This window comes from Streptopelia decaocto (assembly GCF_964273445.1).
Source record: "Streptopelia decaocto genome assembly, chromosome: 1".
Classification (NCBI taxonomy): Eukaryota; Metazoa; Chordata; class Aves; order Columbiformes; family Columbidae; genus Streptopelia; species Streptopelia decaocto.
The window spans coordinates 66986087-67058175 of NC_138663.1; the positions used below are offsets into that span (position 1 = coordinate 66986087).

At 40.8% G+C, this 72089-nt stretch overlaps 2 protein-coding genes across 2 annotated transcripts in view; both read right to left on the reverse strand.

Moving 5' to 3' along the window:
• Positions 1–307: 307 nt before the first annotated feature.
• Positions 308–34600, reverse strand: CAPRIN2 (caprin family member 2). Its single transcript, XM_082066687.1, has 19 exons — positions 34331–34600; positions 32346–32408; positions 28672–28758; positions 26246–26484; positions 24790–24872; positions 22633–22794; positions 22087–22130; positions 19802–20647; positions 14829–14960; positions 14539–14626; positions 13753–13808; positions 13018–13119; positions 11206–11316; positions 10439–10591; positions 7290–7473; positions 4864–5049; positions 3510–3610; positions 2674–2740; positions 308–1227 (listed from the first exon to the last, which is right to left on the reverse strand). Exons 1-19 carry the CDS (start codon positions 34577–34579, stop codon positions 659–661), a joined length of 3522 nt encoding a protein of 1173 aa, XP_081922813.1. The 5' UTR covers positions 34580–34600; the 3' UTR covers positions 308–658.
• Positions 34601–59972: 25372 nt separating this feature from the next.
• Positions 59973–72089, reverse strand: part of SINHCAF (SIN3-HDAC complex associated factor) — an 18649-nt gene continuing 6532 nt past the window's right edge. The window contains exons 2-6 of the mRNA XM_082051860.1: positions 67878–68025; positions 65967–66066; positions 64848–64974; positions 63307–63457; positions 59973–62434 (exon numbers count right to left, since the gene is read on the reverse strand). Coding sequence (XP_081907986.1) covers positions 62272–62434; positions 63307–63457; positions 64848–64974; positions 65967–66066; positions 67878–68005 — 669 coding nt within the window. The 5' untranslated portion in view covers positions 68006–68025 and the 3' untranslated portion in view covers positions 59973–62271. The remainder of the gene's footprint in view (positions 62435–63306; positions 63458–64847; positions 64975–65966; positions 66067–67877; positions 68026–72089) is intronic.

A 72089-nucleotide genomic window follows, 5' to 3' on the forward strand; every position in this document is an offset into this window, starting at 1 on the left:
AAGTAGTCCTAACAAAGTCTACAGCATTTCACTTTAATTTTGACTTTCAGTTAAAAAGGAAGTAGGTATATAACCCTTTAAACCTTTTGATCAATCGAACACTCTTGAGAATGTCATCAAGCAAAAACTAAGTAAACAAGTAATCCCAAGCAAAAACTAAGTAAACAAGTAATCCCATTTAATCTACAGTTTACCCTGAATCACTGAAAGCTGAAGACAAGTCTACATAATAGCATGCATGTACACCCTCCATCAGGAATAAGCTCTGATATATTTTGAAAATAAAGACCACTGGCAAGATTAATACTAAAATGCATATTAACTTGTTTTATTGAGGCACAACAAGGCATTGTGAATAGCCCATACTCGAGGCAATCAATAGTGTAGTAAGCTGGACATTAATACAGTTTAGGGTAAGTGCAAACAATATACATTCACAGCTTTACTAGCAAGGCTACATCACAACTGATAAAGTGCCAAATTAGTGCTGATTCAGTACCCCAACTCCATGATTTCACCTTGCACAACAGGACCATCATTTCCCCCAATAAAGGAACCACATATCTTCTATAAAGTCAGTAGTAAGTGCAAAGCTAGTCCCACCCCCCTCCACCAAGGTGTTTGGAGCAGCTCTTTTGTAAACATTGCACTGGATTTTTTAGTCCTGATAAAGGAGGTATCCCGAAAAGGTGGAGTATTTCCAGCTGCTTCCATAGATGGCTCCCCGATGCAGACGCAACCAGATCTGATCTCCCTGGAACAGCTGCAGGACCGCATGGTTACTGGCTGTTTCATGATCAGGAGCCCCATCATTTGCATATGCTGACACCAGGACCTCCTCATTCTTCATGAGATTCACATACAGGGGAACATTTACAGCCAGTTTCAGCATGTGGAAGATGAAGACATATGTACCATTCACTGGACAGTTGAACCTACCAAGCTGGATATCAAAAGTTTCTCCAAGATTGTTGAGCAACAGATCAAACACAATTGGCTGGTCTAGAGTTCCAGGAGCCAGGTTGGATGTTCTGGCAGCAGAGAAGGCAACTCTCATCTGCTGTGGGAGGGGGTAGACATGCACTGGTAGTATGGCAGCAGCTTGACTCGTCACTGGCATATCAACAGGGGTGATGCTGCGGGAGTCTCCCTGTCCAGAGTCCCCACTGTTGAAGGTTTCATTGTCTCGTTCTGGACTGCTCACCTGAGAGGAATCACTCCACCCTGCTGTTAAAGATCATTAGCAATGATAAATAAGTATTATAACAGAATGATACCCTTAAACCTGTGGGCATCATCTTAAGCAGCAACTGTATGGGCTTTGCAACAGATTTGACTTTTAGCTACAGGAAGTTAAAGTATCCTAGTGAGAACAGCACTTCAAAGCTGGTTTACATTCATCACACTTGCGTTCAGCAAGATGCACCATAATTTAACTACTCCTGCTTTTAAGTAGAAGAAAGCAGTAGCTTGCATTAGTTTTAGCTTTAGTATTGCCATATACATTATCATTAAAAAACATATGCTAACTTTTGAGCAGAAATAAAAATGTAATTTCTAAAAAAAGCCAAAAAAAGGGCAAAAATTATCAAGAACTAACTAGTTATTTAGTCATCTTCAAGACCTGAAATTTCATTTCAAGTTCTTTCAATACTGTTCTTCTGGAGTTCTTTCCTTAGGTCATATCAACTTACAGTGCTAAAATATTTTAAGTCTGAAGAACCAGAATTGCTTTTAAGCATTCTCCACACCCTACTTCCCCAAATGAAGCTATTTATCTTTCCAAATATACAAGGAGTCTAGAATGAGAACATTAATAGATATGAGAAATTTAAAGCAGCCACCCTCAAGCTGCAAGCCATTGTCATTTCTACTGGAAAGCAACACCTTAAGATAACCAATTAAATGAAGTAACACTGCTATGATATCTTAATGCTAACAAGCACTTTTCTCAACAGTTGACTCACCACAATTTCTTCTAATTCTCATCTTCTGAAGTGTGTCTAGTCCTCCCTCAGACTGAGGGAAGACCTGCTTTATATAAAAAATTTCCATATGCCATAATTTCCCTTTATTTTTTGTAGTGATCCATCATTTCTATTCATGTAACTTTTCACCTATAGCACTATGAGTCCAGCTTTTTCCAGCACATACAGTAGGATTAAAAAAAAAATCTTGTTCACAACTTTTCAAAACACATGCTGTTCATGCTTGGATTGAAACAGCTAGTCTTGTGTATTTTAGTTTTTGTACCACAGCATGGAATTAAAGCTGCATTTCCAAACAAACTATTTTAATAGAATAAGTTCTTACAAATTTTTTAAGATATGATAGCTTACCCAGAATCATGCAATTAAGATGCCAAACGCAACATCAGAACCACCCTGTGTGTGTTTTCCTAGTCAGTTTATTTGTGAAGGAAGCTTAATAAGGTACCATTGTGTCAGAATTGCAACATGGGAAGATAAACTGAGAATAGTGAAATTAAATCTGCTGCTATGCAAAACTAAGAACAGTACTTAAGCTTCCATCTAGCTTAGTTAATTTATAGCAAGCTTGATCTGTTTGAACAATGATAGTACATTGTTTTCCTCACTATTCACAATAACACTATTTCAGCATCTGCTGTGCACATGCACATAAGTATGACTGGGAAACTTAGGGCAGCCTTACCTCTTGAATTTGCTCGAGGACCACTGGTTATCCCACCTCGTTTATAGCACTGCTGGTAATTAACGTCCTAAAAGAGAACAGAAGTATTACTAAAATGACTATAAGGAAATCTGAAAACAAGTGTGGCTAACAAATACAGTATTTTTTCATTTGCACAATTAATTCAAGGTCTAGCATAAACAATTAGCGAGTTCAGAATTAACATGCAGATAAACAGCCTTATTTATGGAAAAATTAATTTTATAAACCTTGTAAAAGAGTGCTATTTCAATGCCAGTTCTAACAAGTTCGCTTCTGAAGTATACACTCAGTTCAGTTCACTGAGCAATATCTTAACTCTCAGGTCTGCTAGAAGTCTGAATCTGTACAGGAGAATACACTTAATTTCAAAGCTGAAGACCCTCCTCCTACCAGAAGCCTTTGCTTTTTTACATGTTGTTTTGTTTGTTGTTTGTTTTTTTTTTTTTTGCCTGACCACATTCTCAGTCAGTCCCTTTAAGAGTTCATTCTTTTATACTACAGAGGCACTGATTACCAACTTTAAACTTCACAGTAAAACAGACTCATTATACCACATCCTATTTGCCATCTGTTTGCATTTTGGAGATTCCCTTCAGACTAAAATCCACCTGTCGTACAGAGATGTTACCTGTCTGAACCAACTTCCTATTTCAGCTGCTGTCTACTATTCCAAAAAAAGGGTTTTGTCTAGGAAACAGAAGTAACCTATGATTTGTAAGGAATAGTTCACCTGTTACAATAATGAAAAGCTACAGTATTAGACTTACCTCCCATACAGTGCTCAAAAGGCTACTTTAAACAAAGTCAATACTCACCCTTTGAGTATAAGACATTCCAGTATAATCTCTACCAGGGAACTGCAGCTGGCCATAGCTGCCATTAGTTATTGAAGGTGAGCCTCTGTAAGCATCAAAACCTGTTCAAATAAGGTTGATTGAATAATCAGTGTCATTCATTGTTTTACAGCACAAGTCCAGAATACAACTAGAGCTCCTTTTGGCAACTATGTCTGTTAAGTTATGCAATTACACATCTATTCCTTATTTCAGAATTTGTAGCAGAGTCTCACTACTATAAAGAATGCACTTGATGAGCTACTCAGAACTACCCACTGTAAATGTATCAAAATTACATGTTTGAAAGTATTAGCATCAGAATTTTAAAACTGCCTGTTTGATACTAATGGGACTTCAAGGAACATCTGAATAACTTGCTAGATCCAGAGACAGAATTTAACATAGAATTAGTACTTTTTAATTTTTGCTATTACTGTTGTACACTTAGGTGCTACTATAATATTTAGCCCCTTTAGCTATTAGACTAAATACCAAAGAGGAGCTGCAAGCAATTTAGTACCAGGCACTACCAAACCCTTAACTGTTAAGTTAGCTGTTAGGTTAGAACCACACAACTCACTGTCTGGTACACATTCCTACAAGGTATTGAGCAGGCTCAACCCAATAACTGAAACAGACTAAGGACCCTTCCATTTCAAAGGGGAACAGGCCACAGCTTAAGTTAGTATCTACTTAAAGTCAGCTGAAACTTTCTGTAGTACTTGAGGTAGCAACAAAATAGTAATTGATTTATACAGACCAAACAATCCTCCTCTTAAAACTCTTCAGTTTGTTATTAATCCAGAAAGGCTCCCCACTATTGGGAGCATCTCCCCATCCCAGTTTCTCCTGGTAATATTAAAGGCAACAACACTAAGCAAAGCGTATCTTGTTTTGAGCAAATACTACAAGTGACATCTGATGAGAAAAACACCTGCCCAGAATGTTAGCAAGACAGATGCCAAGAGAAAGAATAAAGGGGTTAAAAGTTCAGAATGGTAAATGAAATAGCAAGCAGAAAAGTCAATGTAATTAAGTAATCTAATAACCCACTAGAGAAATTTTCTACTTTTATAATTAAAAAGGCTATGAAATTGCTCTGTCAGTTCACCTGACACCTAAAGTACAGGGACTACAAAAAAAAATCAGAATGAACTTGCTTAAATTCCACAACAGAAGACCCCATTCTCTTCACATTGCTCTTGAAGTCTTGTTTTAAGAAGTTTCACATATAGAACCTAAAATTAATACCATGTTAAATCATGTTCTAGTGTTACTTTATTAGCAGGTTTTTCAGTTTGTTTTTTTAAGGTGGCAGTAAATACAGACATACCTTTGTACCCACCAGGGGAACGATATGAATTAGCAAGTGACCTTCCACCTCTAGCAGATCCTCTGACAGACCCACGACTGTTAAGGTAAGGCTGAGAGGGTCTGGGAATAACATTAGTCTGTGCTGGATAAAAGGCAAGGCTACCATTGCTAACAGGAACTGCTCCATCAGGTTGATAATTCACTCCTTAAAAAGAGAAGGTATAGATTAATTCAAAACTTTTGTAACTGTAAGTTACCACACCTAGAAGGGAAGAAGTTCAGAGACTGATTAGGCTGCTCTGAATACCCTGTTCTTGTGCCACTTCACTACTTCAAATAGGATGGGGATCCTCCCCTTTGTTCTGTAGAGCTTGATGCTTGTTAAAGTATATTGTAGACAGCTCAAGCTCAGTGGAAGCCTCTAATGCATTCAACAGGATCCAGTTGTGTAGGTGACAGCAAGCTTGCTAACAGTGTGAAGAATATAACTAAGCTAGAATAAAATAAAGTAACACCTGATTAAGAGTATTCATTTAGAACCAACACTATTCTACAAGCAAGACCTCAGTGGTCTGTGTAATAAACCAGATTACCTCAGTGTTAAAATCCTTTGAAATGAAACAAACTCTGTCTTGCCTGGATAGCAATAAGACAACTGGAAAGCTATATATTTGGGTTTGGTCTCTTCAGCAGGCATTCCTACCACATGTCATTAGGCAGGTTTGCCCCAAGCAACAGGTATTCAAGAATGCTTTTCACTCACAGGGTGGCTGAGTGGTCAGCTTTACATACAGACCTTGCAACCATGAATACATTTCCACACATGGATATAAACCATACTTTTATATCAATCAAAAAAGCTTGAAACTGATCCAGAGTGACAGTCCAAACCCCTTTCTCAAGTCTGGGCAGAGCCACTGCACAAGATCAATTAAAAATCATGATGTTCCATCAAAAAAATAACATGTATAAAAGGCTGATAACCTGTAGTCTCAGTGAGAATGAGCATTCAAGCTAAACATGCTTTCCTCACTGCTATACTTATATTCTTATTTGTATTCATTCTTCATGTGTCTCACTGACTTCATACAGTAGCAATCTGCTTCTACTATAATTTCTAAGAAGAGTCCTCTGGCAGAAAGACAGTAATTTTAAGTGACCTTGAGTCACTTGATTAGTCTTATAAATCCTGTTTCCTAGCTGCCAGCTTCCTTTCACCCTGGAACCTGTTTCAAGCAAATTTAGGGGCTAGTCTCATTTCAGTTTCATAGTGTCAGCTATATAGATTCACCTGGTGCAGTAGCTGAATGTCAAGCAGGTTAGTTTTGTGTTGAACAAGGCAGCTCATGATCCCACTTATCAGAAGCTTAGTAATCTTCAGGTCAGGTGCTCACTCAAGCAGCTAATAAAATCAGCATTGGTAAGAAGTCAGAGCTATATAAACAGAAGGACGATTACATTTTGCTGCAGAGTAGGCCATTGTGAGCTTGCACCTGCTTTAGGCCAAAAGCACATGAACAGTTCGCTGCAGCTCAGCTGATTCTCAATATCTCACTGAATTACAAGAACTTGTGACAAGCCACCTAGTTAGGAAACAAGCCTTCCTAGGTAACAAACAAGTGACAAATTTGGGGCCTAATTAGGAACAACATGGATCTCTGCCACAGAAAGTTAGAACTTCAACATCACAAGATACAGCTGGAATATTAAATAGGTGAGACAGATATGACCTGTCAGTAACATCTAGAATGGTTGTCTAATATAACAAGGTGTAATTTCTATGAAGATTTTGGCAAGTACTAGTACAGTCAAGATCAGCCATGTGTCTTACAGTAATTGTATTGTAAACTGTAAGTTCAAAGGAAAAATACCAGCATTCTTAAAACGAGAATATTCTAAATCCTAAACAGCTCTCAGATAACACATTTTAGTCTTGTACAGTGGCATAAAATACTTATCACTTTGAGTAATTCACTTCAGCACTGAAAGCTTAAACAGAGTTTCTTATTTAGCATCCTGAAACTCCCAGCACTATAGACAACACTAGTATCTACTACCAGAGACAAAAATAAATGGTTCCAAATGCAGTATTTCATCACTGCTTCAATTTTGAGCAAACACTGGTTTGACTCTCACAAGTATCACTGCATACTTGAGCTTCATAGGTGAGAAATTATTTTTATCAGGCCTTTAGATGTCACTGTCCATACAACTAGTATAGAAACTAGTTTGAAGCAGCCCATCATCCTGCTAGCAGCTTTGAAATCAAGTTTACATACCATTAGCTAGAGTTGATATAACCATAATGTTAACAGGTGCTACATAAGCAGTTCAGAATTTCACTTTGAAGAACCTTAATATACTCACATTAATGAATTAAAATACTGTTATAACCTGAAGAACTTTAAAGACTGCTTGAAAAACAGAAACAAGTTCAGTTCTCACCTGAAGACAGAGATTCTTGTGAAAGAGAAGTTTGTTCTGAAACATGAGAAGACTGCAACTGGCATTGAGGAGGAGTTTGTGTACTTGCTGTAGAGAAACTCTGGTTATATCCTGCTGAATATGAAGAATCCTCTTTAATCTCCTGGTCTTTACGTGGAGGCAGTGGTGCATTCACTTTAAATACCTACAACATATTTCAAGACAAGCACTTAACGCTACTAGATAAAGTCTTTGCCTGATGCCACCACCCTGCTATGCTGTGGTTTAAATCCATCTGCCAAGACCAGTTTTTAGAACGTCAACTGCTTCTTAGAAAGGATCAAGAACATTGTATTTCAACCTAGATTTTTCCTTCTCGGTAAGCATCTAGAACTTAATATTTACATAGCTGCTACCCAAGAAATGGAGCTTGACTGATCATAGCTACCATGTTTGATCAGAAGAACAGCTACCATACAGTAAGTTATTTTGCTTCTATGGGAAGTTGACTCTTGCATTGATTCATTGAGTACTTGTCCTACAGCTTTTGACCTGAAGCTAGGACAGCCTATGCTCAGATGATATATTCATGTTTGAGAAGAACTGAGGTCTTTATACCCATCTTGAAACCTGGTGCAACTCTACTATCCACTCAGATAAGTACCATATTAGACAGCCTTCACCTCTATGAAAAAAAAAATCAAACCTCAACTTCCATATTCTTGTTTTAAGTTCCCTCAGCGTAAACATGTAGCCTAAATAACCCAGTCTTATAATACAATTATGTTACAGCCTGCGCAGGAGGGTGGTACACATATATTACTGTTAGATCTAATCAACCAGAGTTCAGTCACTCCGGTGACTATTGTTTTATAGCCAATAAACCAGACTACCAGAACTAATGCTGTCAAGTGACAACTAGTATCAAGATCAAATAGGAAAAGTCTATTTTGAGTAGAAGGTTCTAAATTTCATATGAAGAGCTGTCAGCAGTACTGAGTCTAGAGATATCTAAACATTTTCCAAGATTATAAACTGAAGTCAGACCAGGCAATACAAACTACAGCTAGATGCAAGGAACAGCTTCACAGTTCTTGTCATTTGCAGAAGCCTCTATAGTTAAATGGGAAATGAACACTTTTTATAGGGTCAAGAAGCCAAGTGCTTCCTCTAACAGGGAGCCAGCCCAGAACCCCCTCATGATACTGAGGTATTGAGTATACAACTTGAACCATTATAAAATAACAAATTCTGGTTCTGATACACCAGAAAGCAATTTGAAGATGCTGTGCAGTCAGGCTGTCAACAGCCGTATCTTGGACTATTTGTAGCAAATTGTCTACTTTTTCCTTCCAGTAAGGGTTACAAGGTGGAATTCTAGTCCAAGTACTTCAGCTACAGGTAGGATCAGACTTTAAGTTCCCATAATCACAATGGCAGCAACAGGGTGTTCAGAAATCTGAGGACATGCAATTAGAGACTTCCATTATGTCTCTGTACTCTCCTCTCTGGCAAGAAACTCTGGCTCCTGGCTATCTACTGAAATCCAATGGCTGTGATTTCCTGGCAGCAATGAGATCTAAACAATGTAGAGGAAAAAAAAAAAAAAAAACAAAACACGAAACAAAAAAACCACAAAACCACAAACCCCACACCATGAAGTTAAAGACTGCCACCACTACAGGAGGAATTAACATCCTAACAACATAGTGACAGATGTTTGCCAGTTTGACCCCAAAATTCCAAAAGATATCTTTAATGTTTAACATCTCTGAAAATGCCACAGCATTAATTCAAGTGAATTTCCAGTTATACTATTTTGGCCAAAAGCACTCCTAGCACAGTCACCAAGACCAAGGCTCCACACTTACATCATGACCAATTGCTTTTCTTACAGACTGGATCCCCAGAAAGACTATGGGTTCCTTAATCATAGCATGCTGTTATTTCCCCACTTCCATAAAAAGGCAACACCCAGCCACTTAGCATAATTTAAATAGATCTGGCTTAGAAAAAAAAAACAAAACTAACACCTCCCTGTCTTACTTATAGTGTATATCAAAATTCCATACTTCTGAGGCAGGTTCTACTTGAACCTCTTCTACTAGTACAGAAAACCAATGAGAAAGTCACAGTAGTGATTCACTACAGTCCACACCAGAATATCCTAGATGTTTTAGTCATTACTTCCTGTGCTCTGAAAGGCTATTAGCTACCTTCTTCCACCAAATCCTACCACCTCTCTCAATACTGCAAGATGTAGATTGTCCTGCAAGTTCTGGAACTGCACCAATACATTTGTTAGAATTGAGAATGCCTTTAGAGAATCTTAAATGACCTCTAAACTTGCTTTTGAGCAAGAACATTAAGGTTTCTAGCATCTTCTGAAGAAGGCAAAGGAGTAGATAAGCCCAATTACAGGGAAGGGAACATTAGCAACTAAATGGGCACCCTTCCTCCAAGTCCCTCTAAGCTTTACTGCAGATTACTAGACAGTAGTAATGTTAGAAAACATTAGTAATGATGTATAATCTGAAGAAATACTATCTACTTGCAAGAAACACTACTCAGTCTGTGTTGACTGTTCCCTAGACATCTATACTGACTACTTGTTCACATGCTAGGATAATGAGCTACACCAATCTTTATCAAGGACATTTTTCATTATTCCAGTGGATTGCATTGACTGAGTTTTATCCCACTAAAGCAAATGGTCTAAAAAGCAGCAAGACAGGTTCAGTCTTCAGAAAGCTTTTAGTCCTGACAGCTATATGCTTCAGGATTCCCCCTCTCCTCTGCAGCCTTTATTATTTGAAATTTATGCACAAGAACAGTTTAAGTATAGTCAACTTTAACTTTGGGCACAGCTATAAATCTGTTGATTAAAGGTCTGACTTCTCCCTCTTAGTTTTTTAAGACTATTAAAGTAACCCAACATTAGATTTTTTTGGACTACAGAGAAAAAAACCACACAGGTTCTCTATTCTTAGATGATCTCTAAGTTCTAAAGGCACTGGAGAAGCAGATGTCTAATACAGATTTTTAACAATAAAACAAAGTGATCTATCAAGTTCTGTACTACATCAAGGGGAGCCAGTCCCTCATTATTAGGACTAAGTTATTAGCATTATTGTCAATTATTCTTCTGTAGCCTCAGTTTGCATACTTACAGTCTGCATAGCCTGGAAGGGAGCTGCTGTTATTGTGACAGAACTGCTAGTTGCTGGAGGAGACTGAAAGCTTTGCGCTGGTGGTACTGGGGACATAGAGGTGCTTGAAGTAGGCAATGGTGACTGCGGTTCGCTTGAGAGGGGAACAGTTGCCTGAGGGAAGAACAAATGTAATGAAAGGTCACTTGATAGTTGTCAGGCAGTAACAGAAGCAGTTAATTTGTTCTAAAGCCTAGACTGATAGAAGTCAGCAGTTTCTACAGGATGACATTTGGACATAGTAGAGCTACAAAAGAGCTTTTGCTTACAATTTCAAATCTTGCTGTGCATTCTCAGCAAACAGTACTTCTATTGCAGTCTCTGCTGATTAAGTGAAATGTGCCTATGAGCTACTATACATACCACTCATTGTAATAATTTTGCAATCAAGAGACTTTAGGTATTTTTCCCCCACCACTAAGGAAACACAGAATGCCTTATGTTCCGTTTATTGGAAGATTATTCTCTGGCTGATATTAAAAGTGACTTCTCTTTTCTAAAGGAACTCAGGAAGTTTAGGGGGGTTGATTTTTTTCCCCTCCCAACTTAATTATGTTTCAGATTAGAAACAATGCTGAGTTGTGCAGACAAGTATTAACCAGTATTAAGTCTCATCTGGGCAGATGGCAAAAGGAAGTATTAATTTTAAATACCAATATTTATATGAATCAGAAGTCAAAAGGAATGTAAGGCATATATGTACCTTACCTGTATTTGTGAGAGCTCACCTGGGCAATTTCAATCTTTTTAGATATCAGTGGCTCAGAAATATGTGAAGTTGTCTGATACAGTGGCTGGGAAGCATATTTCTCAGTCTCTTGAGAAAGCGATGCTGATGCCTAGAAGAAGCCATACATGGACCTGCTATTACAAGAAGTATTGCAGAAAGCACAAAGTTCTATGAAATACCAGTGCATAATAATACAAATAGGTTTTGAAAGACCATGACAAACATTAGGTCCAAAGTAATCGTACTAAATAGGCATCTTTACCAAAAGCTTAAAGTAAGTAGCTTTAGAGGTTCAGACTTATATTATCCTTCTTACACAAGAGGATGTACAACAAGCCCTGTGAAGTCAGATAATTTTAAGAACTGTAGGTTGCTTCAAGCAGTTATTTACAATAAAGTCTGTGACACACCTGAATTAAATGGGAAGACATGTCTGATGTTAAACTTCTGATAAACTCCGTCAAACAAGGCTTCAGAGCCAAACTTTGGTTTGCTATTGCAAAACCTGCATGTTCTATAGTTGGCTCACACTTGTAACACTAAGTTTAAGAGTTACTCATACTTAGATACACAGCCTAGAGCTAAAGGCTGCCAGTCCCATTCTCACCACGTTTACCATCACAGGTGCCAACAGAACTGCACGTGCATGCCAGGAGAGTGCCCTGTCACAGAGTATATTCCCCAGTTGTGCTGGGACCAAACAAAGCTTAACTACTGCTTTCCAAGAGAAGCAGGACTGGAAAAGAAAGACACCACACTACAAGCCTAAGGGACTAGAGATATGCTGAGCACAGGCAACTAATTCCAAACAGTAAGTTTGCACCAAAACTCAAGAACGTTCTGCTAAATCATATGTTCTACATTACAGTGCAGCACAAGTCTTCTGGATGCATACTGAACACTAATTTTATTTAATCTTTGTCAGCACAAGAATTCCTATGACACTGTAGAAATGAAAAAAGGCATCAAGAATCAGGCCAAAACTACTGATTCAAGAGGCAGAAAGACTTTTAATATCCCTGTCAAGACTCTTATATTCAACTACATAGTACAAGAAGGAATAGAGTAAATGCTACATGCACAGTATACTGATAACATGTACATCAGCAAAAGAAACATTTTAAAAAGCATGTACATTTCCCTATTATAATCTACATACACTGTATAAGAGTCCAACAGGAAAGAGCCAGCTGTGTTTCTGAACACAGCAAAACTTTGCAAGAGATCTTTAAGACAGTCGTCTGCATAAATTGAAACACTTTTCAGCTCTAAACAATATTGGAATGCTAGTTGAATATTTAACTGCACATAAATACAGTTAAGAAAGCCAATTGAGGTCTTGGCTGAACATCAAAGTCAGATTCCCAGTATTTCTCCAGGTAGTGCTTCTGAGAACACATTTCATCCTTTAGCTTACACAGAAGTCTATTTCATGACAAATCCATCCCAATTTATGCATCCTCTGTGTTGTCATGAGAGTATTTTATACTGTAACCAAAGCAGATATTTTGCTGCTTCATATGTTCCCACAAGAATAGGCACCATATTTCCTAGCCTGCATTTTTCATCCCACACCCTTCCATTTCAAGGGGCAGACTGTTCACTTTGCATTTATGCAGAGCTAGGCAGACTTTCCCCACCATCTTCTGAAGTATTCCAGAATGCAGGCTGTACTATTGCTGTTACTTGCATTCTGTCCCTGTGTGTTGTTCAAGTACAGTTACTCAGGAGAGGCCCCACCACAGCTTTGTTACTGCTGGCTATCCCATAGATCTTTACATGCCAGTGAACCCGAGGGTGCTTTCTTTACCTTTGGTGTCACCAAGTCTTCAGTATCAGGGCCAGAAAGAGTCTGATCAGCAGATGCTAGGGAAGTATTTGAGCCATGTAATGTCATGGATGAAGCAGCAGCCTTGCAAGAAACAAAAACTGAGATCAGGTTTTGAAAGATTATCTTAAACATGTTGGTTTCACTGAAACTCACATTCTGGTCACTTCCAAATAAACCTTAGAAGGAGGCAGGAGCTGAAGCACTTTGACCAGTTTCTTATCTAAGTTTCTTCAGTATTATTGTTAGTGGCTAGGAAACCTATTTAAAAGCCAAAGCAGCAAGGTGTGCAAGCACATTAAGTGAACTTAAGGTTCACTTAACCATAGCTGCCAAAGCCTGAGATGCTATCTTTGGCATAAGTGAGGATCTCAAAGATGAAGACATGCACTATCTAGGAAAGAAGCAGCATGTTCTCCTGCACACAACTATTAGATACAACTTGAATCTGTGGGTTAAATATTCAAACTATTTCATCATGTCTTCAATATACTGTTTTACTTTGAGAAATTTCAAACATTTTTCCTGTTTTTCAAGCAGGATAGCAGCCAGTTTTAAGCAGCATTTGAATGTTCTTAGACTTGCAAGCTATTAAATTACATGAAGTTTGTTACAAACAAGAAAAAACAAAGTACTAAGTCTGTTCTAGTGAATAATCTCCATACTGCTCCTTAGTTACAGCTCTGCCTCTTCAGGGCAGTCCTCATTTCAACTTACTTGAAGGGGCTGTTGAAGAAAATCACTCTGACTTGGCAGTTTCTGTTCTTTTGAAGCTGTAAAAAAAAAAAAATAATGTCTTAAGGAACATTTTATTTGAATTCAAACACTACATATAGTTTCAGTGTGCAGTTCTACTTTTCGAAAACATTTGGTATATGAAGATGCATACTATTTTTAGTGTGTCCACTGCAAATATTTAGACTTCACATCAGTAAACTACACCCAACCGAAAACTTCAGTTTCTTTTTTGTAAAAGAAGACAGGTATTCAATGATAAAATATTTCTACCACACTGGAGATACTTACCTCCAGATTTAAAAAAAATAAATATTTAATAGACTGGTTAATTGTGTTTAATAGCCCAAGAGCCACCCAGACAGTTTCTTAACATGGCCCATTGTAGAAAGTTCTAATTTTCTAAGTGTAACTAGATAACCACTCTATTCTGAGCTCATTCATGGCTTGCATCTATATATACTACAGCTAGACAAGTTTGTTACAAAGATAAAGCATGTCAATCCTGCAGCTGGATTCAGATGCACACGCCAGTCAGTGGTTATACAAACATCAAATTTCCAGGCAGATGGACCAACTTAAGCCACCTCCAGCAACAAATAAGCAAGTAAGTGGCTCAAGCTGCTGCTTTTTTTTTTTTTAAATCAGATACTCATAGTCTTTATAATTAGACAAGCTGTCTTCACCAAGCATACTTATCCACAGCCCAAGCAAACTGTTAGTGTTTGCAAAATCTTACATATGGTTTACACTTACAGTATTACCTACCTACAGGACTACTTGCTGGAGTAACTGAAGGTGGTTGGGATGAACCAATGGCACTTGGTGAACCTTTATCAAAATCCAGGATGGACTCCTTTTGAAAAGAGATCAGTTAGGAGAAAAAAAAATTAAACTCTAGACACAAATGAAACATTCTCAGTTGACAAGCTGCTGTTAGCTAAATGGAGCTAGATTCATTCATTCAGTACAAACATGCATTGTCAGCACTGTTGTCCCTAACCCAGTAGGAACAGGAGCTTTATGCTACAAAAGAAAAAAAAAAACCACAAACATACTTGCATGAAGTTGTAAGTCCCTTGTATCTGAATCATCAGATCCTGAAGTTTCTCCCTTCTCAATACTGGATCTTTTGGAAGAGTTGAAGTAGAGCAAAATTCTGCAGCTGGCTGATGTACAGGTTTAGGCACCTAATAAGGAGACAAGATATTATATCTAATACTGGAAGCAAGACAAACTTCCAGAGTAACCTATAGGTGTCAGATACCACAGGCCAAGGAATTCTGTGCTGTTATTGATATTTCCTGAATCAAGCTTTCACTTTGTTAAAAAAAAAAAAATCTGCCTACTGTTGCTAAGGGACAGAATTAATTCAGTTTCTTACAACCAAATGCACATAATACAATAAGTTGCCTGCATTTAGTGCAAAATTAGGCACCACTATCTAAGAAAATACAAATATTTAAGTCAAAGGCCAGAACAGATTCAAAAATTAAAGCTGCATCACTCAGTGTTTAAAACATACTTCCTCCCAGGAAAGCCCATGCCAGTAAGTATAGATCTTTTATTAGGATTGCTTTTCCAGGCATTCTGAAAAAAGTGCACCTAAAGATGCTGCAAGCAGATTACTCAGGATGAGACCAAAGTGCTTCCACTAAAAATCCAGACAGTTCCAATGCACCAGCTCCTGCAGAAAGTATTAATTTTTTCAAAGCTTGGCATGGAAAATACACCTGTGCTCCTATCTGGGAGCCTGTGTTGTTAAATAAAGACTTCTGCAGGGCCTTACTAAATTGTTTCAGATAGTCACATAACAGTTCATCCCAACTGGTTCTCACCTCACTCTAAAAGAAGGAAATGGTTTATCAGAGAATTAGCAAGTCTCAGGTATCAAAAATCATGACAGTAAACTCAAATAGCAGAAACCTTGTTATTTACACAGTGACAATAATATTAGATTGTCTAGATAGTCTAAAATGTCTTTTGAAAGCAGCTTCCGGAAGAGATAGGCTTGTTGTTAAATGTTTTAAAACTATAATTTTTAGTGATTCTCTAAAGCTTTGCTGCAATTATGTTTGTCTATACAGCTAGAGGAAGGCAAATCTGAAGACATTAAGTGGTTGCATTATTTCAGCTGGCCCAAATGCTGAGACACAGGAACATGTGAAAGCCTTCACTTTCCTACAGTACAAACATTTGTCTTTCTAATAGGAAGTTACTATCTCACTATACTGTATAGCAGTATAGTTGAATATTTGTATGAAGTCATTAGAAGACTATATGGCAGAAGTGTATGTGTGTCATGACAATTGTCACACTAAATTCTAAACAAAATGATGAAATGCTCTTTGTCCAGTTTTAGGACAACAAGCCCCAAACCCCTCCTGCATTTCCTCTTCAACAGTTATCTGAAACTAATCACTAGCATTTGCAGAAATTCCAATAGCATGCACAGAGAAGCAGCTTACAGGGTTTAGTGAGCTTTGCAAAGCATAATGTATGTACATGTAACACATCATTAACTCTGGAGGACTCAATTTTTAATATCTGTGGCCCACATGATAGCTACTTGTTGAGCTGTGAAAAAATTTGCTCTAGAGCTAGAAGAATATATTTTGGTACTAATGTATCTTCATTAGAATTTGAGGCACATCGGCTACTGACCATGCAAGTTTATATTGCTGTATTGTTTCCAATAATGAACAGGAACTAGAGCTATTAAGCATCTCAGTGCAGGGCAAGAGATACAGTTGAATAAAGTTAAACCTCAGCAAGTTATAGATTAAGTTACTAGGAATGTGAATCTTCCTGTCCATCACTTTATTAGCCCTCACTTAAAAGCACACAATCTTAAAACACTTGCTGTCATGGTAAATCCATTATGGGTCAAACTGGTTAATGCTTCTATTATGCTCTTCTTCCTCACCACAGCTTACCAAGACACAAGCACACTACTGAGCTGGTTCTGTATGTTTGCAAATGGATAACAAACTTCTAACCTTTAAGTCACCTAACCAGGTGAAGTCTGCCAGGTTTTATGCCTTTTTATAAAAAAAACATGCTTAGAAAAAGAGCAGGTACTTGACAGCCTTAAAATTCTTTAAAACCATTTTCCTCTAGCCTACAGTTAGATGCTGATCCTGGAAGTCATTACAATCTGGCAGCAGATTATGAGTTTAGTAATGTATTAGTCCAGCTCAGACTTATGCATGCTGAGATCACTTAATACTAGTAGTTCAAGGAACATCCAAGTTAGAGTTTTACAAAGCACTGATAAGTTTAGAGTCTAATTTGTCAAAACAATTGTTTCTGAAACCTAACTTCAACACTACTTGTATACTCAGAAAAAAAACATTGACATATACCCAGAGAACTAACTAAAAATGGAGTTGGAACACCTAGAGGTTTTTTCAGGACCCATTAAACCATTGCAAATGAACAAATGTAAAGGCACACTGATAGCTTCAGAATTTCACTAGCCAAAGTGCAATATGCTAGGAACTCCTATTAAAGCTTGATTATTTTTTTTTAAGACAGTGGAGGTCTATTTATACATAACACTAATATACATTTCAATCACCTCATATATATGAGTAAAACTCCATTCTGAGAGCCAGGACCTCAATTCCACTTTAGGTTTGTTAGCTGCAGAGCATTAAATGAGCTGCAATGGTGGTACCTAAGCTGTAATCACAACAGTCACCAGCTGTGCCACATAGATACACAATTAACATTTGCTTTCTACTCAGCAGTATTCACAGCAGGTATGAATTAAATGACACTGGATGACAGCACAAGCCAAACTGCTTTGCTTTCATGTAACAGGCCACAAATTCAGCTCTAACCAAGTTTGCCAGTCCACAGGTTGCAAACACTTTTACATAGAATAATAGCACAGCAGCCCTGCACATCAGCTCACTCTGCTGTCTTAGGCACAACTTCTTAGGTATTGCACCTTATGGTACAATAAGTTAAATAAGTATATTTTAACATCTCAAAGCCTAGCAATTTATTAAAAGATCTCAGTTATTTCCAGGAGTAAAGAAAGGTTAATTTCAGCTCCAGAAAGTAGCAGCAGTGACATAGGCCCTTTATCTACCACACCTAGATCCCTGCACAATGTCATTTGTAGGTTCTCTCTGGCAGTGAAACAGATCCAGCTATAGCACTGCATTGCTGTTTCTTTCTTCATACAAGCAAAGGCAAGAGAAATTTCATTATCAAAAAAGCTTCATAGGATTTTAATTGTTCTTGAAACATACCTCAGAAGTCAAAGATACCTTCATTGGTTATGGAAACTAGCTAGATTGACAGCACACTTTTTTCTCATTCAATATGGTTTTGATATTAGGGGTTATCGACATCTACTAAAAATTAAAGCCATCTGGTGTTTCACTATGGTCTACTATCTAAACCAGGAGTGTCAAATTCATTTTCACCAGGGGCCATATCAGCCTCACAGCTGGAATAGTTACATTTACACAGTCCTAAAATTACATTCAGCCCTTTGAAGGTGACCACGAGGCTGATGTGGCCACCAGTGAAAATTAGTTTGACACCCCAATGTAAATCAAAGTTTGAATACTTTTAAAAATATGCTTTGTTTACTTAATTCAGCAATCTTAAGCAACCTCACATTCCAACATTTAATTTAGTTTAATTTTGCTGATGTGCACACCTGCACGTTACTGTGAAGATTCCTAGGCAGTTTACAAGTTTCTCCAACTGACTGGAGACCCGCCTTTTTCCTCACTGCAAAGTCTTGCCCACCACATAAGCCATCCATCTTTCCATCCTATAGAAAAGTAAGAGCCTCATCTCATTAGGAAGCATCTTGCATTTAAACTTTACGGTAATCGACACCAGAAATTCAAAGGCATCTTAACATGCTTGAGATTATTCCAGTACTTGTGATAGTCTGTTATAGTAAATACCATGCATAGTTCAGTGCACAACACCTACTTGTGCTCAGAGTTACTTAGTGAGGCAACCAGGTTTTGTACCATCACCAGACACAAGATTCTACTCAGCTTGAGTGCAAAAGATGAATCAAGCTGAAACACCTTAATCCCATTTTGTCACCCAGTGCTCCATGTTACATACTCTTTTAACTTCATGTTCAACCTTCTGTTTGCGCTCTCGCTTCTAGGCACAAGAACATCAATTTTTTCAGTTCTGTCAAGTTGACTGACAATATTTAAGCTTAATTGTTTGCTACAAGTAATATGGAATGAAGTGACTTCTGCTTTCTTTAAGAAACAAGGTAGTCATGCTGACAACATTGTGTACAAGAGAATTACTCAATTCCTTTATATTTTTCCCTGAAGTTTAACTCTAAACTAATCACCATACTGATTTAACTAAACTCTATTTTGCCTGTCATATCTATTTTACACTATCAGTTGTTCCTACGCAAGCACAGGTGAGAAAGAACATAACGTAACTATAGGCTAGCAGCCTGCCCAGCTGTAAGCCCTGCAATAGCTTTCATTTTACATTTCTAACACAAACTCCGCTATTGTTAGGCTCTCCAGGACAGCAGTATGGCTTATGCATTCATCTGGAAATACATATTTAAGCCCCTGTACAGTTGGTATTGCCTGATCTAGATGTTAGATCTCTCTTGAATCAGCAGCTATTTTAATCAAAAGCCTACAAAATTACTGAAGTGCTATTTGCATGCAGCCACAGACAAAGTATTTGATCCCTCGATGAGTCATACCTGCTTTGTACCAATAACAGTGGACAGAGCCAATAGCTGGGGATGTAGTTAATTCTTCTGTCTTATGCATAAAGCAGTTATTCAAGGCTCAAACACAGCAATACTGTGTTGATGTAAAAAGCAAAGCAGGCTATCTCAGCCTTCATATATAAAGTTTAACTGCCAGAATTATTCTCCCCAAGAATGAAATAGGAGTCTAAATATAGGCCTACAAAATGCACCTTATAATGCCTGTGCTAATAGATAGCTTTAGTCCAATGCACTAGTGTCAAAAGCTTATGACAGGTAATACTACATATGCCAACTCACTTCTTTGGGTTCCATATCAAACTTCTTTGGCCCCATCTGCTCCTTTGGCCCAACACTTGCAGCTCCCCAGGTCTTCGGAGGGTTCTGTAACTGTTGTGATGACACTTGCTGCTGCCTGTCAGCTTTTTCCCAGGCCTCTCGAGTCTCCTGCTTCTTTTGTTCCGGCTCCTCCCTAACATGTGCAGACCAAGCCTTCACAGGCTCCTGCTTCTTTTGCTCTGGCTCTTCCCTAACAGGCATTTCCCATGATTTCACAGGCTCTGGCTTCTTTTGTTCTGGTTGCTCCCTAGTTTGGGTTACCCAAGGTTTTGGAGATTTCTGCTTTTGTTCTGGTTCTTCCTTAACTTTGGTTACCCAAGGTTTTGGGGACTCCTGCTTTTTCTGTTCCTGCTCTTCCCTAGTTTTTGCTACCCATGGCTTAGCTGATTCCTGTTTCTTCTGGTCCTGCTCCTCCCTAACCTTCGCTACCCAAGGTTTGGGGGACTCCTGCTCCTCTTGGACACCTGCTACCCACGCCTTTGGAGCTTCTTGCTTCTTCTGTTCTTCCTCCTCAACACGGGTGTTCCAGGGCTTTGTAGACTCACGCTTCTGCTCCTCCTCTTTACCACGAGCTTCCCAAGGCTTTGGAGAATCTGGTCTTTTTGGTTCTTGCTGCCTAACACGAGCTTCCCAAGGCTTTAGGGTCTCTTGTTTCTGCTTCTGTTCCCGCTCTTCAATATCAACAAGCATTTCCCAGGACTTTGGAGGTTCTTGCTTTCTAGCACACTCAGCTTCCCAAGATTTGGGCTCTTCTGGCTTCTTCTTGACAGAGTATTCTGCTTCAGGCAAATAACGCCTGTTGAGAAACTATATAGACCAAAGAAACTTAATGGCTCCCAAGAAAACATTTGTCTACTACAGTTCAGGTCAGTTAAGTTAGGTCACCAAGCTACTAAAAATTTCTGACTAAAAGCAGACCCTAGACAGTTTAAACACTAGCCATAAAAACCTACATGGAAAGCCATGACTTTAATCCTACAACATCACAGACTAGCTTTGCTTGGCATGCCACAGAGAACCATGAAACAGTCCTGAACCGCACAAGTGAAACATACTTGAGCTGAATTTATTACCCTTATCCTCCATGCTAACCGATGTTCCTAGGCAGTGACAATATCAAATTCAATTGTGATTTTTAAAAAGGTAGCTCTCCTCTTCACCATGTAAAATACCTTGAGGTACTATATTAGTAGATGTTTTGCTAAGTGTAGCACCACTATCTTCCCCCAAAATCTCTGGCCCTTTGGAACTCCAGTAACCAAATATAGCTATAATTCTTCATGAAGTTTAAATACTAAAAAGTCAGATTTAGTACCACTAGACTTCCACAACTCCATGCTGTGTTTACTGTAAGCCCAAGAGTTCAATGAAGATGTCCTGAAGTTTTCCTGAGTTACCACTTTGTCATAAAGAGGAAGTGTGCATATATATATGTATGTGTGTATATATATATACATATATATATATATATATATATGAAGTGAAGGATGTAGGAGGTTCACTGGCTGAGATTTTTTTTATGACAAGTCACCAGAAAAGTGTCAGAGTCAGGTAACAGTGTTACCAGTAGGTTACAAAAAAAACTTGTTCTAGAGTATACCCACTGGTGGGATACCTGGGAAACATGGATTCAGCATTTTAAGAACAGTTATTTTCACTTTAAAAAAAGGATACCCCTCCCCACCTTTTGAACCAAGTCTAATGGTTTTTATGCTATTGCCAGTTGAAGCTTGAGTACTTAACTCAGGAGTCTGAAGGGCTGTTGAAACAGATCTACACACTCCTGTGCACAGAAATATTTCTTGGGAATCCCTACTTTTCTGACAAATCAGAGCATGACCTACATCATTCTCAAGCCCACCAATATCAACCCTGCTACAATAAGCTTAGCTTTTAGAGATGGCTTTAGTAGATGAGTATCTTCTCTATCCTATAGTACACAAAGATCTGCATGTTTCAACTCTAAAGGCTGATGCTTTGGTTTAGGAAGGAAAATACCAGAGCATTAAAGTACTATACTGCTTCATATAGTCCTGCCCCATTTATCCCCTAATACCCTAGAGAAACCATACATTTGGGGTTAGAATTAGAAATGCAACCAAGTCTTTAATGCTTCATACATAAAGCAACACTTAAGTTGCTGTTTCAACTCCCTTTTTAAGTTTAAAAAAGGGTTGTAGAAGTGCAGTTATATTTCTGATAAATCACAATACTAAAGGAAAGCAATTAGCAGTGAAATATCTTACCTCCTGTGGCTGTATTTCAGACTTCATAAGCTCCATAAAGGATTCTAGAAAAAGGATGTTAATTTGTTTCAACTGATCAAATGCAGAAAGGCAGACCAAACAGTAGCAAGTCTTTAACTCTATTTAAACAGTAGTGCCAATTGCTAAACCAGATATTCTGAAAGGTCAGCTTCTCAGTCAACATGCTATTTTTAGACAAGCTTTTATTTTCTGATTTGGTTTTGCAATTGCAGAAGTTTAGAGTTAAGCAAACATTCTGAAGTATCCATAATTTGGTTATTGTAATATGTAATATTCCCTACACCTACATCTTCAACATGGAGAATTGCTTGGAAGGCAAAAGCATCCTATTACTATGAATTAATTTTTTTTGGTACAATATTAGCCATAATAGGGCTGCAAGCCTTGCATGTTTCATTTTAGTTACTACATCGCAAGTAAGCTACATCACAGGATTAGATTTAACATCAAGCTATGCAAAGTCAACGCTCAGTTCAAGCTTATCCCAACATTATGATATAGAAATTGAACCATGTAAGATTCCACCTTGTTCTTTGACAGACTCTCCTTTTGACATCTGTCTTGTTCTCTCAGATTTTCTATTTACTTCTTCCAATTCTTTTACTGGCACAGTGGTGCGAGGAGTTGGAATACTTTCAAAGTAGCCAGAGTCTAGAAGTTTGGATAACAGGTCCTTCATGTGTTTATCTGAAGAGTAAAAATCCATGAAGATATGAAAATTTGAAATTAAAGGGGTACTCAGATTACAGATCAAGACTCTTTACTTCCTCCTTTTACATAAATTGCAACTGCTTTAAGTTCACACATCTTACTGAGTTATAGCAATAATATACTTTCCTTTACTAAAACATTTTAAATTGCTTTATATATTACAACTGAAAACATCTTTGTAAGGCAGAGGTAAGACTGCAGCTTGTGTTTAAATGCACACAAGGTAAACACTGAGCCACCAGGTCTCCCAAATGCTTAGAAAGGGATTTGTTTACATCTATAAGCTGGCCAGTGCTGATACTAAAAGCATGTTGTGCAGACTGTAGCATACATAAAGCTATACAAAGTCACTATGGAACTGCCCTGCAAGACCCTCTTCCCAGTGACAGGATGCTAAGTCTCAGAAGGAAAAAATATTAACTGCATAAACAGGCAGAGAAGGAGAAAACATTACTGTTCCAGACTGAACTTAATCCTCTAAAGTTCTAGAAAAGCTGAAGTTGACATGGTTGAAGAAAAACTTAACTGGGTACTCAGAGTCACTGTCCAGTTTCCTCCTTTATGCAAAAAAGAGACAGCAGCTGAGAGGAGAGAGTAAGACCTCAGAAATAGCAGTGATAGTAGAAATTCTTTCAGAGGACCTAGAGACAGGGCAGCCTTGAGAACAGGACAAATATTCAGTGAAAGATCACTCCTACCAGTGACCACCATATGAACAGGAATAGAAGCTAGAATTTAATACAGATATAAAAAATTGCCTTCCAAGGCAATGAATGCTAATAAGTCATAACAGCTTTATCTGAAGTTTAGTGTCAGTATTACATTGTTCTGTGTGAAAGCTAAAGTGATAGAGATACTGACAAAATAGTCACAAAAATTCTTTAGATGATAGCCAAAAAGCTACAAAAGTATGGATCCCAAGATAATGAGGCAACTATCAATTCATGTCAACAGATACAAGCCTAAAGTTACTAGCCTGTGGCCATACAAGGCCACCTTGCACTTTGTCCAGAACTGTATGGAAAGAGTTAACACTTAGTTCAACTATCTGTATGTGGAAATTAGGTAGGGAACATTAGCACTCTGGTCTAACAGTTTCAACAACATTATTTTCAATGACAAATGAAAGATTACTGCTGCATAGCCATTACAAGATCAGCACAAACAGGACAAACAAGGTCTGTTTGCAATAGGAAAGACACTACAATTCAAGTAACAACAGCTTCCTCACAAGCAAGTTCTCAATAGGAACACAGAATGTGTATGAAGGCTTACAACCAGGATTTTTGAAACTAAGCCACAGAAGGAAGAAAATATGGAGTCCCACAGATTTTTGTACACTTGAAAAGTGAAGATACTTGCAACAGGTCAAAGTTAGATCACACTGTGCATGATTAGAGATCACAGCAAGTTCCAGCAATAACTGTCCTTCCTTAGTGTGGTATACTGCACTGTAGTAAAAAAAAAAAAAATGGGTATGTCCCTGAAGTTCCTACAAAAGGTAGAATCTTCAGTGCTGTGGGACTTTCAGCCTAGAGCCGCTAAAGCTTCATAATATACATCAGTATATTTCTAATATACATCAGTATACTTCTGAGCATTTCATGGCTGGGAACTGATTTTTAACTGATTTGCAGATAGCTATCAAAAAAATTCCCACTGCTGATTCTGTAAGGTATTAATGCATCAACTTTCAAATGACCATCATTATTCCTCAAAGAGGTGCTAGGATGTTGGTAGAAGAGTAAGTCTTTACTTGGAAAAAGAAAGCATGCTGTTTTGTTATTGATCTGTACCAAAACAAACGAGAACTTGGAACAAACAGCAGTACATCCTTGGGTAACCGAGTTAAACACAGCACTTCAAAGTGCTTAACTTAGTAGCCTTTGATGTATATTCACTGTTTTCAAGACATTTAAACAGCACCCAAATTTCAGACCTCTAAGTTATTTCTCTAGACAAGACACTCACATGTTGTTCCGACCACAGGTTTCTCACTTCCTTCTAGAAGGTCCCAGAAGTAGAGAGATGATTGTTCCATCTGGTCTTCAACACTAAAATAAATGACAGCTTTACCAGGTGGAGTCATAGCCAAGATCAAGTCTTGTAGTATCCCAGAACCCCTCATTTTAAGACACTAATGTTTAGCCTTCCAAATGAAGGCTGTATACATAGAGTGAATCCTAAGACCATTATCCACTACTGAAAGTGATCAATCTGTATCTGTTTGTACATGATTTAATCTAGCAAATGGCAGCTCTTTTGTTGGTAATTAAGGCAGATTAGAGAGCCTAGCACTATCCCACAAGAGCAAATCCCTGGACTTCATTTGAAGCCAGGATTCCCAGACAGGGAAACAATTGCTGTTTATTTAGCTCATCACCTCATTTATTGGATGTACAGGTGCAGGAGCAGCCATCAACAGCTCCCACCACTCTGTTATTGAGAACCTTTGACACAGCTCCATGACCTCACCCCCTCCAGACAATGGATTTGGAAGTCCACCATGAAGTTTAATATCCCAAAGGCAAGGATTATACTTATTGTAGAAGTATAATACAATGAGGATAAGCTAGAAATAAAAGTTACTTCACTGGGATGAGACTCCTGTTGTGTAGCTTTTTATAAGCAGCTGTTCTTTAGAAGAGCTAAGATTAGGCAAGTTTAGCATATGACAAGTGATTAGAAGTTTTAAGAACTTAAATCATGTTTGAATATGGAAATAACACACCCAATAAAGTGTTTCAACTTACCAGCTAATAACTACTTTTCCCACATATAAATACAATTCTTACTACACTGTCTTAAAAAGAGACAGGCTGTCATGCTAAGCATAAGCCATCATAGTGTAAGTACAGTGTCAAGGTAGCACAGAAACATTAGATCTGTTGACAACCTGTTACCTTAAAAAGTATGACATTTAGTGCAGAGATATCAAAAACTCTGGTTAAATTTTTAAAACTACTTTGAAGCTAATAGCAAGATAGCCTCAGGACTACCACCTCATGTTCCTCTGGAACAAAGAAGCACATCGGGATCATCATGAGAATGTAATATAGAACAGCTCTCCCGTGTTTACCACCCTTTTTTCACTTCTTGAACAGTGAAACCTCAGGGAAATGGCACAGCACCGGCCTCCTGGTTTACAATGATATTGGCCCATCTCCCCTCAGCCCCACAGGGAGACAGAAGTTGGCAGGGCTTGTATGTGACTTGGACAACTGAGGCTGTAATTGCTGCAGCCTTCCTTTAACACACAGAGTGAGGTAAATATGCTACATTCCTAGTCTGACACTAAAGCAAACGTACTGAACAGAATTTTAATTAGTATCCCAAAGCATAATATTTCAAGACATGGCAGTGTCAAACAGCAGACACTTATTGTAATGAATGAAGCATACCAATTAGATAAAAATCTTGAACTTACCTCAAGTTCTCATTTCTTTCTGGACATGTCAGTTTTGCAAATCTTATGAGGTAGTCTAGTTCTTTAGAAGGCAAGTATATTGCACCATTCATACCACCTTTGAAATCTTTTTGAACATGCTCTTGAGTGAAGTTCTGCAGCACATACTGGACTTGAAGTATTGTACGCAGTTTTTTCTTCTCTGCTTCAAGCTTCAGTAGACTCTCTCTTCGCTGAGCCTTCCTCTGTGCTTTCAGCAGCTATTTCAATACATGAATTCAACAGTTAAACATAATGGTTTAATAACAGGATTCTAGAATAAAACACACCAACTTCAAGTATTGATCATCCCATGTTGATTGAAATGACTGATTTTAGTTAGATAACGGAAGCTTCTAACTCTCTTCAGATACCCAAGATCTTTTCAGCTCCTCCTCTGGAAGAGCTCCCCATTTACCTACTAATTTCTCTACACATCTAGCTTTTAGTCAAACTTGATACTGGTAGCTTCCTCTGGGATATGCCTTTATGACATTTAGATCCTGGTTATGCTGGCTAGCTGTTCTATTCTAACAGCTTTCACAACTGAATATAAGGAACTGATAGAATTTATACCAATCCACAAATCCAAGCCTAGCTGACCACTTATCACATGAAGTTAGTGATTCAGAAGTTGCCTCAGATTTCTCGTAGTGAGACAACTGCCTCTTGACTTTTGAATACTCCAATTTAAGTAATACAGCAGAATCCTACAGTTCCTCTTATTTCTGTTGGCAGAAGACTGAAGCACTCAAAATAAGCAACACCAGAAGTCACAGAACATACACGGCCCTCATGCATTTGAGAAGCTTCTCAGGTACTAATAAGTAACTGCAAAATTTAAAATGCCTCAATACACGGTATCTTAAGTTTCTTTGCAAAATCTATGAAAATTTTGTTTTCTAGAACACACTGTAAAAAAACATAAGGCTGTTGTTGCCAGAATAGCCCCTAATGTTCCACTAATGGGTATTGGCTGTAGACTCCACACTGGTAGAAGTAGAGCCAAGGAAAGAAAAAAGTGGGTTAACTTTTATATGCAGCATAACTTCAAGGACAAACACTAACTGGTAGAAGTTAATCCTGGATTACTAAAATCACCTACAGAAAGATACCCTGGGTCATAACCCTTCATTTCTGATATTTTACAGGCAGCTACACAGAGAAAAGCAATAGGAAGCAAACTAAGCTTTGACATTCAGCACAGTAGTTTACATTCAACATACAATGACTGAGGGAACCCAAAGCAGAAACACTGCTGAAAAGGCTCTTAAATCTCTGCTCACATAGAGCTTTGAGATATTTACTGCACTGCCTGGAATTACTACATATACAAGATAAGCCTCTATAGCAAAATTGTTAGCATCTCAGTCAACACCAAGACAAGCCATTTTACTAGTCCTTCAGCAGTCTGTAAGAGGCACAGAAATACCACCAGAGCAGTGACTAATCATGTTTAGCATCCCCTGTGCTACCTTGGATCAGATCTTTTCATAAGGATAGTATTTGCTTGAGCCAAGAGACTAGTTTCTCCAGAGATAAAACACTTGTTTACACAAAATTAATGTACGTAGTGCTTTAAACCCTGAATAAATATTAAATAAAGCACTAATTATGTGACTTTCCATAATTAGAGACAGCTAACTACAGCAGAGTAAGTGGCAAACTCCACAAGCTTCAGTAAAATTTACTGAGAGCTGTACTTCTCACTGAAACCAAAGTGACTTGACCCCAGCACTTTCCCCCACTGGAAACATCAGAACATCCAGTTTGGAAGGGATCTTGGGATGTCATTGAGACCAGATTGTTTAGCAGGGGTGTCAAATTCATTTTCACTGGGGTTAACATCAGCCTCACAGTTGCCTTCAAAGGGCCAAATGTAATTTTAGGACAGCCCTGGTTTGTGCAGTTAAGTCTTGAAAAGATACAGGGACAGATTTTACTGCTTCTCTAGGCAGCTTGCTCTAGTGCTCAATTCTCCTCAGAGTGATCCTGTTCCTCCTATCTAGTTGGAACATCTTTCAATTTATGATTATTCCTTCTCCTACCACATCTCTCAGCAAAAAGCCTGGCTCCATCCTTTCAGTAATCTTTTGGGTATTTGAAGGTTAATATTACATCTCCTGCCAAACCTTCACTACACCAAGCCCAACAAGGCCCTTTCTTCCAGGCTCTCCACACAGGTCTCATGCTCTAGCCCCCAGCCATTCAGAGGCCCACCACTGGACTCACTGAAGTTTATTTATAGCCTTTGTGTACCAAGTGACAAGACCTAGACAGAACTAGTTAACAAGCACCAAAATGCTCCTAATATTCTGTGTATTGGCATATAAATGTAGCCATTACAAAAGTAGCACAAACTTTGTAGTTACCTCCTGACAGTGTCAGGAAAAGCATTTCATACTTACATCTTGGCTAAGTCCTGAAAAAGTCTTCTGAAGCTCCTTGGCAAATTCCAAGTTGTGTACTACTTCATCATACTTCTCTACTGCCTCCTACAAAGGAATAGATAAAAATGTGGTTTTCATGCTTAAGACTACTGGTTGCATCTCAGTCCCCTTTTACTTCAGTTTTCCTTGAAAACTGGTATACTTCTCCAAAATTGTAATTTTTTTAAAGATACTATGTCTGTAACTTGTACTTTAAATTTAGTCATGAATATAATTCATCCATGACTGTCTGAGGTGTAATACAAAGCCAGCTCACACCAACATACAGATATCCTTCAAGTTTGTCTGTATTAGACTTTCCAGGCAACATCTTTTGCAATACTTGGTGCACTAATGTTGAAAACAGGAAAGCCTGGATACTAGTTATTTCATGTTTCCTTTTGTTCCCATAGGTAAACAACTACTTAAAATCAGATGCTGATATGAAAGCCTAGAAAGACTACAGGAGATAGACAAGTTCAGCACTGATCTTTTACGCTGATGCTTAGTTGACTATCTTCACAGATAATTACTACAAACTTCAGAAAGAAAACAACATAGAAGTCATACTTTGAGAAAAGTATTTCAAATTTAGTTTCCACAAATAAAGCAGTATTCCTGTCTTCACTGATGGCTTTCACCAATATTTTACTAGCCAGTCTTCAAAAAGACTATTTAAAGTAGATAAAGTAGATTATTAATTGCATTTTGATATATCCTATTTTTGAGTTTTTCCCCCCTGAGTAATCAGTTCATTTTTATAAGTCTCCTTGACAGCTCTGAAGATGGCAAAATGCTGTAGTTCAGGCATGCTGCCCATATCCTCATACCATAAGGCATGCCTGGGAAGTAACAAGTTAAGTTTCATTTCAGCTGCTCACATGTGCTTTACAGTCAGTTTGGTTTATGCTCATGGCATGATATCAGAAGTTTTTCTAGAATGAGCCACTCAGTCTAATATAAAGCTCTTTCAAACTAGTGTTAGTGTTGGTGTTTCATCAGTGCAGTGACAAAAGCTTAATCTACTGTCCCAATAAGATCTGGGACATGTGCAAATTCCATGTGTGTTTCTAAGCAACTGGAAAACAAATTACACATTCATTTGTTCAATCAGTTCAATTGTTCAGTTACTTGTATTCACTTATTTGTAGTTTACTAGATATTACTAGGCCTAAATGCTACTCAACACAATGAAGTTTGAGTTACTCACTCTGTTTGAATTACACTCACCTGGTGGCTGAAGTTGTCCTCACACAAGTTACCAAACAACTTTTAAGGACAAACTAGAAAGTTCACATAACATGTGGGAGAACGACTTCTAAGACCTTAATACCCACACAGGTGAGGAAGATTCACAATTTAACACCAACAACTAGATAGACTGTGGCAATTGTGCTTTTAACCATGCAAATCCCAGAGTAAAACTCCCAACCTGAAAGCATCAAAAACAGTTAGCACTGCTCTGGTAAGAAGCTTTAACTCAGCCTGCAGGAAAGCAATAGTTTTCTTTTGTCAAACCTGTTATTAACATTAACAGCATGTTAGAGCAACAGTACCAAGGAAAGTCTGCTTAGCTGGCTAAACAGCACAATATTACTAGTGAGAGCATTTAACTTGCTGGAAGCTCCTATTTTTTTGAAAAAAAATGTTTCCTAAGTGAGGCTAGCACACATTAGCTCTGGCAGGCAGGCAGTACGAGTAATGAGTTTAATCCAAACTGGTTACAAAACAAGTTCATTACCAGATGTGCACTACTTCTTTTGCCTGAGAAACAATGAAAAATATAGACTACAAGTTACATTAGAGCTCCACTGTATTATAGGCAGTCAGGTTTCTTTAGGCAAATGTCCAAGCTATTAATGACCTGCTCTAGCTTCAATCACCAGGTCCCAGTATTTGTATATACATTGAGAATTTGCATCTGAAAGGTACAAATGCAGTATTTCTGTATTTTAACCCCTGAAACACAGCTCTTTACTAGATTATTTAGATACTGAGTTGACACACACTTGTACAGTAGTCATCTGAACAGTTTATCACTGGTCAGTTCACTAGCAAGACTGAATATAATTCTCAATTTTAGAAGTCTGAGACCCCAGAAACGGGACTAAAAATACTAATTCTAAAAAAGTTAAGCTCCACTGGCGATACTGAAAGCCAGTAACCAAGTTAACTGCCATTTTCTTAAGTGAGTGGGGCTGCTGGACACATTTGCAAGAAAAACATCTATGGAATCCTTCACCTTTGTAATTCCTCACATCTTAATTTCACTTTCACCTAACAGCTCTTCACAGTCCAGCGTGTATAACAAAGATGATTAATCAAATTTAGAAGTAGCTTTAGTACTGTTTCAGACTATTCAGACCTACACAGAATACTGTTCAATAGTGTCACTGCCAGTGACAGAAGAGAACAGACTGTATTTAACACCTATGATCTAAACACAAAAGGCTCTTGCCCACCTGATTCCAGGTTGAGTTTAGAGGAACTAAAAGGTTGTCATCCTACTTCAAAGCATCAAATTTAATTAATTTACTTCTGCTCCTGAGATGGCAAGACACCACAGATTTTGTAATTAAGTGCTAAATGATCATTCACTCCAATAGGTCTACTCTACTTTAAGTAACAACTTATTTTCCCTCTTGGCCTATTTATGTCTATTTCTTATTTACAAATGATTCAGAGTAAGGAAATCACATTTGTGTTCTCACACTACTGCACTGTGATAAAGCCAACAGTCAGTGAGGTATTTTTCCAACTGGTTCATTAGCAGGATCAGCACTACCACTGAAGTGTCAAGTGCCCTTTATCACACAATTGTTCTTTAGGATGTCCATGAAGTACATTTTAAAAATGTGATTCCTGGATGGCTAGCGCAGTAAACCCTTTGGATTATGTGACACTGCTACTCAGACTCCGCTTCAGTTCTAGAATCCATTCTGGTGCAAGACAGAAAAAAGCCAGAACCACTGTTTTAACACCAGGCAATTTGAAGCTAGCTCCACAAAGTGGATCACAGACATACTGTTCTAACAGCATTTGAGAGTGTTGGCAACTCCCAGCTATCTAATGGCAGCACTAGGACAGGTATTAGACTATTCCAAACTAAGTCAGTAACTCAGAGCTAGATTCTTGTATTAGGGAAGCCTTTAGATACCATGCAAGTTAGACCAGAATCTTCCTTTCTACCATCAGGGACTGTTTGTCAACAGCTACTTGTAACCAACAGCACCATTCAGCCAACAGCCTATTTCAAGTAACAACTGGTAATGAAGAAGTCATGAGGATTAATTAGCTACCCAAGAAGACTTGAGGTTTGGCTTCTGACACTGCAATGCCATATAGATGAGGTACATACAGGCAACTTATCAAGAAATAAAAGTGAAGCTGAAAGTCTATAGAGCAAAGATAAACAAAAACCTTCTATTACTTCAGTACACAACACAAAGGTTAAAGTAGGAGACAAAGTTTCTGGGCTCACTGTTCAGCTTAACTAGCAACAATTTTTATCCATTTGGTTCTGTGAATAATAACATTGCAAGCCTTCAGACATTACTTTTGTAAAACTACACCACCACATCTTTCAGCAACCTATCTCTTCTAACACATCCGAAGTTTTTAAGGACACCCATTCCTACACAAAGCAAACTTACCAACTGGTCTTGATTGAGGGCTTCTCCCTTCTTCAGTCGATCTTTGTAGTCTTCTAGTTTTAGCTGTAGGAAAAATCAAAAGTAAACGTTTTATATTTATTTCTGTCTAATGTGGAGTATGGGGTACAAGTGAAGTTACATATTCTTTCTGTATTTTAAGTCATCTGCACACTGCAACAGAATAGGAATTTTACCACTTCATTTTCAGAAGAAAGGAACAAAAAAATATTGCTATGCCACTGATTTGGCAATCTAAAGTCTTCAGGACTGCCTACTTACATTTCCTATCTTTCATTCCTTACTTGCTGCCTTTGTTTCATTTAAGAAATACTAATGCATTGAACCTAGATCTTTAAGGGGCTCCAAACACATCCAGTGTCCTTATTTTAGGTTAAGCTTTTTCAGCTTTTCCAAGTCAGTGCTAGAATTTAGTTATGTTATCCTTGAATAATCATGCCTATTTTTCCAGATCATGTCTTTCAAAATTTGGCTTCAGTTATGTCATCAAGATTTTATAGTGCTATTTCCTAAGAAAGTGGACTAATGTCTTTAGTGAAGAAATAAGATTAATTTCCAATATACTCAGTCTTTAAAATTACACTAAACTAGTAGGTATTACAAGCTGCTGTATATACATAGGGAAAAGAAAGGGGAGTTCACTACCGTGAAGTTGAAAACTATTTGTTTTGTATATCTACCCACATAGCATTTTACTGACACAGTACCTTTGACTCACTCTAGTAAGTCCCACTTTTATTTGCTCAGGAGACCATACTGTCATTCATGTGAAAGTTAAAGATTCTTGTATTCTAATTCTGTCCAAAGAATATTAGTGCTGTGAATTTCTCATGTTAGAGTTGGTTAATTACACAAAGAAAATATGCTTATCTCACATCCTTCAAAATTACAGCATGATGCATGACATGAGACAGCAGTAATACTGCATCTGCTGCAGGAAGGTCAAGTCCCCTAGCCACATGGTCAAAAGCCTGATCTACTCCCTCTCCTCACCCCAAGACATAACACAAAGCTTTTCAGACATTCAGAGAAGCACAACATATTCATATAATTGTTTTACTTATAATCCTGATCCAGTCCAGAAACAGCTTACTTTTTTGGGAAAATAGCATTTTCCCAATTAAAAATCATGTACATATCCTTCAGTCACCTGCCAATCAACTGAAAAATCTTGGAATGCAAAAGTCTGGGCAGCTATAGCCACAATATTTTACATGTGTCATTATCTTAGTTCTTTTTATTATTAACACTATTCTGCCCCCCTCAGAAAAGCACAGTTCAAAGCAAGAGAGCTAGCTTTGGAGGCTTTCTGTATAAATGCTTTCTAGTGAATAACATTCAACTACATTTAAAATACAGAAGTCAAAAATTTATACAAATTGAAGGGCAATACATACTTAGTAGAATGTGATGTTTCCATGAGTCATAGGAAACACTGTTCTAATTTCCAATTTTACATACATCTCTACATCCTAATATTAGATGCATTTAATCGATAGAAGAAATATGAAGATTTCTGCAAGACTAAGCCATCTCCAAATCAGTTTCAAGTTATAACAGTTCTTAACTGATGCAGTCTATTAGAGAAGCATCCCCAGTTTTGATCAACATTCAGTTACTTTTGCTAACTACTGGACATGCACTGTAAAGCCAGCAGCTGAGAGCAGGTTTATAGTTATCTGCAATCCTGATTCTCCAAAGCTATAATGTTATGCTCACACAATGTCAACTGCAATTTCAGAACAGAGTAAAGGACACTATTCTTTACTACTCAGCAGTAATAAATGGTAACAAAAAGCCACTAGCAAATCCACAATTAGGTCCTTTCACAGGCTATTTAAAAAAAAAATCATCCATTATTATCCTCTATGTACATAGACAGTCTTATTCCAGCTACCATAAAATACGCAGTGAGTTTTACAATCAGCAGTTTAAATTTGTTCCATACCAAAGAAAAAACAAGTTACCTTCTTTTTCTCAATGTTCCTGATCTTGTGTTTGAGGCAGATAAGCCCATTATCTATGTAAGTCTCATATGCCTGGGAAGGAGAGGCTGCCGAGTTCAGCGCAGACTGCAGGGGGCTGGAGGGAGGCTGGCTCTCCCCAGACGGGTTCACCTGCTGCTTGGCCGCCTTCATGCTCTTGTCCTTGCCCTCCTCTGACCAGCCTGAAGGTGACGATGGGCGACAGAAAGGGGCTTGGGAAAGCTGCACCATTGAAGTGGATGGAGCTGCAAAGAGACTCATTTTATTTAAATCTCTCTCACCCTACTCTCTCTCCCCCACTTTTTTTTTTGTGGTTTTTTTTGTTGTTTTTAAAGTTACATCTTATCACACATTCAGAAAATGCAGCCACAAAATTGAGCCTCAATAAGAATTCATCACAATCTCTCACTCTTCTCCCTCCCCCTTTCAGAATATCTGTAGCAGGAATTTCAAAGCAAGGCAAACTTTGTATTGTTCGAGTCTCCCCACCCATCCAGACACCAGAAATCCTTTACATAGGCAGAATCAGACAGCACAGGGGATGATTCCAGAAACCCAATATAGTGTCCATATAAAACTAGGCGGGTTTCCTGCACGCATCACCCACAAGGGAAAAAACTGCAAGCAAGCAATTGCAAATCATGCTGCCAGCTTCACATCCATGCTGCAGCCTGAATGAAGATGTGGAAGAGGCATGCCTGAACGTACAGCCCCTCTTCTTACCCCCATTCGATCAGTTTTAGCCCCTCACGAGCTTTGCGGCAGTCCAAGCAAGAATTACGAAATTAAACACATTTTAACTGAAGAAAAAAAAAGCTTAATAAAGCAAGCAGCACGCTGAGTTACAACAGCCTCATTCTTCACGAGGAACTGGTCTCTGCCTACGCCCATCCAAAAGATGTGCCTGTGCCATGGCAAGGCACCAGCCTTGATGGGAGGGGCTGGGCTTTAACCTTGAGCAGAGAATTTCTGTCAGGGATGCCCCGCTACCCTCATCTCCAACTCCCCACACCTGCTCCTGGAAAGCAATGACACCACATTTCCGTCTCCCTGCCCTGCGGCACAGCAGCCCCGCGGGCACCAGCCGCCCGCACCGAGCGAGGCGAGCGGCCGAGGAGGACAAAACCCGCATTTCCCCGGGACGCCCGCTCAGCCCCCGCCGCGGGCCCCGCCAGCGGGCACGGAGCTGCCCCCGCACCCCGCCCCGCCGGCTCCGAGGCCCGGGCTCGGCCCTTCATCACGCCCTTGCCAGGGACAGCGAGGAAGCATCTCCCGAGGAGAACACGGCGCCGCCGACCCCCCACCGCTCCCTGAGCACGGCGGAGGAGTGGGGGGAGGAAAGAAAGAGCAGCAGCGCCCTCCTGCCTGAGGAGTCACCTCCTCCGACACCTCCCGCGCCCGTTCGCGCTGCCGCTGCGGCGGCCGCTGGGCTACAGCCGGGAGGGATCGCCCCCAGCCCGTCCCCACACCACCCAGCTCCCGCCTCCCGCTCACCTCGGTGCCCGCACACGCTCAGGCCCGCCCTGGCGCCCGCCCCCCTCCTGATATAGCGGTGGCGGAAGGGCGGGGCGGGGCCCGCCGCGGAGGTCACTGCCCGCCCCCCGGCGGCCGGCGCCGCCTCACCTGCCGCCTCCGCCTTCCCGCCCTGCGCCGCACGTGAGGCGGGGCGGGAGCCGTTACCCGCTAGCGGGTGTGGAGGGGCGGGGTGGGTCCATGTGAAGGTCAGGCTGCCCCCCAGGAGGCCGGCCGTGGGTTCCGTGGGTTATGGCGGTGTGTTGTCGAGCTCTAGGGCACGTTGTATTCAGCTGCAGAAAACTTGCATCTCAACCAATAGTTATATATAATCAATAAATACATAGCAAATAACTGCTTTCTGCTCTTCCTGTTTCCAAGATCAAGAAAGGGAAGAATTTTATGCAGAAAATCTCAGTTCTCCACACAACAATCTCTTGAATGATTAAGTGAGTGAAGCATCTGCCTTATGAGGAAAGGCTGAGGGAGCTGGGTCTCTTTAGCTTGGAGGAGACTGAGGGGTGACTTTATTAATGGTTATAAATATATAAAGGGTGAGTGTCACGAGGATGGAGCCAGGCTCTTCTCAGTGACAACCAATATAAGACAAGGGGTAATGAGTATGAACTGGAACACAAGAGGTTCCACTTAAATATGAGAAGAAACTTCTTCTCAGTGAGGGTGACAGAGCACTGGAACAGGCTGCCCAGGGGGTTTGTGGAGTCTCCTTCTGTGGAGACATTCAAAACCTGCCTGGACACATTCCTGCGTAACCTCGTCTAGGTGTTCCTGCCCCAGCAGGGGGATTGGACTAGATGATCTTTCGAGGTCCCTTCCAATCCCTAACATTCTGTGATTCTGTGAGAGGGGATCTGCCAGAGCCTAGCGTGGGCAAGAGACCTACTTGAGTGGTGACCATGATGGGAGGAGGGGAACAGGGTGTCCAGGGAGAGCGCAGCCTGACACCAGCTCCAAATGGAAGGGACATGTGGCGTGGTGCCGCTCCGCGCCCGGCTCTGTCAGTAAGGGAGAGTTCCATGCAGGGCTTCGGTGAAGCCATGACCTGCTGTCTAGTGGTGTGTATCACAGCAGCTGCTCAAAACAGCGGGCCTAGGGCAGGCTGGCTTCTCTCTGAAGGCAGCCCTGAGAAAAAAGCCTCGTTGCCCCAGTGCAGGGGGATCCCGGCCTCCACCTGCTCACATGGCACCCTCTCGCTTCTGTGGGTTGGGTGGCTGCAGGGCAGCGACAAATGTTGGTCTGTGCCTGTTTGAACCAGCAGAAGGGTTCCTCCAGGCCAGTACAGGGCCCCTTGAGGAGGCTGGCAGGGCTGTGCATCATCTTATGTAACAAAAGATGTGTATGTCCTCTATAGATGCAACTCCGTCGTGTAAACACTTGACAGCTAGTAAAAGCACTTGTCTATTGAACATACACAGTAAAATAATCACAAACTTTTGTTAACCTCTAACGATGGCTTGGGCACCACGCGAGGTACTGAAGGTGGGAAGGCTAGAGAAAACAGACCTTGCAAAGACCAGAGGACTAAGCTGGAATTATGATTTCTTTGTTCCTCTTTTTGTGGCCATTACCTCAAAAAGCAATAAATAATATAGTGAGTTTGGAGAGATTCTGAAAGTTGTGAAAGTTACGAAAACAGAGATAATTTGAAAGAGACAAAAATGAGTCAGTAACAAAAGACTGCAAAGGCAGGTTTTTACAGAAAACAAAAGGTCCTTATGTTGTGCACAGTGTCGAATCAGAGAATCATTTTGTTTGGAAGAGACCCTCAGGGGAGAGGAACAGCTCACAGAAAAAAAAGTTTGCGTTTAAAGTAAATCCAAGCAAATGATAAGTGATTCAAACAATAATGAGGATTCACAGAGTATCACAGAATCGGATTCAACCATATGGAACCACCTGTGGCATCCACAGTCTCCCACTTCTCCCGGTTTAATCACAAGTCTCAAAATACTTTATTTTTTTAGCTCCTATATTAAGGTCACTTTATGAGGTGGGTTTTCATGACTGAGAAGAAATGCTAATGATTAAGACACGGCTTGTGTCTAGGGTCAGCGACATGCACCGAAAAGACCTTCCAGTAGATTTCTATTCTTTGTGTGGTTTTGTTCAAAGCTACCACTGATGGGCTAGATTCTTGCAAAGTAATTATAAAATGAATGATCAATTAATGCATTTATTAATAATAAGTCATAATTAATGTGCAGACACCTGGGGCTATTCTATAAATCGTAATTACAGTTTGCAAAGTACTTTTTAGTGCACTTTTACAAATACGAAATTGTATAAAGGAGGAAAAAATTGAAAGGAAGTTTCATAGAAGCCAAATCCATATTTAATATCAAAGGATATTTGAACTTCATTTTGAAACAAACACAGAATAATTATTTGAGACTGATGCTATGTGCATTTATAGCATATGTGTGGTCTCAAGAGTACTTTACAGAGTGTTATTAATGTGGCAAGATCAAAAGCATCAAAGTTAGGAAATGCTGGGACTAAGCACAGCCTAAATGAATTAGTTAAATGCCATTTTGCAGATCCATTGTGGGATCATCTTTAAGGAGATGTGTTTTCATAGTCCAGCCACACATCAATCACAGCCGCGGAGTCCTAGGTGCTCGGCATTCCCAACCTGGGGATCTGTGCCTTTTGCTCCAGGAGCAAAGGGAGTTTGCACTCTGATGGCTGAAAAAAACCCACAAAGTTCATTTTTTCATGTTTGACTGATTCTGCTTATCCCCTCCAAATGGGACTGCCCTGTATTTTTCCCAGTGCCAGCAGTTTATCCCACTCTCATTTTTCTTGTGTTCCTATTTCCACTCCTGAACACCAGGCTCGGTCTTTCTGCCCAGGTCTGCATGTTGTCCAACTCACAAGCTCCTTTGAGCGACGGGGTATCCTTCACACACAGTTCCAGCCCTTTTGCCCAACCACTTCCAGCTTTTCTACACCTGACCCTTCATCCAGCCTCCTGAACCCCTTCCCCATCTCAGTGGCACCCGGTGCCTCCCCCTGCCTCCCTCCAGCTACAGCAGGCCAGCCCCCAGCCAGCCGTGGTGACAACTGAGACCAGGCTCCCACCATCATTCCCTGCCATCCCTTTTATTGCTATATTGTGAAACATCAGAAGGTAAATGGATGTGCCGAATAAGATCAGCTGCTTGTTAACTTCAGGGGAGAAAGGCATATGGTAAACGTGTTGAAAAGATTATAGTGATGGACTAAAGGAACCTGTTTCAGTCGTGGAATATCTCTCAGAAAAGGAAGGCTGAGGAATTCTGGCACCAACAAGGGATGAGTACATTAGCTCTCACAAAGAGGAATATTAGCCAGAATTACACCCAGTTTATTGGAAGAACCTGGAGGATCGTAGAAAACAGGTTGCTACAAGGCTATGCTATGCTGCAAGGAGTTTATTAACATACATACCCTGTGGCTACATGTCTGCTGTTCAGAATTTGAAACCAAGGAGTATGGTGAAAGAGTGCTTCACCCAGTGTCTGGTATTGCCTTACACAAGCTGCTGCACACTGCAATGATCTCTAACTTTTGCAAATGCTTCTTAAAGATATAATTCTCCCTTTACGCTCCAGCTCCTTGTCTTCTATGTTCTCGTCCCAGGATCCTAGTTTCAGTTTCCTTGTGTAGGAACTTTTTCTCCCTCCTTCTCACCACCGTGTTCAATCCTGTCTAGCAAACTGGTTCATATTCCTGCTTTTCTTGCGCAGCCAGTGTCAGGCACCCTTTCCAGTTCCCAGCCAGTTTTAATCTCCTCGCTGCTCACCTTGCCAGAATTCTTTATTTTATTGACTCCATTCTTCTAATTTTGAAGGTTTTTTTTCCCTGCTTTCTACATTTTCATCAGACATTTTATTCTTCCATCATTTTCAAGGGAAAGAGGAAAGTGAGCCACAAAAGTAAGCAGCAACAGTTACTCTGCCTGGGAGCAGCCATTACAAGCTTAGTCAAATTTCACCTAGGTAGCTCCAGGCCAAACAGAGTATGTTTAATTAAAGCCTGTGTTAACACCTTTAAGATCTGTGAGGGAACAGTGTTATGCTCCCTGGCAGAAGCATCTTTAGAGAATTTACCAGTTCAGCTGAAAGAGTTCTCTGTGGAGTATGTGCCAGCTGCCTGCATATAAGCATATTGCACAAAAGCCACTCCTTGACAGCAAAGTTGAAATTCCTGTTCCCAGGCTGTGGGTTTCTGGAATTTCCGTGAAAGTGCAGAAAGTGCCCTTTGAATTGCTTGGATTTTTAGTCCCGTTCTTGAAATAAATGGCTAATCCAGTGGGTCTCAACGCAGTTTGAGGCAGACACCTAGAACAGAAGATTTCATCTAGAACTGAAAAAGCTGTTAAAGCAAAAGCAAATTAAACAAATAAATTGGGAAGTGCTGGGCAACCTTAGTAATAAGAGGGGACAGCTGAGAAGGGGAAAGGTGTTCTGGTCCAAGTAGCACAAGCAGCATCACCTGCTTCTGTAAGTTTCTCTGTCCTCATTCGGGACCTCATCAAACCTCAGCTGCACAAGGGGAAACATTGCAGAGCAGGCATTGACATGGGATTTCTTTTTGTGTGTGTGAGTGAAAAATTCAAAAGAAATCCACTTGTTTCCAAGGGTGAGGTTAAAGAAAGCATTTTCCCTTAAAGGCTTTACATTAGGGACTGGCACATGAAAGCAAGCTTGTTATTTGTGTCAGAGCATTTCTTTTTTGACTTCATCAGAAGTCTTGCAAGTTGCAGCTCACCCCTGTGCTAGTTAGGTTTTTTAACAGCTAAACTCTCCAGAGTTGATGTGCAGAGAACATGCAGACTGTAAGGCTTTGGATGACTGCTGTGAGGACCAGCCTAATTTTTAGGAAGGGAATCATGCTCTTACATTTTCTGTGTTTCTGATACTGAGCACACAGGCAAGAAGATGCTTAACTCAGATGCAGAAGAGACAGAAGGGAGGAAGATAACATATGGGACAGAAGATTAGTCTCAGTCATAAGATTATTGGGGAAACCTTGGAAATGTGATGTCAAAATATTAGCAAGCCTGTAAAATTAGGCATTTAAAAGTTAGAAAATAGTAGAAGAAAATTTTCCTGAACCAACATTTATCCGGTTCATGTTGTGTCTATCTGTTGGCATTTTGATAAATCCTTAAAATAATGCATTTAATGTGGTTTTTCCATAAACAAAAACAAAACAAAAAACAACCTCCCCTCCTTAGAACAAAATTGAATTGTGCGTTAAAACAGTCACTGAGTTCAGGATGCCTACCTAATTTTTGCAGAATTTAAAAGGCTTACAGTGAATGAGGAGAATAACTGAAGAAAAAGACACGTTTGTGGATAATGCAAGTGAACGCTGACCTTTAAGCTAAATTTATTCCTATCTTGGCTACAAACTTCTGAATAACTATATGGATATGATCTGCATTTTCTAGATGGCTTAGGATCTGACTGTAAATACAGAGCATTTACAGCTGCAACTAGCATAAACAGAGGGGATGCTTTGAGCATAGTACAGTCCTTTGCATACAAAGTATTCTGGAGAATAAAGCATTAAATGTCTCAAATTATGCACTCAAAGTTAGTAGCATCTGTGGCAATTTCTCAGTGTCCTAACATCTGCCTGTAGGAAAGGTAGATAATCCCACCTTCACCATTCGCAGAAATGCTGATAAAAAGCTGCCCAGTCTATTTCCCCATTTGAAACCATCTCCGTTTCCAAAGCAGACCTTTATTATTTAGTTTTGGTAGGTTGTGGAAAAAAAATGTTTTGTGTTGCTAGATGTAAGCAGAGTTCTGTGGTGGGAAGAGTTTATTACAAATAGGAACCGTAGAACTGCACATGCTCGCTGCTCTGCACAGGGATTAACGCCGTGATACTGGGAGATGGTTGTGCTGCCTTCCCCTGCTCCTCTGGCACTGCCCAGGTAGTCGGGTCCTTCTTTGCTTCCAAAGAAGTAGCTATGAATTGCTCCTTCCAGCGCAGCCCTGGAGAGCCCTTCGATGCTGCAGGTCTCCATGAAAATATTCTTCTGTTATGTTGTATTTCTCTGTTAGAGCACTTTTTGCTATGGTTTTCAGCCCTACTCAAGTAGCTTCCCATTTGTTTTTTAAAACCTTTCTCAAACATCTGGGTCCTTCTTTTGCAGGTTTCTGAGTTCTTACACAAGCACATTTTCTTCTTATTGAATTTGATTTGCTTTCTTGTCCAGCAGCTCGGCTGCAGGATCCTTAATCGCTAATGGCTCAAGTCTCTGTGTAGCAGAAAATCTCCTGGCATCTCACAAGCGTGAATCTCTGGCTGGCTGTACCCTTAGAATCATAGAATCATTTTGGTTGGAAGAGACCCTCAAGATCATCAAGTCCAACCATAACTTAACTCTGGCACTAAACCATGTCCCTAAGAACCTTGTCTGTAAGCCTTTTAAACACCTCCAGAGATGGTGACTCCACCACTTCTCTGGGCAGCCTGTTCCAATGCGTGACAACCCTTTCTGTGAGGAATATTTTCCTAATATCCAAACTGAACCTTCCCTGGTGCATGACCATGGGTGCATGGCTCAACAATGTTTAAGTCAAATAGGTCTTAAAAATGTAAAAGCCTAGCTGGTTTGTTTTCTTTATTCAGTGGGTCATCTTAGGTATGGTTTAGATAGTAACAATTTAGACAGCTTAGAAGCTTTCATGGCTTTCATCCTATGACCAATAACCCTGACTCCTTCATAGAAGCTAGTAGATTTTTATTATTCCCAGGGAAATAGTAATTACAGATTTATTTCCTTCTTATTGCCACCTAAACCTCTTTGATTACAGTATTTATTTGGAAAGATGTTAACAGAAGTTTAAAATGCATCATAAGTAAGAAATTATAGAAAAAAATAATAAATCAGAGACCCAAACAGCCCTTTGGTAGCTTTAATAAAGTGGAGGGGTGTTTTCTAAAAATATACATGTGTGCTTAATTTTATATCTCACATTTTCCCACAAAATAAAAAAATACTAATTGCATCAATACAAATGAACACAAGTATAAGTGATTATAGGATAGGGCCTGTGTTTCTTGAAGACCTTCAATGATTCCTTGTAGAATTCAAAGTATGAAAAACAATTTTTATCATAGTCTTTCATTTTTCTGCCTTTTATTAAAACCTGGGCTGGTTATTGATTTGTATTCTAAAAAGATATTATATTTCTATTGCAACCATGATTTTTTTAGACACACTAGTAAATAAATTACTCATAAGTCTACGAATATCTTTAAAAAACCAGAAATTGATTTTACCAGAAACAAGAAAACTGTTGACAATTTGTAACGGGGCTTAAACCACCCCAACAGGCTGCCCAGGGAGGTTGTGGAGTCTCCTTCTCTGGAGATGTTCAAAACCCACCTGGACACGTTCCTGTGTAGCCTCATCTAGGTGTTCCTGCCCCAGCAGGGGGATTGGACTAGATGATCTTTCGAGGTCCTTTCCAATCCCTAACATTCTGTGATTCTGTGTAATTTCACAAATGTCTTAGGCAGCTAGCAGACTGCATTTATACAGGAATCCTGACAACTTGGGTCTTGATATTTTTAATGCTATTAAAATAAATATTGGACATATTTTAAATCACGTGCCTCACCTAACTCCTGTTTTCTTTTACTCTCAGTATTTGTTACAAACAGTAGTTCAAATGCTCCTTCCTCAAATGTCTGCATAGAAACTACTCTGTTTTTCTCTCACCTTGTTAAGTTTTGCCATAAGAAGCAAGCTTTCACTTGGAACAATTGCATTAAGTACTTGGCATTTTTATGTTGGCTGTGCTGATACGAGTGCAGCCACTCACACCAGTGTCAGAACATGGCAGCCCCAAGCTCCAGGGAACATAAACTGCAGTTGAGCCCGCAAATTATGTATTTAGGACCCTGATTAAACATGTGCATAAGCCCATGCTTAACTTGGAGAACCTGACTAATCCCACTGACTTAATTTGGACAATATACTCTACAAATTTCATTTTTATTAAAAATTCACATTTTTGTTTGTTTGGGGCTTTTTTGTTTTGGTGTTTTTTGGTTGTTTTGTTTGTTTGTTTGTTTGTTTTGCGTTTGGTGGTTTTTTCCTGCTCGCAAGAATTGTGATCTTCATGAGACAGTTCATCTTCTTGAAGAGAAGCAGTAAGTGCTTCCTCGAGATAAAAATCTTGGCAGCTTTCCAGCACAGTATTTGTATGCTAAGAGAAAAATTACATGAAAGAACTTTACTTAAAGTGTTTGTCAATAAGTGTTTACTGTCTGTATTATTCATATAATTCAGACACATATGCATTGTTATGTTTTCAAAGTTATGAATACTGCCCTATTCAGAGATCCTGTTTAAAAAAAAAAATAAAAAGAAAGAAAACGGAAAACAAAGGCCTAGTGTTTCTGCAGCACTTTGAACATGCAGAAATGCGGTTACAAAAAAGCAATGAATAATATTGTCAAAAGAATACTGCTGTTACACGTCCTAGAGCAAATGGAATATGAGGCATGTTTTCTGGTAAGAAAAAACAGAACCAGTTCTAAAGCTTGCCAGAATATAGGAGAAGAGTTTCTCTAATTTGCTTACAATTTTCTGGTTTTTTTCAACCAACTGTACATTAACACAACCGAAGACAAAAACCTGTGAAACAATCAGAGTCTTCAGCCTCCAGTCAAGTTAACAGCAGCAGAGTGTTTTCGGATCCTCAGAAAAGCAGTCCCAGCATTATACTCCTGCACCACCTCCACTGCTGATAAGAAAACAAAATAGCCAGGAGTGAGCCTGGGAGAGAGACAGAGATTTAATGACCATTCTACAGTTTGGAAGAAAACCTGTAAAAACCCAAACAAAGCACAACCTTGAAACCTGCTCTTACAGTAATGCTGAAAGGCAGCGTGAACAGATGTGGCTGTCCTCATGTTTCAGTGATAAATAAAAATGTATTCATTTCATAGACTAGAATGACCTAGATTGACTCAAGTGTCAACAGCATGATGCACAGGATTCTTAACACAAATTGAAGAAAAAAAATCCCTCTTGGATCCTGCCCTACCTCATGTGCTGAGCTTATGGCCATATTATCCTTGCCACCAGCACATCAACAAGAGCGCAAAATCCTGGGCCACGCTGGATGCCTGGATCATGGCCACACTTCCCAGGCCTCAGAGTCCTTTGGAAGTGCCCGAACTATCCAGTGTCACATGCAGGGACAGGAGCAATGGATGCTAGTCTGTTTTGCACTTGGGTTTCCTTCCCAAACAGCCGGTTGCAGGCACCAGGGCAGAGGGTGGGTGCACCCAGCATGGGCTGTGTGACTGGCTGGTGAGCGGATCAGATCTCACATGCAGAACCAGCAGCCAGTCAAGCTTCAAGTCCCCCAGGGAAGGTGGGACTCCTGGTAGCCCTAGATCAGGGGTGTCAACCTAATTTTCACTGGAGGCCACATCAGCCCCGCAGTGGCCTTCAAAGGGCCAAATGTAATTTTACGGCTGTATAAATATAAATACTTCTACAATCCTAAAATGACATTCAGCCCTTTGAAAGCAACCACAAGGCTGATGTGGCCCCTGATGAAAATGAGTTTGACACCCTTGTCTAGACTGAGCACACAACTCGGTAACTAAAAGCCTCCACTTCCAGAAATGCTGTTCCACCTACAGGTCACTCTGACGTCCCTGGTAACCAGCAATGCTCAGCCACTCTGGAAATAACACTGAAAGCCCACGAGTCTGTAAATATCAGTTCACAGGTTTATCTTTAAGTATGTAAGTAATCCTGTAAGACAGCATCCAGCCTTCATTGAAGCCATTGGAAATATTGCCATGGCTTCTTGGAGGTCAGTATTTTACCCCTCATTCCCACGGGCCTCTCGTGTATTGAGAACAGGCCTAAATTTGAATTATATGTTCACATGAAACAATACCCTGAATATTTGGATATATTTTATGACAGAGATTTTAAATTAAAAACTTCCACATTCCCCCTTACCTTGCTGTAATTCTGACCCATGATGCCGCTGTTATTTTTACGCTGCCAAAGGTTTACTAGTTTCATCTTTGCATTTTAGTTTGCTCCTGAATTTCTGATGCAACTTAAAGAAAACATTCTTATAAAGCTCCCCCCCACACCCTTAGCCTTGCAGCAAATGACCTTTCTCACAGCTAATCAAGATACGATTATTTACTCTGAAATTCTATATCCAGACGTCAAGCAGAAAAATTATCCCAGTTTAACAGGCTACAAAACATTTCTAACCTTTTTTATTTCCGCATTTAGCTGATGTTACTGTTGCAATTAGGAACACCCTTCAAGTCTGCGTGTGCATTTGAACGGAACTTTACATAGGAACTTCCTTTGAAAATTGGTGTCAAGGATAAAAAATTATGTAAAGTAGCAGACTGCATTTTAGAAAACTGACCAGATGCCTTCTCAGCCTTCCAAACAGTCTGCCCCTCCAAATATACAGAGGAAGGAGAAGTTTCTGGTCTTTTACGTTGCAATTATCAGAAGAAGAACATGTGCTTCACTCTGTGTGTTTAAGGGGGAACTATTCACATCCGGTCAATTGAGAAGAAAGGGAGGTATTTCTGAGTAGATGCATTTTATGTTGCCAGTTGAGCAAAGCACGGACCTAAGTGCTCAAGAAATCCAATTTACTCCAATTTAATTTTAAACACCTTTTTTTGTGTGAATTTTTAGTTTCTTTAGACTTTTGAAATTCAGTTTACTCCAATTTAATTTTAAACACTTTTTTTTTTTTGTGAATTTGTAGTTTCTTTAGACTTTTAAAAAGTATACTGCTTAGCTAATAACTGGTTTGTTAGGCTCACATTATTCAATTTTCCAGCAAATCCTGTAAGTGCAGCGTTCAGCCAGAGCTCAGTTGATTCCACCCAGCACCTTTTACAGGAATCTCATGGTTGTCCGGAAGCTTCCCACCCTGGGAGAGAATGCTTGTGGTGACAGGTGGCATCCTGATGAGTGAGAAGGGATGCTATTTTTGTAATCATCTGTTGATTAGTTGATTAGTTTCATCATGTTTCCTTTTCTAGTCATCCTCCAAATATTCCATTGTCCTTAGGGAGTAACACCTCTGTCCAATATTTTTTCAATGATGCTTCTTCTTTCTAATAGCCTCAGGCTACCTGCTTCCCTTCTCCATCAGACAATTACACCATATGAAGTGTGTAGGATGCAGATGAAGCGTTGTGAAGGAAAGGATGTCTTGAACTCATTATTTGGAGAGATATGCAACAATGAACTATTTGTGATGCTGCTGGAATAACATATGAAATAAATTAAGTGGAACTGACTTTGCCATTTTGCATATGACAATGGAGAGTTTAAAAACAATGTCTTAAAAAATTATGAAGTTGATTGAAATTATTATACATTTATTTTCTACCTCATACATTCATTTTCACCTCATACATTAATAAGAGAGCTGTGACAGTGATTTCTAAATAGATAATAGAGAACAGTGAACTAACACGGATGCTTTAAAACCATGATTTGAAAATCTCCTACTTTGTTGCATAGTCATGAGGACTGTTACTTGCGCATTTAATTGCCTTTGAATACTTTTTACCCTGTGAATGATTATAATTATTAAATGAATGTACTGAAGACTGAATAATTTTTTATTTTTATTGCTGTCTAGATACTAAGGCAGGTAGAAGTGATGGGTTTTTTTTAAGACAAATGTTTTATTTCTTCTGTTGGGCATAAGTTTTCAACTAATTTGAAAATTTAAATGAATTGACAGCTTACAACAGAAAGACAGTCCTAAAAATAGAAATATCTTTTTCCCTCATGTTGGGTTGATCAAAACAACCAATGTATTTAAAAGGGCTACGGCTGCAAGTATGCTGCAGTGGTCAGATCATATCCACAGTTAATTTATATGTTTTTATTTGGTTGGTTGGTTTTGTTTGTGTTTTTTTTGTTTTGTTTTGGTTTTGGTTTGGTTTTGTGGGGGTTTTGTTTGTTCGTTTGTTTTAATTTTAAAACCCCAAGATTTTCGAAAACCTGAAATAAAAACAAATTTTGAAATTAGGCAGAGGTTCTAGCGGTTCCAGAGTGTATTTGGTTTCCATGGCCAGGTTCTGATAGCCGGGAGGCTTCGGTGAGAGGTTGCTAGAAGCTTCCCCCACATCCAACAGAGCCGATGCCAGCCGGCTCCAAGAGGGACCCGCTGCTGGACAACGCTGAGCCCACCAGTGACAGTGGTAGCGCCCCTGGGATAACAGAGTTAAGAAGGGGAAAAGTTGCTGCACAACAGCAATTGCAGCCAGAGAGGGGAGTGAGAATATGTGAGGGAAACAACTCTGCAGATACCAAGGTCAGTGAAGGAGGGGCAGGAGCTGCTCCAGCTGCCAAGCACAGATTCCCCTGCAGCCCGTGGTGCAGACCAGCTGTCCCTCTGCAGCCTGTGGAGCTCCATGGTGGAGCAGACCTCCACATGCAACCTGGGGAGGACCCCTCACCAGAGCAGGTGGATGCCCGAAGGAGGCTGTGACCTCCATCCTACACTGGAGCAGGTTCCTGACAGGACCTGTGGCCCCGTGGACAGAGGAGCCCAGGCTGGAGCAGGTTTGCTGGCAGGACTTGTGACCCCACAGGGGACCGAGCCCAGAGCAGTCTGTTCCTGAGGGACTGCAGCCCATGGAAGGGACTCACACTGGAGCAGTTCATGAAGAACTGTAGCCCATGGAAAGGAGTCATGCTCATGGAAAACTGTCTCCAGTGACAGGGACCCCACGCTAGAGTGGCGGGTACAATGTGTGATGAACTGACTGCAACCCCCATTCCCCATCCACCTGAACCACTGGCAGTGAGGAGGTAGAGAAATCGGGAGTGAAGCTGAACCCAGGAAGAAGGGAGGGGTGGGGGGAAGGTGTTTGTAAGATTTGGATTTATTTCTCATTACCCTACTCTGATTTGATTGGTAATAAATTAATTTCCCCAATTCAGGTCTGTTTTGCCCATGATGGCAATTGGTGAGTGATCTCTTCCCTGTCCTTATCTTGACCCACGAGCCTTTTGTTACCTTTTGTCTCCACTCTCTCTAAGGAGTGGAATGGATAGAGCAGCTTTGGTGGGCACCTGAAGTCCAGTCAGGGTCAGCCCACCACACAAAGCATCTAGAATACTGGATATTCCTTTACTATTTAATCTCATACTACCACCAATAGCCTTTACTGACAAGCCATTTTACTTATGTTGATTTTAGGACTTTTCCAGAAATATTTTAAAGCTCCTTGATCAACAGCTCTAATTCTTTGCGTATTTAGAACTGGGTACATGGCCTGATCCATCCTCCAAATGGTGACACACGGGGGCTATGAAGTGTTTCTAGATTCAGTTCCCAAATTGTGTGGCTATAAAATTGGTTGCAACAACCAGAACACCAGAAAATACTAGAAGAACTGGCAGTACAGCATCAGTCCTGTGATGAAGCCAGAATGGGAACAGGACCTTCTGCATGTGCTGCCATCGGTGGGTTTCACCCCCAACAGTCTTCTCCCTCAGCAGCCTCGCCTTTGGCAGATAATCCATGACAAACAGCTTGTAACAAGCTTGCAATGGCTTTCTAGACAGTAACATCTCAAACAATTAATCTGTTTGCAAACGTACATGCACCTGTGCCCTAACGAAGTTGTAGAAGTAAAAATACATGGAGTCTACAACTGACTGAGCACCTGTTTTCTGTGTTTTGGTGGCCTTTGTTTGCCTATTTGTTACAGAAGTGGTTCAGACAACTGGAAATAACTCATTCTTGTAACAGAGCAAGAATGCCCTTCCAGTGGGAAATGTGGTATTGTTATAACTGCATTGTATTTTTAGAGATATTATTCTAATCCTTGAATAATTCATGCTTTCTGCCATAGATGCAATCAAGCGCAAAGGAACTAATGAGGAAAGAGAAGAGACAGTTTGAAGTTGGGGGGGAAGCTTTAAAGTTGGCAAGGGCCCTGGGTAAACTCACCATCCTGTGCACACATGTGTATAACTTACACTGTTGAACAGTGGACTCTGCTCATATAAATACTGATTTACTATCTGTAAATTTTACATGTACATTTACAGCCACTTTAAAGGCTATTTATATTGTCAGTACAGGCTGTTGTGGCCTAAGTTTAAACAGAAATCAGATTTTTGTTCTTTTTTAACTTTTGAAATAGCTACTCATCTTCAAAGACTATAAAATAAGAGAAAAATGTGAAACAGAAAGAAGCAATTTCCATTTTGTTCCAGTTTAGATAAGAGCAGAGGTGACAGCATAATTATTGAACTTTTCTCACTAGATTTGGCCAATAACTTCTCAGTAACTGGCCTAAGTGCTCTAAAGAAGGAGACAGGCAATAATTTACACTGTTAAAAATCCCATCTTCATTCTCATTATAGAATATAGAGCTGTGAGGGAACCCATCCACGGCCATGGAGTAGGTTCCCCTGCAGCCACAGGCAGCCAGCAAGCATAATCTGTCATATAAACACTGCCCTTTTATTTTGGCCACCTCATAATCTCCAGGACAGAAAACTAAGAGAAATCTACCTCATGGTTCACAGCTTGCAGACGTTGCTTCTTTTAACCTAATGCAAGTGATGTAAGAAACAATAAAGAACTCACGTGAAAGGGAGAGACTTGATATTCCTGATTTTTTATTAGAAAATCAAATCTAATCTAACTACATAACAGACTAACAGATTCATCTTCTAAAGTCCACAGCAGAAATTTCACTCCCTTAATTTCTTCCTTGCCCTTCAAAGCCTACAGAAGTCTGAATTACACTGCCCTGCAGGAATATTAAATCATTCCTATTTAGTTTTAGTTTCTTTTCTGTTTTCCCTGCAGGTGAAAAGGGGTCTGAGGGATCTACACAGGTCACTGCGAATGGAGATTTTGCTCAAGAAAGGACATGTGGGGAACCAGCTGTCTCCACGCTGTTACTCCAGCGGATCTCTGCTCAGCCGCCTTCTCTACAGCCCCATGTGGCAACTGCAAAACTGTCTGCAGCTCACAAACTTCCCATCTGAGTCGTACATCGTGTTGCTCAGTGCGCTATTATCATAGACATAAACAACAGCCGAGGGTTAGCTCATGTAAACAATGAGAGGTGATGCAGAGGGGATGGGCTCTTCAACCAACCGCCTTCAAAAAGAGGAGAAAGCACCTGCCTGGCAAACAGCCAGTCTTACATGGAAAGCTGGTAATACAGGTGAGGCGAAGCTCCTGCCTGCTGACAGGGGCCTTCCAGAAGCAAAAGAGACAACGGACAGTTACTGTGTGCTAACACCGCTGAAAATCTGTTCAAGTCCTGATATTTCTCAGCTATCCTTTTATTCTACATTCCTGCTAATCTCCATATTCTCTCAGACCTTTCCTAAAAGGCACATTTTTCCTCCCCTGCAATAGGAAATCTGCATTATACTAGTGCCAACACTTAGATTTAGAAAAATAATATTTTCCTTCCTCCTTTCCTTTTCTGTTTATTTCTTGTCACATTTGCTCAGTCTTCCTGTATTGAAATCCAGTTGGTTACTGTCTGTTCCCATTTCCCACTTGATCTTTTTCTTAAACATTCGGCTCATATCAGGACTCCCGTCTACTCCCAAAGGTGCAGTCTGCAACAAAACCATTATGATCAGTTATCACTCAGACTTCAAAAGTGTGTCTAACAGGCTATGCAAAAATGACAGAAACATTAAAAGAGACAGAGGAACAAGATAGAAAAAGGCGAGAGTGAAAGTGGGGGGCAAAATCAGACTAACAAGGTGATGTTATTTAGAGGGAGCTAGTACATAACATGATTAGATTTCACTCGGTTCTTCTTTCTAGGGTATCCTGACCTCTTTTCATGACTATTTTAGAATTTGTAGAACCTCTGTAACTTTTGAAGATTAAAAAATAACAGAAAAAGGAGCAAGGGGGTTTCTATATTCCCAATGTATTTCAATCCAGCTTAAAGGAGGAAAATAAACCTGCTGCCCCTTCAGGATGCATGTTAACTCCAGTAGTATCTGTGCTACAGCAGCTTTAGGAACAATCGATCATCTTGTTTCCTCCTCCCATGTTTCTGTCTCTATGTCTCCTTCAGCAGGTGCCCATGGACTGGCCCTGTGCAGTGTGAAGGGATTGGACCATGGGGATTTTAATAAATCAGACATAAAAAGGAGGCTGCATTCATCATTAATTATTTACATGGATCTAATTAGCTCCTCGTGAACTCGCCCTGTGCCATTGTTCTGTAAAGGATTCTGGCTGTGGTTTGCTCTTGAAAGAAATCCTGGCAAGGAGACATTAATGTCTGATCTGTGATGCCCCACCTGGATTCAATCCATTGTGTCTGTCCAATTAATTAGTAAGGTTTCTCAAGCATGTGGAAGACCTCCTTGTACTAGATCAAAACTCTGCTTCAGCATCAAACTGCTGTGGAATGTCATGGCATTATTGAGGCAATCTTAACAAGTAGCAGCAGCACACGGCTGTGAGCTCTCATTAGAGTGGAACAAAAGTTGTTGCCCCTTGTTATGTTGCGTCTGAGAATCAACTGTAAAATTCACAGCCATTTAATTTGCATCTGTTCTCAGATGAAAGAACAGGGGCTTTTGACTCAACTGAAATGGCCTGCATCCTTGATTGGGATTTGGCCCTTGATACTTTGTGGACTCTGCAAGCCATAGATGGCATATATGCCTCCTGCACGACCTACACTTTTGCTTCTTGAAGATAAAAATCACAGAAGGTATACCAGTGGCTTAGGACCCATGAAGAATGCCAAAGGCTCTTGATCAGCAAAGCTCCTCAAGTCTGATGAGGAGTGGTTGAGGGAACTGGGGCTCTTTAACCTGGAGAAAAGGAGGCTGAGGGGAGAACTTATTGCTGTCTACCTGAAAGGAGGTTGTAGCATAGAGGGTGTTGGTCTCTTCTCCCAAGCAGCAAGTGATAGGACAAGAGGAAATAGCCTCAAGTTGCACCAGGGAAGGTTCAGGTATTAGGAAAAATTTCTTCATGGAAAGTGTTGTCAGGCATTGGAACAGGCTGCCCAGGGAAGTGATAGAGTAACCATCCCTGGAGGTGTTTAAAAGGCAGGTTCTTCAGGACATGGCTTAGTGCTAGAGTTAGGTAATGATTGCACTTGGTGACCCTGAGAGTATCTCCCAACTAAAATGATTCTATGATTCTACCTACTGATTTATGACCTGATGTGTACTGTCCCGAAAGCAGAGCTGAAAAAAGACTGTAGGCGGGTATAAGATCTGTTTCTCTCACTGTTACAGAAGGTGGGGAAGAGGTCATGGTCCCTGCTCAGGTCCCTTTCAGACAGAAGGAGAGCCCAAAGATCACCTCTTAGAGACAAATGCTAAGGGTCAAACTATGCCAGATCAGGCAGAGTCATCAGGGAGCAATTAATTCCTAGATGTCAAGTGAAACACTTGTGAGATGCAGCATTGCTGATCACTAGGGCATGATACAGTTTAAATACTTGGGGACAGACCTGGCAGCAGGGAAGCGTGTCTGGCATCTCTAGCCCAGCTTCCAAGAAAATTGCCTGCCACATGTACCAGCTTGCAGCAGTGTTGGGACCTGGCCTATTTTGCCATGGAGAGCGGCCAAGCAGAGCACCAGTCTCACAGCCTTGCAGGGCCAGCACTACCGTGAGCGTAGCTGTGGCTCTCACATCACGACACGGCACTCCAGCAGCAATGAGAAAAGACAGATGTGAGCATCATGGGCTGAGTTTCTTTCCCTGCTAAATGATTCTTCTAGCGGTAATTCCTCTGCATCTCTGACAGTCTCTAACTACTTTTAGTGGGCCAGATCTTCAACTGGTGCCACCTGGCTTGGATGAGACAATGACACTAATTTACGCTGGCTGACAACCAAGCCCATCACTTCTGTATTTTGAATCTGTACCATATTCCAGGACTTGACGGTTTGCTGGTTGCCTGCTGGGGGAGCACATTTACTAGTGTGTGTACTGTCTGGGAGGAGTCTAGGCCCTGTGGTGCTTCCATCTCTGCACTCTGGAAGCGTTAGAGTGTGTTGAACTGTGCTCCACTTCAGGGTGAATTACTGATTTGGGTTTTTCTGTAATAATTGTTTTCTAGGAGTAAAGAATCTACCCCTTGGAACAGTAAGGGTGCTTTGTATCACTTTGGCAGCATAAGGTTCCTCAAGATCAATGCATAGGTAACATACTCCTTTAATTCTGTAAACTAGCCTAGAACAGCTGAAAGAGACCTTCATATAAATGAAGTATAGCATTACAAGTAAACATGTATGTTGCAGAGCTCTGCCTTTAGACAAATTACTTCCATCTTCAGTTCCTTTGCAGGGCAACAAAATATGTTTAACGGGATACTGTATATACTTCACTATATGAGCTTTTGAGGGAGGGAGGCAGAAAAATTTGCCAGGGAGGGTTTACTTCTATCTATGAACTTGTGTGCAAACTCCAGCCTGGCAATGGATTTTCACCTAGCTGCAAACGTTATCCCATTTTTCGTCAGCGAACTTTTTCTTCCACGGCTTCTCAATGACTTTTTTGTGCTAGCCCTATACTGCTGTCTGTCCTACCTCCATCCCCTGCCCCTGCTAAAAAAGTATTCCTTTCCTCTTCAAAACAATAAGCTGGACTTCAGATGGGTCCTCAGCACCCATCAGGACTAGACCTGCTTTAAGGAAAAAAGAAAAAAATAAGGTACACCAAATCAAATATACTAGTTGTTCATTTGCATTTAATTTGGAAACCTATAGAGTGTGCACGTTATAAACAATTTCACTCAACCACTCTGTACTTTAAAATGCAGAGACTGTAAAAAAAAAGCAATTTCAAATTAGAATATGTAGGAGGATTTTTAGGACTTTGCTTTAGCTGGAAATTTGATTGACTGAAGTGCTGATAGTCTTAAACCTTAAGTGCCTCGTGTCAGCAAGAAGGTGAACTTTATAGCTGAGTTTTACAATCTGAAAATTAGAATTTATGTGAAAACATGTGAGAGGTCCTTAATGAAAGTGTTATCAGGCGATGCTATAATAATACTAATGCTTCTGTGTTCTTACTCTTGACCTCCCTCCTAGTTAGATGTAAAGGTGCCAGGGGAGAAGGTTTGCTACAGTACAGGAATTTCGGATGAGGACTCTCAAAAATAATGGATTTAAAATTATTTTATAATAGTGCCTTTGGTCCCTCCACTTTCAGAAAAATCAGTAAAAATCTGTATATATCTGTCATCTCATACATATTAAAAGCTAGATTGTAGTTAGGGGACAAAGGGTGTTGCAGTGGCACCAGCCTCTTCAACAGCTTGCCTCTGGGCAGAAGACAATCAGGGAATGGTGTCCAGGGGAAAGAAGAGGCTGCCCAACTTGTGCCATGTGAAGGGTAACAGCCTGACAAGGGTGCCAACCCAAGAGCAATCATGCAGTTGCCTGGGGCAACAAAAATGGAGGGAGAATTTAGAACCAAAGGAGAGAGAGTCCTTGTGCCTAGCAGGGCAGGGAGGGCATGGGGAGTGGTGCTTGGAAAGTTTCAGCTGGTTTGCTTTTCTTGGTTCCTAAGTGGTCATTTAAAGGACAACAAGTGATACTCAAGCAAAGGGTCTGCAGAGATGTGAACTCTGGAATTTTACTCTCCTTCTCTACAGTGGAGAAACAACCTATCATTTAATATCCCTCCCTTCAGGAAGGCATTTAATTATAGACATCTCCGTTTCCATACAAAACACTATCACCACCCCTCACCCCCCACCTTAAAGTGTTTCTAAGCCTGTTTTATTTTGCCTTAAGCTGCCATGTAGAAGTGGCAGGAAACTCTGGGAAGGTGGCAGGGAGAGGTGGACAGCAGGTGAGGAGAAGCTGCTCCATATCCATCACACAGGCCAGCTAAAGTCATCCAGGGAAAATATCCAGCCACTGCCTTCCTTGCCACACAAGATTTTCACAATCTTTTCAACAGACTGGGAGCACTGCTCTTTTCCTTCTCCCCTCACCATGTTCTAGTTTTTAAGAAGTAGGAGTGGGATGATGGACAGAGACAAGACCAGGTCAACAGGAACATGCTTGAGAAGGCATGTTTCTGACCTGCCTACCACTACTGCAAACACCTGCACGTCTGTTAGTCAGAGGATACAACACTGAGCCCAACTGAACAGTCAGCATCTTGTGGTGTCCAAGATCATGCTGGCTAACTGGGATCAGCCCTTGATCTGTGCTGAGCACTATCCAGGCTCATTATGCTTTCGGCTCCCTCTTCACCACTTCTCAAGCATTGTGGAGCCATGATGATGCTCGCAGTAAAACCCACATAAGGAACAACTGAGCATTATTAAAAGGGAATACAAACAAACAATTAAACTAGAACCTGGACAGTCAATTTATTCTGCTGATGCCAGCTAAAATCACTGAGGCAATCAAAAAGCACCTCCTATAGCCCTGGAGCTGCTGTTGGAGCTTCTTAATAGCCACCACAGGTGTACATGTAAGTGTGACAATATTACCTATGGCCACAGAGGAGCCTTTCCAAGCCAGGCTGGTACTCTAAGAGTCACAGAGTCATTTTGGTTGGAAGAGACCCTCAAGATCATCAAGTCCAACTGTTAACCTAATACTGGAGCTAAACCATGTCCCTAAGAACCTCATTTGTTTCTCTTTTAAACACCTCCAGGGATGGTGACTCAACTACTTCCCTGAGCAGCTTGTTCCAATACCTGACAATCCTTTCGGTGAATACATTTTTCCTAATATCCAATCTAAACCTCCCCTTGCACAACTTGAGGCCATTTCCTCTTGTCTTATATCACTTCCTGATTGTGAGACCAACCCCCTCCATGCTACAACCTCCTTTCAGGTAGTTGCAGACAGTGATAAGGTCTCCCCTCAGCCTCCTTTTCTCCAGGCTAAACAGCCCCAGTTCCCTCAGCTGCTCCTCATCAGACTTGTGCTCCAGACTTCTCACCAGTCTCGTCGCTCTTCTCTGAACTCTCTCCAGCAACTCAATGTCTTTTTTATAGTGAGGGGCCCAAAACTGAACACAGGATTCAAGTTGTGGCCTCACCAGTGCCAAGTACAGGGGGACAATCACTTGTTTATACAAGTGCTCTGAAACTCCTTGTGGCCTAAGGCTCCAACATTGACTCCTCCTTGGCCTCTTGCCCTCACTCCTTGTGTCCCCAGAGCTCTGTCTGGCCACCTCTCCTCAGAAACAGGCTCCACATTCCTCTAAGGAGGAGGTTTTTTTTCCTTATTTTTTGTGGCTAAAGAGCAGAGCTGGCAGGCTGTGTAGGTGCAGTTATGGAGAGCCAAATACTACTGGGTCAATCAGCTTTTACTAGCACCTAACGAGCAAAGTGACCATGACCAAGCAAGGGCAATTAAAGCTTGATCCCCTGACTTGAGGAGGGTACTGCCAAAAGATGCCATGACTGCCATCCAGGCAAGGGACGCTGCCTGCAAAACCTGTATGGGCGCTGCTGGCAGCAGCCCAGACAGTCCGGTTGTGCCTCATGGCAGGGGCCTGTCTGTCAATGGCTGAAACCGCTGGTTTCCACCTTTCACTGAACACCCCCACAGCCCGGCCTGCTCCCTCACACTGCCCGCTGGGTGAGACTCTCACACCGTTGAATATGAGCTCCCAGCAGTCACGTACTTGCTGTAGCAAGGCCCAGGTGAGGTGGCTGCCGGTCATGGGCGTGTATGGCCTCATCAAAAGCTGTAGACGGCATGAAGGTCAGCACTGGCGGCTTTGCTGGGAGAAAATTGTGGTACGAATAGGACATAACCGCACTAGGATCATAGGATAATTGGGGGTTGGAAAGGACTTTCCAAGGGCATCTAGTCCAACCCCCTGCCATGGGCAGGGACATCTTCAACTAGATCAGGTTGCTCAGAGCCCCATCCAGCCCGGCCTTGAATGTCTCCAGGGATGGGGCATCTATCACCTCTCTTTGCAACCTGGGCCAGGGTTTCACCACCCCCATTGTAAAATATTTCTTCCTCATGTCTAGCCTGAATCTCCCTTCTTTTAGTTTAAAACCATTACCCCTTGTTCCATCGTAACAGGCCCTGCTAAAAAGTCTGTCTCCTTCTTTCATATAGGTTCCTTTTAAGTACTTAGATGGGATACCTCAACAGCTTTACAACCCCTATAATGTAATAATACTGCAAGGAAGCACAGGTTATGTGTTTGTTTACTGTAGACTGTTTGTATGGAGGAAGCCAGGAGTGTGTCCCTGGTGTCATTTTCAGTGTCTGAAAAAGGGGACCTGGACATTTGCTTCCTTTTCCCCTTGTTGCCAGATTCCCATGGGAAGGGAACAGAAAACAAGAGCCAAAAAGGAGCTGCATCATCTCTGATGTTGTCAATCACAGGATCAAGTCTGCAGAATACACAGCAGACTGCTCTTACCCCTCATCTGGACCACCTAAAAATTACATTATGTGCTGCAAGAGCCCTTTAGACGGAGTTTCTCTTTTTCTTACGTGATGTTGAAAACAGATTTTTATATGACTTCAAAAGAGTTGTAACTGTTTAGTGACTGGGGGTGAATGGCACACAGCCATCTGCTCAGAAAGCAGCTGAGAGGCTCAGCGTTGTAGATGTCACAGACAAAGAAATTTCCACATTGTGCAAATCAGAGTAAAATTACTCTTCATGCAGCATCTTAAAAAAGCAAACAATCTGCCCTTGCATTCCTCACCAGCAGCACTGGGCACTCAGCTCAGGCTTTGGAAATTGTGGATCTACTCCCTGTCCACTGGTGACCTCCAGCAAAATACCTTCTTGCCACATGACTTGTTTTGCCTCATCTTTTGAGTATAATACAGTCCTCTGTAAAACATCCTTACAATGCTTGCAGTGTAAGGTATTTTAGCACATGTCACACTTGTCACTGTGACAGCTGATTCAGGTGAAGCACAGGAAGGCTTTACCCAGGATTTTGCCTCCTGATTTCATTCCACATTGTTCTGAAGATGGCAAGTCCTGCCTCTCCAGTGTTCCCCCAGGAGCTTCCTCCTTCACAGCCGTAGCCTCCATTAGGTTACCTGCCCCACAAAAAAGAAAGCCCTCTGTCCATCAACATGTTCTCAGCACCTGGAGGTTACTTCGACAGTACCTGTAGTCACTGGTGTGCAGCAGCAGTGTAAAAGAGAGAAGGAAAAGGAACTTATTATTTGAAAAAGGGTTGAAGTTCCAGAGTGGGATACATAGTAAGTTTGCCTGCTTTAAACCACCTTTTGGTGCTTCTCTTCAGTGACTTTACATAGACCTTTTTATTTCAGTTGAACCAAATCATGTATCTACAGCAGATAATGTAAATATGTCCATGCTATTGTACTAAAATCCTGTGGTCTTGTAATCTATGCAGAGCTTTCACTTTAATGTTTTCTACATGAATCTCTGGATATCATCGTGCTCCATTTATAAGAAAACAGACAGAATTATCAGCAGGAATAAATCAGCGTCTCCATTGAAGTTCAAAATAGTCTTTGGCAACACACCATCATGTTTAAGGTTACAACGTTTTCCCCATTATGAGGGAACAGCCTCCTGCTCTTCTGAGCTCAGTTACTCACTGCCATCTCCTGCCAGAGACCTTGCTCCCACCAGTCTGCTGGAGCTTATCCAGCTGACTACGCCTGTCATGGGAAGAAACCCTCTGGGTTCTAGCTTCAGCAGAGGAGCACCAGTCTCTTCCACCAACTCCGCTGGATCTGGAAAGGGATGTTTCCACGTGCTGTCAGCTCCAAACCTGCAGCAGCTGCTGCTTCAGCTGCCCCTTGCTAAATGCTGGTGAGCTGGAGAGCAAGGCCCCTGGGGACAGCACACGTCAGCACCACCCACCACCAGCAAAGGAATGCCAAGGGATAGCTCTGTGATTCTACCCCGAGACAGCTGTCTATCATAATAAACACCACCTCCTTCCCTTGCTCTGCTCTTCTTTCCAAATTCAACAGGAAGAGAATTATCTCACCCCCGCTAAAACAAAAGTCTTGAAGTCTTGTTCAAATAGAAACATGGGTTGCTTGGGCTAGTTCAAACACTAATTAATGGAACAGAGCTGAAATAAACAGAGAAGTTGTTTATTTTCTAAATAAGTCTAAATTTATTCATTACCCTAGTAAAAAAAAGTTTGGATTACAAGTGTCTGAACAGTATAAAAGTACAAAACAGGTTCCATAGATTTCTAATACATTAATACAAAGTGCATGACTACATACAGTTCATTTTGCATTACTACCGGGAATGGAAGAGGTGGGAGGGAGTAGGGGAAGCAGTTGGCGGTTGAAATCTAGCAATAAATAAATAAATACAGAAGAGATGATCCATATCAGAGCACATCCTACCACCAATACTGCAGCCTTAGGTGTACAGAATTACTGATGCTGAAAACACAACTTCAAATGGAAGCAGGTGTCTGCAAAAACAGCTGGGACTCTTGCTCAAGCCCTTATCAGACATGACCAACCTGGTTATGCTGTTATACAAGCAAGGATCCATTATACCTGTGGTTGGACTCCATGATCTTAAAGGTATTTTCCAACCTAAGTCTTTTCTATTTGGTTGCAGATGAAAGCAAGGTAGGCAGCTTTGTCCTCCCTTCAGAATCTCAGAGTGTTTTGGAACAGCAAAATAAGACCAATGAAAGCTCTAAGCTGCAAGGCTGTGATAAGTCAAAGCCCTGTTTCCCCTGATGTTCTTTCTCTCCAGAGGCTGAATTAACCAACAGGAGAGGACAAAAAAAAAAGTTAAAAAAAGGAAGAAAGAAAAGAAATAGAACCTTTGAGGGTAGAGGCTCCTCTTAAAACTTGCTTATCTCTCCCTACCTATATTTTCATTTGCTAAGCATTCCCATCTCAGGAAGTGAGATTACATAGAAGTCCAGCCCTAAACCCTACCCACCCCAGTATTATGCCAAAGACTCTCTCAAAAAGGAAAGCTTGTAGCAATCCATTGCAGAATACCCCAAAAGAGTAAGAAAAAATCATACCCACCCCCCAATCAGAAACAAACAACAAAAAAGCAGAATTCCCAAGTTACAGAAATTAAACCTTCATAAAAGGAACATGAAGAAACTGGGAGCTAAAACTGCAGCACATTCTTCCAGGAAGCTGCTTCCACCCTACAGGCAAAGCAGAGTTTTGAAGGAGTATCACAATGGTTTGCACACGATTTTTTTTGGAAATCCATGTAAGAAATACCATCTATTGATCGTGTCTGCAAACAGAGCTGCCTCGACTCAGTACAGCACCATTCTTAACAGAATTTTGTCATATTCAGTATTCACAAAAGTACTGATCTGGTGGTTGTTCAAACAAACAAAAATAAAACAAAACACAGAGAAGCACTGCAGGGCAAGGGTTCCAAAAAAGCAATTGTGAATCCAGGCCCCAGGCTGCAACCAGATTATGTCCCTGGAGTAGAGTCTGATTTGCTGAGTGAGGAGCTTGCTTTATGTTAGGTCCAGCATGAAGTCTGGTCTGTGGTCACATTTCAGCTGCAGTGGGCTAACACACAGCAGTTACTCAGTTTTGGCCATCATCTACACCAAACTTGGGCAACAAGATGTTTTGTTGGTCCATCTCTGATCACCAGTCAGTTACTACATGAAACCCAGGGTATCTGCTGCTGGGTTAAAATTAAAGTAGCCTCCCATTTTGCTATGGTTAATTCTCAGGTAAATCTTCCTCCTTAGCTAAGGAGGAGAGCTCTCCCACCCTTCTGAAGAGCACTTCATGTTGGGGGCCTTCTCTGATAACTACCACTTGTAGCAGAGACATCTGCAGTTTATTGGTCTGTGTCACATAGGAGGGATGAAATATTTGTCTTTTTTACGTCAGTAGTATAGGGTGAGATCTCCACACCTTCAAAAAATATATATTTATATAACTAGAGAGGTGACTTATAATGTTTCTATGCATTAGTTCATCTTATTGACTCATACATGTCTAAGAATGAAATATTTTCTTGGGGATTTAAGGGAGGTTACTAACCAACTTAAAAAAATGCCTTACAACCACTGCTTCTTTCAATACAGAAACATGAACTACATATACTTTAATATACAAAACCCCATCCTCATATTCATTTGTGAAGCGAACGGAGCTGGGGGGGGAAGAGGGAGGGAAGATCAGACAACCTTGCAGCAGCATTCAGCTTTGCTAAGTGTTCCATAGCATCTTAAATATTATATACAGTCTTTCTGAACGATACAAACTGGCTTCGGAGTTTGTAGAATTGTAGCAGTAAAACCCAAAACAGTTCTAGGGAATAGTCTTTTGGCAGCATAGCAGGTGTCCAAAGTGAACAGTCACTTTTCTAGTATTTTTCCAGAGAATAAGAGGATCTGTATAACCTTTTGCAGCTATCCAAGGAAGTCACCACTCCTCCTGGGTGGAGATTGCTGGAGATTGTGGTCCTTCTTGTTCTGGTTTTTCAGTGGCAGACTTTTTATTGCTACAGCAAGGTTTGAAGAGATGAGTGTCTATGAGGACTTCCCCAAAACGCCCTTTGTAAATAATGCCACAGCAGACCTTTTGCCTGGAAGAAGCGGCAGGGAGAGAGACAGATGGTTTATGAGTTTAGAATATACAGAATTTACAGATATACAAAAAAAATTCATTTGACCCAAGGCACTACTTTTCTGAGCCTCCAGCTCAGAGGCTAGGGGGACAGGCTGCTCAGAAAGTCTGTGTGTAAATGCACATTGCTTTGGGAAAAAAAACAAACCAAAACAAAAAACGCAACACAACAAAACACAACCCACCACCAAACCTATGTCTGCACAAAACTAAGTCTCCCATTTTGCTTCCCAGAAGTTTCAGACAACTATCTGGGCTGAACTAACCTTGAATACAGTGCACTTGCAAACACTATTTGAGAGGATGCAACAAAGTCAGAACAATCTCAAGAGAGCAATTAGCTAAACAAGGGATTACTGTGTCACAACAAGCAATAAAAGATAACAAGCTCATCAGCTCCCAGAAAATCTTGTAGGTTTCCTCCCACTCCAGAATTTTTATTTTAATTACTACCATCACAGGTCAACCAAATCAAATGCTGTTTTGCTGGCAAGCTGAGAGCACTATTGTACTTGGTAACGCATCACGTCTACAGAGCACAGTTTTCAGACAAGATAACAACAGTCAGGAATATTATCTGTAACTCCCAAAAATATTTTCCAGCAACGAGCAACTGTATTAGTTTTTAGGGAACTGAAAGGAGACAGAGGAAAGTGTCTTAAACACATGGCATTTCTTTCCAAAGGCAGATACTGTATAATACTCTGCGACTTAAATTATATCCTTAAAACAAATTAAATTTCAGCAGCAGAAAATTCATGAAGAAGCAGAATCCAGCACTGTGTATGTAAATTGCTGTCTGCAGTGAGTGAATATTCTGTTGCTATTTACCTTTTCCAGTATGTGAGATCTAAAAAGGAAAAAACTGGTGTTCTGCTGGACCCAGCGCTCATCTCTGTGTCTGAGCCATCGTCAGACTGGTTACTGTAGCAGGGCGACTGAGCTGGCGAGGCACTGGAAGTGGTGCTGTGGGCATCGGAATCTGCGGGAGAAAGAAGAAATGCAACAATCAGGACATGCATCCGATGACTTGTCCTCTTCCTGACTTGTAAACAGTCACATGCAGATTGGGAACAGAGATACAGAATGCTTTTAATTAAGAAGAAAAAACTAGTATCAGCAACCCATTTTTCACTTGCTTCTGCCAGTTCCAATAGAGAGACTATCTGTCAGCATTTGAGAGAGAGACCTCAGAACTGGAGGGGGTGCTTGTACACAAGGGACTGGAAAGAAGTTCAGGATCATCAGGCTTCAGTTCCTGGCTCTCAAAACACGGCCTGTACAGGCCATGCTTCAGCCAACATCCTAGTCCTGTTCTGGATTCACTGGAAGATCCTTGAAGATGATGCGGGTCTGTGCTTCAAACCTAGCATGTTCTCTCTCACTGTAAATCTCCTTTCTTACCCATTCAGTTAAAGTCTTGCAAAGCTCTTCTCATCAATGCAATGGCTTAGGCAGTACTGAGCAAGACTATGAACTATGGACTCCAGTGCAGACACAAACCTTAACAGAGGGTGTACTAGCCTACCTTTTAGTTACAGTTTCTGGCACCTGCACTAGCACTATTAGGTTAACTACAGCACGTTGAATGAGGAGACACAAGCTCTTTGGGTCAGGGCTTTTACTGATTCTTTGGAGAGCTTTTCCTTCAGGTGAGGTAGGATAATTGAAAGAGAGGGAAGACCCAGTCAAGGAACAGTTAAAAAGCTGGTTTACTTTAGAGGAAAAACCTAAAGTACTGACATATATTTAGAGCATAACTGGCAGATGGCTTTGTTGGAAAGCTATGAATCCAAATCTATTTGAGGAGTGCTACTGGAAAGAAATCATCGAGACCAGCAGAGGAAGGTGTAAGGAAACTGTACAGAGGAAACATGGTAGGAGTTTAAAGGGGGGGAAATCCAGGCTAAATAGAAAGCCTGGGTTGAAAACACATATGGAATAAAAAGACTGACAGTGGTATCAACAGAACTGTGCTGAAAACGGCCATAGTGCATTACTGAGGGCAGGGGGAAACCTCTTCCATCTTCAGTTTCAATTAGGGTCTTGTCCAAGAAGTTCTTTCCAGAAACACATCGTTCAAGTGTGGGGCATAAGCTACAGATACCTACATTTTTAAGCCAGGCTTCCCACTCCCCCCTTGCCATTTCCCCACCCCTCTCTCACAGCCCACCCTGCACACAAGCTCTTCCTCCTCATCCCACCCCCTCCCCAAGCCCTAGGAGGAGGATGAGAGGTTGTGAAAACAGGGAGTGCCTAAATGTGTGAGCACATAGTTGAATCTAGATGGTGATTCAGCTTGGCCAGTTAACAGGAAGCTATATTAGGGGAGGCCAAAGTTTATTGCCAGAATTCTCTTTGGATCTACTTACTGTGCCGCTTGAATTCCTTTTGCAGTTTGCTGATTTGATTGCTCTTTATTCTGCTTCCAGACAGAGTTTTCATTTTCTTTGGTTTCAATGTTGTTTTAAGACTGGGTCCAGCCCTGGCATCTACCACCTACAACACAGAAAATGCATGCATAATACTTCTGCATCATGCTGAGGTATTGCTCTAGCCAAGGTACCTGTACTGACTTAGCTGAAGGTGTTCAAAACCAATTTAGTTAAACCAACGCAGTTCTGTGCACCAACACTCATATGGTTCATTTAAATCAGGTTTGCAAGAGGCTGAATCTGTAGGAAAAGGCAGCAAACTCATTTAAAAAGCATATTCAATTCAACTTCTGCCTTCTTCATATTTTTGACAAATTCGGTTTAGTGTAAAACAGTTGTTTAAGCCAATACAGGTTCAGTTCAGAGTGTCTGCCAAGCATCTGCCCTGGCATTTAAAAAAAAAAAAAAATCATCAATTTAACTTCTGAATAAAGCTAGTGGTAGTAATAACCATAGTTCTGGCTCTCATTACCATCAAGACTTCCAGAATAAAGGTTATAAAATACACAAAGAATCCTGCTCATCTTCCCAGCCTTAGGCCTAAACTGAATTAGATGTATCAAAACAGAATATATGAGGGGGAATAGCTGCAAGATATTAGTAATTGTAATTATCTGACTAAACGACATTGATTTATGTGTTGCCTGAGCAAGTCACCTTGCTTGTTCAACTATTAAAAAAACCAAACCAAAACAAAAAAAGAGCAACCAATTTTGGACAGAGGCCAAATTTGAAATGTTTTGAATATCATAGGAGACTTTTGGACAAAGTTATGAGCTTGTGAAAACAAGGAATTACAAGGTATATTAACCTGTGACTCCATCCTTGGCTTGCACAATCACCATCTGCACGTAAGCCAAAGGTGCAAGTGACAGATAAAAGCCATGTAGCAGGAGATACTTCAGGAAGGATTTACAGATGCTGAGGATGGGAAGGGAGAGTGTGATGGAAACAGTAAATCCCAAACCCTTGCCAGCATGTCCCTCTCTAGCAGGATGGACTAAAGACAGGGATGAGTTTGTTTTGGGGTAGAGAAGAAATAAATAGTTGACTAACGTGATTCCAGTTTTTTTTTGATCCTGCTGGCAATTTTTTCCATCTTTTCACCAAAAGGACACAGGCATTGCAAATATCTCCTGAGCGGGCCTCATGGAGCCTGGTGAAAACAAAAGCAAAAATCACTTTACAACAGTTAATAAAAGCATCCCCCACTCTGACAGCAGCGAGAAGCATAAAAATTGTTGGAAAAGAAGGGTTCTCAAGTTCTGTTTTTCAGGCATTACAATTAATCTGGGGTACTCAAACATTGCTGTTTAAAGACCAGGCCTGACTTTCGGAAAGCTTTCTTCCATATAGAAGTACAAGGTGTTGTGATCTGCCTCCAGAGGGGTAATGAAAACAGTCTCATCACCTTCAGTTGGTTGTTTTTTTTTCCTTAAACAAACATTCCTCCCCCCCCAACAAACAAACAAAAGCAAAAGAAAACAAAAGTCACACAACAAAAAAACAAAATACCAAAACCAACGCACAGTTCCAGTGGTTGGCTGGTTTGAATGAAGAGGGAGGGAGGAGGAGTAATCATACACCTTGAATGTGCGTTTGGGAACAGACCTCAGAGATCTGACAAAAGCTCATTCAGCTCTTAACTTTCTCACAGAGCTTCAAGGATGAGTAACAAATACCAGCCAACATGCTCCTGCATAAGAGGATAAGGTTTCAGAAACAGCAGTCACTGGAATGACAGCAATACTCGCTCCCTTTAACATGTTTTCTTCATAAATCAACCCTACTGCTAATCCACACTAAAAGAAATATAAGGGGGATAGAACTGTAGAACAAATAGAACTGTAGAATTTTTCAGCTATTTATATGGGAAGACTCTGAAGCATTTATAGATGAATGGGGCAGGCTCAGATAAGCCATTATTTGCTCAGTGTTAAAGACTGCATTTTTACCTTGGCAAACATATTTCAGATAGCACAAGACCAAAGGCCCTGGTATACTACAAGCTTCTTTACCGTAGTTCACAAAAAAAAGGCAATGTGTTTTCATACAGTCTTTCCACTGGCAAGGACAGTCGCCAAGAAATCCAACAAGGAAAACTGTCAGCACCAGATTTATGTACAAAAATCCATGGTAAACACAAAGCACTATAAAGTTGTGCATGGAAAGAGTGTTTATAGAAAAAGGGAGAGGGAAATATTTCTACAGATTGCAAAGATTTACACATATGAAGTTAGGAACTTCAGAGAAGAGTAGCAACACTAATATGTATATACAGCTTTTAATATGATGCATGAAAGTTCCAACTGGGCCCAAGATTTTGATGAGAGGTAATCCAACAAGACTGGAAGATAAAAAAAAAAGCAGAAAACATTTATTGACAACACAGATGTTTTCCAGGGGAAATAATTTCATGGAAAACCACAGAATAAGCAGGAGAAAATCTTACTGCCTCATAAAAAAAAAAAAAAAAATCAAAATAAATACAGTAAAAAAAAAATAGAAGCTATCACAGAAGAATTTACTTTGCTGACATTTCAGGGACACAAGTCTATACAGAATTTCGAAGTTCTTAGAAAGTATTTTTAGAAGTCAATAGGTCACAACAGGTAGGTACAAGAAATCACGGGTATTTATAGTTTTGCCTACCAATGTTTTCAAGTAACATTATGTGCAACATTGCCCAATTGGAAAGCCAAACACTTGATGCTCACTTTTCATCAGAATGGGTTTCCAATGAGAAGTTTTAATAACATCTTGATACACTGTATTTGAACAAAGGCACCAACACCTGAATGAAGGTACTGTGCATAAAACCTGCTGGAACTGCTAAATATTCATCTATCGAATTTTCATTAACATTCTTGAATCTTCAGAGCCTCTCAGAGCAAGAGCGCATCAGGTTCGTGGCTTGGAGGTTAACACCATGACTGACCACGATGTTGATTAAAGGAAGAATCTTACCCAAAACAATTCTGGAAATCCTTTTCATAACGTTTGCTGTCAGTGAAACGAGAACTGGAAGACTTAGCTCTGCAAATACAGCAGCCCTCTATACTCCGATACATCTTCGGTTTGTGAAAGCCAAACATCTTTTCCTCCCAGCTGTGGCCTGTGAAAACAAACAGGAACTGGTGTTACTTATCACTGGTAGATACTGAAAGGAAAACCTGGGCAATTCACTGGGCAAATCAAAAGTAAATTATAATTCAGGATGGGAAACTGCTAGATTAGGCAATAGCTCTATTCTGCATTGCCCCTGAAGAGCAGATACACATGGAACACACTTATAAAAATAATTAACAAACAATTAACAACAGCTGGAATATTAAGCAATACCCAGCAGGACTCATGACAAGCTCATTTACTACACAATTCTACTCTAAGGGCACATCTACAACACCACAATCCAGAGGTGTGAGTGCAGCAGACTCGGTTAATGAAAGCCCCATGTATGTGGTGGGGCAGACTGGGGGACCCTGCCCAAGCCCCTGGGTAAGCAGCTGGCAGCTGAACCCTGGGTCACTGGAACTACCTCGTCATCACCACCCGTGTTTGCTGGAAACATCCCTGCCAAATTTTGTGAAAAGTGAGGAGGAGTAATTTTAAATGAGCTGCAGTCATACCCCTAGGCTGTAGGGCAGACATACCTGAAAAGCCACTCCAAAAACAGGAGGGTGGGGTCCCACCCAGCCTTCCGTGTGGCCACCTCTACACCGCGGGACCCAGAAGCACTGCTTGACTCTCAGGTCTGGGTGAGCATCCCAGCCACATCCCGGCACCGTGTCAGCACAGGCTCAGTTCTTGCCCTCCCGCCTTCCCCACCCTGCTCTCGCCATGGGAAGAAAACCCAGAGAGGAAAGGGATTGGGAGCAGGATCCTGGGGCGCTCACCACATATTCCAGCCATCGCCAATGACGCCGGAGCAAAAGGTGCTGCATTTATTGGGAAATTGTTTCTCAACCATCAGCTCAGAAAGCCAAAAGCCACGCTGCTCATGGGGGTCTGTGTATCCTTTTCAGTACACCTAGGCTGGGCTTTGCTATCAGAGCAGGTAACACACAGTGGAGGACTTTCCCAGGCAGAAACTTTTAAAGTCAGTTACAAGTGGATTTACTGCAGTCACCACAACAAAGACCCCTTCAACACACAATGTCCACACCACAAAATCAGTTCTTCCCAGGTCCCAGTTACACCCCAGCGCAGACTCCTGTTAGACACAGTCTGACACCGCATGAGAAGCTGTCAGAGCAAACAGAGCTCCCACAGAACTTCAAAAAACCAAACCAACAACTGAGCAAAGCTGGTGCTTTCCTGGCGCTGGGCCTGGACACATAGCAAGTTCTCACAGGTCACACAGCATCTGTCTTATACACACAGGTAGGGACAGTTCCAAGATGTTCTCTTTCAAACAGACCACAGTGCAAGATTTGCCACAACCACCTGCTGCAGGAAGCAAGCAGCAAGCTCTCCTGCTTATCACACGCTAACTTCTCAGACAGGAGACAGGCCACCGGCTGCAGGAAGCTCCCTGAGAACAGGAATCCACTGCTGAGAACTTCTGCTTTTCAAAAAAAATTAAAACTACAGCCACAGAAATAACACAAGATTTCCCCCTCTCCCCTTAACAAAAGGCCAAGTTGTTATATACTTGTAGAAGCAAACAGCAAACTACCTCTTCTCACCACAAATGCTGCTGAAATACCCAGTAGCAGCTCGGGCAGGACTTTTGGGAGAACAGCATCTCCATAATTTGTGGACAAGTCTGGTGAAAGAGAACTCCCAGTCACTTCACAGTCTCAGGGACTGTCAAGTCCCAGCAACCCAACTTGGGTTACTGGTCAATGTATCAGGCATAGGGATGTGTCCCCAAATCTTCTACCTGCAGGAAGATAAGGAACATAATGCTAACATCCTCCAGAGGGACAGAGAAAATTAACCTGAAGTCTTTAGTCTACAGACTTGCCACATAATTACAGCAATAAAATAATTGGAAAAGCAGCTTCAGGTGAGTTCAAAAATATGCTTCCACAAAATGACCCATACCTAGCATCATGCTTACCTTACTGACAGAGATTGCATGTGATGGGAGAAAATCCCAAGTATTTTTGCAGGACCACAGCAAAAGCTAGTAAACCACCCAGTCCTAGTCACAGCCTTCCACACAGAGGTAAAAATACAATCCCCCCGCCCCAAAGGGGAAGATCAGAGCATGGCAGCACTGCAAAATAAACACACAAGGTTCCCAGGCTCCTGAGAACAACAGAAAAGCAAAATAATAATATTGTTGGTTAATACTCTTACAAGAAATCCATTAAGGAATCCATATCCAGCTGAAAGCATACACATTTACATTTCAGTCTAGTGTATCACATTGTAAGACCAGTTGGTGCCCGCTGAGGTTGTGTCTCCTTGCAATTACGACCCCACAAACACGTAGAACGACACAAGTCAACTCCCCAAAAAGCTTGTATTGACCAACCCCCTTGCAGAGAGCCTGCTGACAGCAAGGGACTTGTTAAGATGGACATGGGGGGGACAGGTCTTTCCTTCCCTCTTGTCTCAACTCGTACTTTTTACCGCAGGCTTTAAGTGCTGTATTCCCTTCTGCTTTGTGCACATTTACAGCGCAAGGAGCTCACCTAGGGCTGAGCTCTCACAAGGATGATTTTGTGCAAATATCCAGCAAAGTCACCCCAAATGCTGCCCGGCCTCTTAGGAGACCATTTGCTCCATTATCACAGTACTGGCCTGAAGGCCAGGAGCAACTGTAGTAGGTAAAAAAGGTACACAACTAGTGAGTGATGTGCTGAATGGGTTTGTTGAGGGACAGCTAAAACTATGCACTGCCTCTGCTTAGTTATGCTTTCAGGGACACTTCACAAATTAACTTGAATGCACAATCAAATCAGGTTAGTATCTCTGGACCACAAAGACAAATAAACAGAGTGCGTAGGCAAATACTTAAGAGCACCTATTTTGTTTCTTGGCATCTTATGTGCTCCTTCAAGAGACACTGTCTTCTCTTGAGGACACAGAGGTTAACAAGCCTCTGGAGAAACAACAGAACGTTCACTTGGGCATTGTCAACTACCAAACAGTGATTTTAGATTTTGCTTGACTACCCCAGCACTAAGTCCACAGCCTGGTGCTTTTCTTTAGAAAGTCAAAGACTAACTGCAGACACAAAACTTAAGCAGCAAGAACACTTTGACTGTTACATGGCAAGACACAGAACTGATCTCTACAATTGTATTTACTTTGTAACCCAGTTTCCCCCACTAATCCAGACGCTGATGAGACCATCTCTGTCACTAGCTGGGATTTATAACACAGTGAGACCAAGATGCATGTTTTACAATTAATCTTCTGGCAAAGGCTGGCATCAGACACGAATATTCTGAAAATATTTTGTTTTGCATCGTTGTTGCCATTCTCACAGAAGCAGCCTTTCAACACAATTTCTCAATAGAAGGGAAACTAGTGCCATCTGTTTCCCACTTGATGAATGGTCAGCAATGGTATCACCATATATCATGCCTGAATGGGGAAGAGCTAGCAGCAAAACCACAAGTAAAACACATTTCTCTGACAACTGCATCAAAGTGCACTTATAAATGTGTAACTGGTCTGACGCCTTCCATTTAATCCCAAGCAGCTGCCATTTGACCATTATATACTAAATATTCTGTCAGCTGGAGAGCTCAATAGCGAATATAGAAGCATTTGAGTCTAGAAGTACCTATCAGCACTGCTAAACTTAAAGCTCTCTGTCTCAGCTTCCATTCTAAACCATAATTGTGTGTCTGGTGCTGGAGTTGACACTACATTTCTATAGACTTAAGTGTACTTAGAAGTACATACGACTGAGCCCTTTAAAAGGTTTAACTTTAAAGCTTTACAATTTATATCTCAAATTAGAACCAGGGCGTTAGACTGCCAGCTACTGTAACACCTGAATCTTAGATGTGAAAGTTTAAGCCTGCGAAATTTGGGACAGATAAGAAGACGGTAAGTAGGAATGTAGCTCCACGGAAGTTAAAACGCATTACACAAGATAATTTTGCGGAATTTAAGCACTTTATTGAAATACACGACATTTTTAAATCAGCAGTTGCACAGAAGTGAAAGGGATAACTCAACAGCAAAGAACCATAAATCCTGGGTGAGTGTATT

Excerpts from the sequence above, each read along its gene's own strand:
- CAPRIN2 (XM_082066687.1), bottom strand. The coding sequence starts at position 34,579 with ATGGTGCAGCTTTCCCAAGCCCCTTTCTGTCGCCCATCGTCACCTTCA. Across the intron at positions 14,627-14,828 it reads GGACTTACAACTTCATGCAA|GAGTCCATCCTGGATTTTGA; the intron begins GTATGTTTGTGG and ends TCTTTTCAAAAG. Across the intron at positions 7,474-10,438 it reads CCTTCCAGGCTATGCAGACT|GTATTTAAAGTGAATGCACC; the intron begins GTAAGTATGCAA and ends AATATGTTGTAG.